General features: G+C 40.2%; 1 protein-coding gene and 1 long non-coding RNA gene across 2 annotated transcripts; one reads left to right on the plus strand and one right to left on the minus strand.

Annotated features, from left to right (window-relative positions):
- The first annotated feature begins 921 nt into the window (after window positions 1-921).
- On the plus strand, window positions 922-21,933 carry LOC113834241. The gene is made up of 5 exons (XR_003482611.2): window positions 922-1,091; window positions 1,553-1,657; window positions 3,884-4,102; window positions 18,509-18,665; window positions 21,363-21,933. It is a non-coding gene; the product is annotated as an uncharacterized LOC113834241 (long non-coding RNA).
- Window positions 21,934-22,315: 382 nt separating this feature from the next.
- Txlnb (taxilin beta) lies at window positions 22,316-56,155 on the minus strand. Its single transcript, XM_035440378.1, has 9 exons — window positions 55,723-56,155; window positions 49,023-49,114; window positions 43,431-43,601; window positions 35,863-36,057; window positions 33,927-34,046; window positions 31,049-31,123; window positions 26,824-26,916; window positions 24,228-24,323; window positions 22,316-23,035 (listed from the first exon to the last, which is right to left on the minus strand). Exons 1-9 carry the CDS (start codon window positions 56,153-56,155, stop codon window positions 22,316-22,318), a joined length of 1,995 nt encoding a protein of 664 aa, XP_035296269.1.
- Between the last annotated feature and the right edge of the window lie 15,934 nt (window positions 56,156-72,089).

Genomic DNA, 72,089 nt, shown 5'->3' on the forward strand with positions numbered 1-72,089 from the left:
GTAGTTAGCTGTGAATATGGAGTTATACTCTGATATAAAACAGGATGATCTGAACATCTGTCTTAGCGTTTCTATTGCTGTAAAGAGACACTATGATCACACTTATAGAGGAAAATATTTAATTGTGGTAGCTCGCTTATAGTTCAGAGATTCAGTCCATTATCATCATGATAGGACATGGTGGCATGCAGGCAGACATGGTGCTGGAGAAGGAGCTGAGATATCTGCATCTTGATCCACAGGCAAAGGAAGGGAACTGTGTCCTGCACTGGTTGTAACTTGAGCATATGAGACCTCAAAGCCCACCCTAGCAGTGATATACTTCCTCCAACAAGACCACACCTTTTAATAGTTCCACCTCATATAGGTTAAGCATTCAAACACATGAGTCTGTGGGGCCATACTTATTCAAACTACCACAACATTGAAAGAAAATGGGCCCCCAAAGGGAGTGGCACTATTAGGAGGTATGGTCTTGTTGGAGTAGTATGGTCTTATTAGAGGAAGTGTGTGACTGAGGAGGTGGATTTTGAGGTTTCATACATGCTCAAACCACTCCCAGTAAAAGACTACTTCCTGTTGCCTGCAAGATATAGGACTCTTAGCTGCTTCCCCAGCACCATGTCTGCCTGCATGCTGCCATGTCCCATCATGATGATAATGGACTGAATCTCTGAACTATAAGTGAGCCACCACAATTAAATATTTTCTTTTATAAGAGTTGCCATGGTCATAGTGTCTCTTCATAGCAATAGAAACCCTAACTAAGACATGGCTACTTTGGAGTTAGCAGGTCCATTCATCTCCAGAAACGATCACCAAGGAATGGAGAAAGAGGCTGAGTTGGGGTGTGAAGGTTGCTTCTCATATTAGAAAATATGATTGTTTTTACTTTAGTTTATGTTGATTTTTACAAAGACTGCCCCCAAGCCTTCCGCATCTTTTACTTGGTCAGATGACAACCAAACCATCCCTTGAAAGAAGAGACATAAGGGACAGAAATGGAGGGAAGAGAGATGTGGATGAAAGATGAGACTCAGCCTAATTCATATTCAGTCCTTACCAGCTTTGAGTACCTCGAAGAGAAGAAGGTGAGTCACAAGGCCTGTTCTCAGAACAACAGTTGTTCTGGAAAGAATGAAGGCTGTAGTAGCTTCACATTTTTCTGATTTGGTGTTTGGAGAGACAGCTAAGGGTGTGTGTGTGTGGGTGGGGTGGGAGACAGACAGACAGACAGAGACAGAGGTATTTCCCCAGCTGCACAGCTAATGCTTAAATGTGGTTTTGTAGCAGCTGACAGCAGCCTGTCACACATTTAGGGCTATAAATCCCCCTTCCAATTGAATCACGGGAATTAAGCAATAATGCATGTAAGAAAAGCTATCAAGTCAGTAGCTGAAAGATGAAATGTGAACATATTGTCAAAATGACTTTGAACGAAAGCTTGCAGAAAGGGGCCAGGGAGGAGTGGGACCCATATGAAGGCTCACAGGTGGAAATAATAGCTAACAAAAATGGGTAATACACAACTCTGAACTTATTGACTACCTAGGCCATTTTTGTATGCTGTCATAAAACACCAAAATGAAGACAACTTATAGAAGAAAGAGTTTATTTGGACTTACAGATCCAGAGGGACAAGAGTCCACCATGGCAAGTAAGCATGCTGGTAAGCCTCAGGCATGGTGCCGGGAGCAGGAAGGAGAGAGCACATCTGTTGCCACAAGTAGGAAGCCAACAGAGCAAACTGAAGTGGGGCACAGTTATGAACTCTCCAGCAATATACTTCCTTCAGCAAAACTGTACATCCTAAACCTCCTCAAACAGTGCCACCCACAGGGGACCACGTGTGAAAACACCTGAGCCTATGGGGGACATTTCTTACTAAAATCACAATGTTATTTTAAAGTAAAATAGAAGTAAAACTTTAGTAGGAGTAATGACTCCTGATTCTCACAGTAGTACTTCAAGACAGTCTAGTTTGTCCACACTGCAGTCTGCTTTAAGTCTATGAATCTGCATTTCAAGGCAACATTGCTTTGCTGTTTTCTCACCATGTGCCTTTACCTGGTCTTCTCATAGAGGAGAATCCCATACAGAGAGTTCCTTTGTAGGTTTGAATGACAGCTGTTCAGAGTGGCTTGAAACCCTAGGATCTCTCTCCTGGGTGGTGGTTGTGGTGGGTGGTGGTGTCTCCTCAGTGCATTCAGATTCTGCTGTTGAACTGCAAATATGTGAACAATCATTGTAGCTCCTTGGCTTAACTGGGCATTTATTTACTTATGGAAGTATGCAGGTATGTATATATGTGCATATTCAGGTAAGGTTTTTTTTATATTAGACCACTCAAAACAGTAAAGTGTGTTTTGTTAACCATTGTTAGAAACTAGCTACTAGGAGCTTATGAATACAGGGAAAGTTTTTGTACTTTGAACATCACCCTAGTAAAATTTTCTAAAAGTCAGACTGAGTGGATGCATAGGGTGTCTGCTGTTTTGAGAAAAAAAATTCTCAATATGTTATTTGTTCATTGATGATTTTAAAACAAAACAAAATGTAACAAGCCATTGATGAATTCACCACAATTTCTTAATCTAAACTTGGTGGCAGGAGCAATATAACCCTGGGAAAAATAGAAAATCCAGATCCTCAACATTCCATCCTTTGAGGTATATGTTTGGTCCCAGGAGCTGCAAATGTACTTAAAACATGGAGGGAGGGAGGGGGAAAGGAGTAAGGAGAGAGAGGCGGGGGAGGGAGAGAGGGAGGGAGGGAGGGGGCAAGAGAGAGACTATATTGTGCAGTTCTCCCTCATGAACTCTAGATGACATGGGTCATATTGCAATGTCAGAAGTTTGGACATGCCTGCATGATGAGTGTAGCCTGTCAATGTGGGACACAGATGTCTGCCTGTTCACTTTCTCTAGCCTCTGGTGCGGGCATTTATACTTGTACCTTTGTGCCTCACACAGTGTCTAGCACAGGGTAAGTACTTAATTAGTCCATTCACTTTTTGATACTGCATTGGCTGACTTGCCCAAGCTCTCACCTGGGATACAGCCTAACTGCAACCGGGTTTTATTTGTTCAGAGAAGAATACACTTCCTTTGAGCCTCTTCAGTGTGGCAGCATCAAACAAATCCTAATTCTGGAAGAAAAGAAGACCTACTTAATTGCTGTACAAAGGTGGTTTTCAGTCCTGTTGTTGGGTACAGCTGTCCTGCCGGATTAAGTGACAATCTGTCTGGAGTTGGCTGCAAACCCGGTTCTGCCTCTAGTGGTTCAGTAGGTGGCACTGCTGCTCTCTCTGTGTGCTTAAGGTGGCTGCCTTGCAGAGGCTGTGTTTGGGCAGGCAAGCAACTCAGTAGCCTTTTAAGGCAAGTGGCAGCACAAACCCAATATCAGTTGTGATGGCAGCAGCCACTGTTATCTGCCCCTGCTTGTAGGATGGTTTAGAGGATGGGCCTTGGAGTCAAACAGTGAGGTTGGAGATGTCAAAACAGGAAGGGACCTGAGGGAACTAAAATAAGTAGTTTACAAATCAGATGTCTGGTTTCCTGCAAATAGTAGCTAGGAAGCTGAGCTAGCAGGCAGGCTCCTCACTTGAAAAATCTTAACCAGAATGCCAGTTTACTTAGGACTCATCTTGGAGCCAAGCTAGTAAAAATCTTTTAGACTATCATGAGTTGGTTCAGAATTTTGTCTTGTGGTCACTTTAATTTCCAGTGTTTTGTTTTCTTCATGATATAAGTGTGTTAGGCCTTATATGTCAGTGCCTCTGCTTGGTATGTAGTCACTGTAGTCCTTATTTCCTCAGTTGATGTTAAGCACTAAATGCTCGATTCCCTGCTAAATTTCTAATTTTGTAATCTGTACCTCTAAGATGCTGGTACCAGAGGATGGAACACTTGGGAAGGAGTGAAATCATGAAGATAGAACCCTAATACATGGAGCTAGTATCCTTATTGAAGGAGACCCCTGTGAGCTCCCTAGTCCCTTCTGTGTGATGTTACAAAGAGAAGAAGGCTGTTGGCAAAGTGAGCCCTGGCCAGACAATGAATCTTCCAGGATATTGGCAGTAGTCTTCCTGGACCCCAGAACTGTGAGCAATATTTTTTGGTTTGTTTATAATGCACACAATCACTGGTATTTTTCCTACAGTAGCCCCAAGTGGCAAGAACAACAGTATGGTTTCCTTTTTTCTATCTTATTCAAACTTCTACCAAACTCATTTATGAAGTGATAGAAAAGTATGAGCTAATGGAATCTAGGTTTTGCTAGTAACTTAGTTTGTGGAATAATTATCTGCCTTATTAACAAATATGTTTCTTTAAATTTAAGTGAATACAGAGCAATTGCAGGGATGCTCTACTTGTCAGTCATTGCAATTGAGTTTGACAGATTCTTGGCATGTATGTTACTGCACTGTTTCTTTCTATAATAGGCACTATTAACTTATCATGGTACACATTCCTCCTAAACCTCCTGGGTCCTCAGACTCATTGCTAGATTTCACTAACAGCATTATTTCCATCGTAATAGGTCATGATAAAGTTCAAAATCTTAGCTAAATTAATGAAACACATGCTCCTAGTTGGTTCTTCGAGAAATAGAAACTCAGGCCAATATAACGAACCATTTAATCTCTGAGTTCAAAGAAAGCATGAGGAATTATCAGAATTTTAGGATGATGAAATTGATATTCAAAAGACAAGCTTAGTGGTACTCACATGTAATCTTAGCACTTGGGAAGACAGAGCTGGGAGGATAACTGTAAATATGTGGCCAGTCTGGTCTCCATAGCAAGGTCCAATGGCGTTTAGACTACACAGTAACACTGTCGTAGAAATGAGGAAGGGAGGGAGGGAGGGAGGGAGGGAGGGAGGGAGGAGGGAGGAGGGAGGGAGGGAGGGAGGGAGGGAGGGAGGGAGGAGGGAGGGAGGGAGGAGGGAGGAGGGGAAGAAGAGAGAAAGAAAGAGACATGCTGGCTTGGAATTCTGTGTGACTTCTTGCATGGGTAGAACTGATTGATGAAAAAAGAGAAATGAAATGACCTTCAGACTAGTTTTATCCTTCACTTGACTGAGAGGCCAAGGAGCTCATCAAAGGGTCCTACAGTTTCATGCAGCACCAAGAACAACAAAAAAAAAAAAAAACAAAAAACAAAAAACAAAAAAAACAGGAGTTTAGAGACAGCACATGGTTTAGGATCCAGACAGCAACATTCCAGGCTTTTAATTGGGACCCTAAAATGACTTCACCATAGGAGACAGACAGCTATGAGGGGCCCAGCTTCAGGCCCCTCAATTTATGACTGGTCAGGGTGAACTGCTCACCTTAACTGTCTGTTGGTTCACACTCCCTAAGATTTTTTTTAATGGAAAATGCTCCGAAACCAAATAAATTTTTTCCGTATACTTATAGGCAAAGTGTTGAAAACCAAAATAAAATTTCTCAAGCAATCAGATGTTGTAATAATTAGGCATGGCTTTTAAATAACTGTGCTCAGTACATTCAATTAGACAGTTAAACAAAAAACCTACAACTTAAGTCAAGTGGAATATCTACAACCAGAAACTATGATAAATAAAATTAAGAGATGAAAGGATTGTAGAACAATGGTTTAGATAATAGGTAATGAACAAGGGGCCCTGAGTTAATTGGATGATGAATCAGAAGATAGGAAAAAGGTATTAAGTGGAGTTTAAATGTCCTAAGGCGTTATTTGGAGCAGGAAGTTGCAAAGGCAGCACTGTTCATTAGACATTAATAAATCAAAGATGAATGTTGAAATCCCTATGGTAACCCCAAAAGCATAATGGAAATCTATTATGAAGAATAGTTAACAGAGAAGGAGTGAGACAATAAAAATAATATAAGATGGTGGTTTAAAAGAACATAATGAAAGTTGAAATGCAAAACAGGTGGGACAGCTATACAACAAACAAGCTAGTAATTTAATTATATATATTAAGCATAAATGAATAAAAAATCTAGTAGACAAAGATTGTTGGACTGTATAAAGTTGTATGTTTATAGAAGTTGTAAATTAAAAGAATACAGAAAATTGAAAGCAGAAGAGTATAAAGTGTTTATGCATATAAATATTAACCATAAGAAACTCACTATGTACATTTATATCAGACAAAGTAGACATTAAGGCAACAAACAGTACTAATTGTAAGAAAGGATATTTTATAATAAAATGATAACTTCAATGCAAAGTTATCACAACTATAAATTCATATATATTTAGTAATATGTAAGATAATATTTAATAAGACAAAATGGTTAAATATGAAAATCTAAAATAATAGTAGGAACTTTGACTCAGAACAAGTGGCCAAATGAATTAATGAAGCCAAAGATTTGAGGAGCATATTTTAGAGCAGTGGTTTCCAATTGTGGGTTGAGGACCCTCTTGGGGTGTGGTTGAACAGCCTTTATAGGGGTCACATGTCAGATATCCTGCATATCAGATATTTACATTATAATTCATAACAGTAGCAAAGTTACAGTTCGGAAGTAGCAATGAAAAAATATTATGGTTGGGGTCATGACAGCATGAGGAATTAAGTTAAAGGGTTGCAGCATTAGGAAGGTTTAGAACCACTGGCTGAGAGAGTCCTATCCATGCAGCACCTCATGTGGTGCAGTTGCTAAAACGAACTATGTGCCAGACTATGATTTAAATCATACAGTGTATCGTTGATGAGTATAGCAGCATTAATCCGTAATTAAAAGATAATATAAACATTTCAAATGTTTTGTGTTCTTGAAATAGCTTAAAAGAGAAGGGAAAATATTTTGATGTGATATATTGATTAAAAGTGGTGAGTTATACTTAAAACCGTCCTTGAGAAGTCTTAAATGTCTGTTCTAGGAAGGAGGAAAGGGCAGGAAGATAGGAATCAATGAAGTTGACAAACCAGAAATGAGGATTTAGTGCGTGCAGTGGGAGAAGACTTGTCTAGGGTGGTGGTTTGAATGGGAATGGCCTCCATTGGGCCATAGACTTGAATGTTTTGTTCCCTCTGTTGAAGCTGTTTGGGAAGGGTTAGAAAGTGTTGTCTTGCTGGAGGAGGTGTATCACTACTGGTGGGCTTTGAAGTTTCACAATCCCACCCCATTCCCAGTGTATCTTTCTCTGCCTTGTGCTTTTAGCTACTGCTGTAGCCCCATGCCTGCTGCCTGCTGCCTGCTGCCTGCTGCCTGCTGCCTGCTGCCTGCTGCCAAGGTCAGTGGATTTACCCTCTGAAACTGTAAACGCCCAATAAATCCTTTTCTTCTATAAGTTGACTTAGTCATCGTATCTTATCACCTGCCCTGCATCTGTCTTGTATAAGACCTTGGGTTCAGTCCCTAGCACTGAGAAAAAAAGAAACCAAGTAAGTTACACATCAAGATACAGACACAAATTGATGAGCTAGAAAGCAAATGTACAACAGAGGAAATGAAATATAGCAAACTAACAGTTTGGTTGTTTTGGGAACAATGTACTGTGGGTGATGATTGTCTGATGGTGATAAAAGATCCGGAAGAGGCAAACATCACTGCATGAAATGGGGGCGAAATTTTAAACATTAAGAGCATAGCATAAATCTATCCCTATTTGTTTTAATAAACATGAACTTTGAAAATTGAACTTTGTTCAATTTCCTTAGAAAGAGAACAAATAACAAGGGGCACACACACAAACTGGAAAGCTTTAGAAATCTCAATCCTGATTTGAATCTTTATAGTACTCCAGGCCCAGACAGGTTAACTAAAGAATCCTTCCAAATAATTAGGAAAAGAGGAACACATAACGCACAGTCCTTCCCTCTAAAATACAAAAACAAGACAAGCTTTCTAACTTGTAATAACAAAAGCATTCTAAGAGAAGAAAATTATAGATAATCTCCCTTGAACATAAATACAAGGTTGCTAAGCAAAACATTAGCCAACTAGTTGCATTAAAGGAGTATTACTTCTTGACCAAGTTGACTTCAATCCAAAGACGTAAAAGTAGATAAATAATTGAAAAACAATCACTGGAATATATCACAGAAGAAAAATAGAAGACAATTACAATTGAAGAGAAAACATATCTAATCTTGAAAAATACTAGAAAAAAAGCAGGAACAAGAAGTTATAACTTTAATCTTATAAAATATTTATAGAAATTATACAGCAAACATCCATCTAATAGCAAAATATAAAATTTCACTTGAAATTAGAGACAAGCAGAGGTCTGCTGTGGTGATACGTTGTTTGTGATCTAACAGATAAAGCTTGCATGGAGATCAGAGTACAGAGCTAGCTGCACTAGCTAGCCATAAATGCCAGGCAGTGGTGCACACACCTTTTAATCCCAGCACTCAGGAGGCAAAGGCAGGTGGATCTCTGTGAGTTCAAGGCCACCCTGGGCTACAAGATTCAGTCTAAAAGAGAAACAGAGCCAGGTGGTGGTGGCTCACATCTTTAATCCCAGTACTTGGGAGTCACATGCTTTTAATCCCAGCCCTAGGGAGGTGGAGACAGGAGTGATATGGCTTCAGGGAGAGAGGAATATAAGGCAGTAGGAGACATGGGCTCATGGCATTCAGTCTGAGGGTTCATAGGGACAGATTGCCTCTTTGGTGTGAGGATTCAGTAGAAGTAAGAGGTCTCTCTTGTGGCTGGCTCCTTTACTTCTCTGACCTTTCAACATTTACTTTGATATCTGACTCTGGGGTTTATTATTAAGACCTATTACAACTCGTGCTAGTCTGCCATCACCTATATTATCAGATTCTCATAAAAAAATCCTTCTTATTCAAGACAAATTTTAAAAGCTCAGGAGAGGCAGGGAACCCTACAGAAGAGGGGAAGGAAGGATTGTAGGAGTCGGGTTGAGAATACCACAAGAACACGACTCATAGAATCAACTAAGCAGGGCTCATATGGGCTCACAGAGACTGAAGCAACAATCAGAGAGCCTGCGTGGGTCTATGCTAGGTTCTTTGTATACATGTTATGGTTGTGTAGCTTGGTGTTCTTGTGGGACTCCTAACAGTGGGAAAGGGGGTGTCTCTGACTTTTGCCTGCTCTTAGGACCCTTTTCCTTCCACTGAGTTGCCTCATCCAGCCTTGATGTGAGGGTCTGTGCCGAGTCTTATTATAACTTGTTATGCTGCATTTGGTTGATATCTCTGGGAGGCCTGCTCTTTTCTGGAGGGAAACAGAGGAGGAGTGCATCTGGGAAAGAGGGGAGGTGGTGGTGGGGAATTGGGAGGAGTGGAGAGAGGAGAAATTAGTGGTGGTGGGGAATGTATTGTATTGGAGAAAAATAAAAAAAATGATTAGGAGAAATAAGGTTACTGTTTGTGAATAACATGGCTTTCTGCCTAGCAAATCCCAAAGCACCTATGGTAACCATTACAATTTGTTAGTGAATTTGCTAAGACTGCTAGTTAGAAAATTAACTTATAAAATATTCAACTACATTCTTATATTTTAGCAACAATTAAAAAATGAAACTTAAATGATTACATCATTTTCAATAAAATCACAAAATAGCGAACAATTAGAATGAAGCCTAACCCAAAAAACCCCTGTAAAATGAAAAGTAATCAAAGACTAAAATAAATTGCTATATTATCATATTCATGATTGGAAAAACTCATTATTTAAAATGAGTTCTATTCAAATTGGTTTATAGGTTAAGTCCATTCTTTTTTTTTCTTTAGAAACAATCATTTTACATATCAATCTGCCTGTTCCATCTCCCTCCCATCCTCCCATGCCCCCTACCAATCCCCGATACCCACTCCCCCACCTACTCCCCAAGGATGGTGAGGCTTTCCACAGGGATCATCAAAGTCCATCACATCATTTGGGGGAGGGCCTAGACCCTCCTCTCTGTATCTGGGCTGAAATAGTATCCCTCCATAGGGAATGGGCTTCTGAAGTCCATTTGTGCACCAGGGGTAAGTACTGGTTCTACTGTTAGAGGTCCCATAGACTTCCCAGGCTTCTTAACTGGCACCCACATTCAGAGGGTTTGGTTCAGTCCAATGCTGGTTCCCTAACTTTATGACTGGGGTCTGTGTTCTCTCACTAGGTCAGATCAGCTGGTTCTGTAGGTTTCTCTAGCACAGTCTTCACTCTGTTGCTCATCCCTTCTCCCTCTCTACAACTGGATTCCAGGAGTATGGCTCAGTGCTTAGTTGTGGGTGCCTGCTTCTGCTTCCATCAGCTACTGGATGAAGGCTCTAGGATGGCAATTAAAGTAGTCATCTGTCCCGACCTGCAGGACATCAACCTAGGGCAAGAGAGTCAGGGATAGGGAATGGGGACAAGAGACGCAGAAAGAATGACCACAAGACAGGATTCTGATCAAGTGGCAAACTTTACTTTTTCTCAGGCTAGCTTATATAGTCAGGATATGGGGAGGGGAAAAATGAGTTGTTTGTGCACCAGGTGTTGGTATAGTCAGGATATTAGGAAGCCACAAAGAGGATGTTTGGCAGGGTAAAGAATTTATGAGTAAGAGGTCCAGGAAGGGTTGCTTAGGTGACTGAGCCTGTGGGTGGTTGAGCTGAGGTTCCAAGGAGCTGCTATGTAAAGGTTAACTATGTGGCCGGCCAAGCATGGCCTAGGATCTCATGCCAAGCCCTGAGATTTGGCTCCCCACAGTCATCAATCTCATTAAAGGGGAAGGACATCAAAGGCGGCCTCTCCACTACTGCCTAGATTCGTAGTTGGGGTCATCTTTGTGGGTCTCTAAACATTTCTCTAGTGCCAGATTTCTCTTTAAACCTATACTGGCTCCTTCTATTAAGGTATCTCTTTTCTTGCTCTCCTCTGTTCATCCCCTGTCTCAGTCTTCCTGGTCCCTCTTGTTCTCCTCCCTCCTTCTCTTGTCCCCTTCTCTTTTTCATACCACCCCCCCTCCATGCTCCCAATTTTCTCAGGAGTTCTTGTCCCTTTCTCATTATTTGGGGGACCATGTATTTTTCTCTTAGGGATCCTCCTTGTTTCCTAGTTTCTCTAGTGGTGTGTATTGTAATCCTTTGCTCTGTCTAATATCCATATATGAATGAGTACATACCATGTTTGTTTTTCTGTGACTGGGTTACCTCACTCCGGATGGTTTCTTCCAGTTCCATTCATTTGCCTGCGAATTTCAAGATTTCATTGTTTTTTTTTTTTTTCTGCTGAGTAATACTCCATTGTGTAAATGTACTACATTTTCTCCATCCATTCTTCAATTGAGGGGCATCTAGGTTGTTTCCAGGTTCTGGCTATTACAAACCAATGCTGCTATGAACATAGTTGAACATATGTCCTTATTGTATGAATGTGCATCTTTTGAGTATATGCCCAAGAGTGGAATTGCTGGATCATGAGGTAGACTAATTCCCATTTTCCTGAGAAACCACCATACTGATTTCCAAAGTGACTGCCCAAGTTTGCACTCCCACCAGCAATGGAGCAGTGTTCCCCTTTCTCCACATCCTCTCTAGGACAGACTGTCATTGGTGTTTTTGATTTTAGCCATCTGGCCCATGTAAGATGGTATCTCAGAGTTGTTTTGATTTGCATTTCCCTGATGGCTAAGGATGTTGAACATTTTAAGTGTCTTTCAGCCATTTTAGATTCATCTATTGAGAATTTTCTATTTAGTTCTGAACTTCACTTTTTAATTGAATTGTTTGGTCTTTTGGTGACTAGCTTCTTGAGTTCTTTAGAAATCAGCCCTCTATCAGATGTGGGATTGGTGAAGATCTTTTCCTATTCTGTGGGCTGCCGTTTTGTCTTGTTGACTATGTCCTTTGCCTTACAGAAACTTCTCAGTTTCAGGACGATCCCATTTATTAATTGTTGACCTCAGTGTCTGTTCTAGTGGAGTCATGTTCATGAAGTGGTCTCCTGTACCAATTTGTTCAAGGGTATCTCCCACTTTCTCTTTTAAGAGGTTCAGTGTGGCTGAATTTATGCAAAGGTCTTTGATCCATTTTGTGCATGGTAATAGATATGGATCTATCTGTAATCTTCTACATGTCTGCATCCAGTTATGCCAGCACCATTTGTTGAAGATGCTTTCTTTTTTCCATTGTATAGTTTTAGCTTCTTTGTTAAAAATCAGGTGTTCATAGGTGTCAGGGTCTTAAGTTCAATTCCATTGGTCTACCTGTCTGTTTTAGTGCCAATATTAAGCTGTTTTCATTACTCTATCTCTATAGTAGAGCTTGAAGTTGGGGATGGTGATAACTCCTGAAGTTCCTTTATTGTACAGGCTTGTTTTGGCTATCCTGGATTTTTTTGTTTTTCCATATAAAGTTGAGCATTTTTCATTCAAGGTCTGTGAAGAAATGTGTCAGTATTTTGATAGGGATTGCATTGAATCTGTAGATTGATTTTGGCAAGATTGCCATTTTTACTATGTTGATCGTACCTATCGAAGCTCATGGGATATCTTTCCATTTTCTGGTATCTTCTTTAATTTCTTCTTTTGAAGACTCAAAGTTCTTGTTATACAGGTCTTTCACTTGTTTGGTTAGCATACACCAAGACATTTTATGTTGCTTGTGGCTATTATAAAGGGTAATGTTTCTCTGATTTCTTTCTCAGCCCATTTATCATCTGTATATAGTAGGGCTACTGTTTTTTTTGTTTGTTTGTTTTTTTGTTTTAGTTTATCTTGTATCCTGCCACTTCGCTGAGGGTGTTTATCAACTGTAGGAGTTCCCTGGTAGAATTTTTTGGGTCACTTACATAAACTATCATATCATCTGAAAATAGTGAAAGTGACTTCTTCCTTTGCAATTTGTATCCCCTTAATCTCCTTTGGTTGTCTTATTGCTCTAGCTAGAACTTCAAATAAAATATTGAAGAGATACAGAGAGAGTGGAAAGCCTTCTCTTGTTCCTGATTTTAGAGGAATTTCATTGAGTTTCTCTCCATTTATTTTGATGTTGGCTGTTGGTTTGCTTATATTGCCTTTATTATGTTCAGGTATGTTCCTGTTACACCTGATCTCTCCAGAACCTTTATGATGAAGGGGTGTTGGATTTTGTCAAAGGCTTTTTCAGCATCTAGTGAGATGAACATGTGATTTTTATTTCTCAGTTTGTTTATATGGTGGATTACATTGATGGATTTTCATATGTTGAACCATCCCTGCATCCCTGGGATGAAGCCTATTTGACCATGGTGGGATGATTTTTCTGATGTGTTCTTGGATTCAATTTGCCAGTATTTTATTAAGTATTCTTTCATCAGTGTTCATGAGGGACATTGGTCTGTAGTTCTCTTTCTTAGTTGTGTCTTTGCGTGGCTTGGGTACCAAGTAAGTGCATTTTTTATGAAAGCCCCACTGTATGTATATGTAAACTGGCAATTTGATTCTAAATAACATATGGAAATAAAGAAATTTGGCAATACTGCCCTAAAGTTCTTGGAGATAATTAATACTATATTGAGGAATACTACCTTTAAAATGGAATGCTATTACAGTAGGAAGACATTAATATCAGCTATAAAGATTATAAAGTAGCAATAGCAAATAATGTAATATAAAAATAAACAAACCAATCAAATATAATAGAATCTACAAAAAGACCTCCCCACATATAATGTTTAATTTATGAGAAGTTTTTCACTAAAAAACAAAAGAGGAAAACTTTTGTCTAAGTAGATTGTGCTTGATGAATTGCCTCATCATATAAGAAATTAATTTGATGATCTTTGTCACATTAACCCCCAAATCCTTAATTAATCCCAAATCCTTGGGATTCCAAGGAGATGTAAATCTAAATGTAAAAGATAAAATGATAGGGCTTCCAGAAAATAATACAAGATGTGATCATCACAGTTTTGAAGGGAACAAAGACTTCTTAGATGGGACACAGATGCATGTGTCAAAAAGGTCACTGATTGGATAATAATTAAAGTTGAAAAGTTCTGCTTATCAAAATACCACTGAGAAACTAAAAAGGGGAAGCCACAGAATTTATTGACAATTGTGTCAAACAAAAAATTACTCTTCCTGGAAATACAAAGTGTTCCTTCAAGTAAAAAGAAAAGGGTGGTCTTGCAGGCAAAGGGGACAGACCTTGACGTGCATGCCAGTGACAGGATCTTCATGTGGCAGAGAGGATAAAGTGACACTCAATCTCATGGGCATGAGGGGGTGGCAAGCCAAAACCACAGTGAACATCACTACCTGTCTTCAAAGTCTAAAATAAATGCAGTGGATGACTTCCTGTGTTGGGGAAGACAGGAAGCAACTGGAACTCTCACTACACTAGTAACACAATTTCCTTGGGAAATTGCTGCTATCTTTTGAATAGACACCTTTTATAGCCCATTACTTACCTCTCTTTGGAAACAGCTTACTTAGACAGTGGCTGAATGAATTTGAATGCCAATATTGGAATGGATAAATTGTGGTATAGATTACTATATGACAGTGAATGAATAAATATTCCTGTAAGACAGAGTATAGGTGTAAGCAAAAGAGGCCAGGCACAAAATGCTTTTACAAAATACACCTCCCACCAGATGCCTGTTTAACTAGGCAGAGAGAGCATTCAGGAAGGCGAGTCCCTCTGGAGAAGGGGAAGAGAAACCTAAGCTGCTGGTGGGATATTTTATTTCTTGATCCAGATCATATTTTGTAAGGCTCTAAAGGTAAATGGGAAAGTTAAAGGAATAAATAGAGTTATTTAAAGCAAGTATCAGTTCTTTGATTTTGAAGTTGTGGTTTTGTAGATACCACACTGCATATCAGCTGTTGGCCATTCTTGTTTCCACTTCCCAGAGTTTGTCAGTTGCATATGACAGCGACCCAGCTCACAAGACAAGCTTCTGGCCCGAAAGTGCCTAGTGGACCTGGCAGCTCAAATGTGATTATCAAAACTACATTTCTCTTCCTCTGATCTCACAGTTCCACTCAACCCCTCTTCAACCTTATGTTACATGCAGGATAACATTTCCCAGTGCTAGGTATCTAAATTCCTGCAGAAAGAAATAACAGGTAGCATGGACTGCAAACTTCTTGGCCTATTTAGGCATACTTGATTGGAGAGGCTCCAGTGCTTGCAAACCCCAGATTACATATGATTGTATGAAAATGTGTTATCTTGAAGCAAATGCAATATCATGAAAGGCCAAATATCCTTGTGCCTCTTTTTCAAATGTCTTGAGGTTTAAAAAAAGATTTATTTTCATTATATGGTTATAAGTGTTTTGCTTACATATATGTAAGTGTATGTTTATGTGTGCCTGGTGTGCAGGGTGACAGACATAAGGAAGTACCAGATTTCTTGTAACTGGAGTTATGGCCAGTTGTAAGTCACCATATGGGTGCTAGGAGCCAAACCCTGGCCCTCTGCTAGATCAGCAGAGGCATCTTTACCACTGAGGCATCTCTCTAGCCCCTGCTTTGAGCTTTTAAGGAGCTTTTCTGTGGGAATTCTGCAGTTGCCACTGCCTCTGAGTGGAACACCCTAGTAGGTGTTCTGCTGCAGTAGCCATAGACCTCAGGCAGAAGGGAGTGAGAGGAGTAGGTCTCTGCCATTGATAGTTCCTGGGAATGGGTGAGAGGGAAGCACTTCGTGATCGACAGCTTCACTCAGACTGAATATATACTAGGTAAAGAACTTCCTTTGAGAATGGAATGCAAATACCATATGTGTACTTTGTGCCAAGTAATTTTCAGTTTTGCACATAAGAAACAGTTTGAGAATATGGCTAATTTGCCCATTGCCTGAATGAACTACAAATGGACAAGCAATAGAGAGAAGACCCAACCCTTACCAACAATTTATGGGTGTGACCATGTGTTGTCATCCTTGCTAACATTGGATGTTATCAATATTTAAAGTTAGTCAGATGAGCAAAGGTGATGGTATCTGATGTATTTTACTCATTTGTATTTCTTCTACACCTTATGCAACATGGCAGGAAGCTTACAAATGGTAATGAGGGCACAAGCAAACATGATGGTCTCTGGTAAGAAGGGCAGCTTTACCACTGGCATTATTTAGGGTTGGTGTGAAGAGGAATAAAAAGCAGGCTAGCTGGTAGTCAGTTTTTATTATTATTTTAATTGTCTCCAGATAATGCACCAGCTACCGGTACCTAGATCCACTGTCTATGTACTTTCTTCTGACTTGTTTACTTTATTGCTCTGTTATATGACTAACTGTATTCTGGACATTGATATCCTCCCACAGTTTTTCATGACTGTCTTTGTTATTACCTTTTAATTTTGTTTATTGTTTATTTAGATGTCTCCCTTTAACTTTTAAAGATGAATTGTTTGAATGGCAGGCAATAGACATTGCTTCAAGTTACTCCCTGACTGAATTAGAAGATTTTTGTATTGGTCCCCTAATAATGTCAGAGGAGCAGCCAGATGGTTCAGCTGTGACAGCACAGCCCATCAATACTGGATATTTTTAGGAGATGAATTGTATGATGGTGGAAAAAGCTCCACTCAGAAAGAATGAGTCATGGGCATAACAGATTGGCTGGTACTATTTGCAGTAAACTCTGGCTTACTACCTTCTGACTCATGATTAAAGTGTAAATGAATTAAAATCATTTCTCTTTGGCTTTTGGTTTAAGGAAACATTCTAAATATTCAGGGTTTTGGTTATTGCTGCAGGTAATGAGGCAGAGATTGAGGAGACTATAATTCAGCCCTTAACATTGCCACCATGGTAAGAGACAGGGACCAAGGGGGAGCTTCTCTGTCCCCAAGGAAGACATGAATGCAGACAGCTTGCTTTCCAGCAGTGTGCTGCTCCTTGCTGCAGCTGTAGGTCTCCGTTGAGGAATGGCACAGAGGATTTCTCAAGACTCACTTTTGCCTTCCTGGGATGAGAGCTGTGAGTCAGTGGTAGCTGTCACCTTGGACTAGTGGCATGTGCAATTATCTAATGAACAGCTGCCAGTGTACACTTGCAGCCTCACCCTCCTGCTTGTTTGTTCAGAAGGCAGAGAGTCAGTCAACAAAATGAAACAACAAAAGCAAACAAACCCAGTAAGCTTTGTAAATTTTAAGCCAAGGAGGATTTATTGAGCAAGGTGCAGCAAGATGTGCTCCTCTGAAAAACCTGTTAACCACATGACCAAAATTGTATCTTCAGAATGAGCTTTCAGTCCCTATTCACCAACACATACATGTCACATGCACACACACAGAGTGAACAAAAATATAATTACTCATACTTATGTAAGTTCATGTTAATTTATTGTGCATATAGAGGGCCATATCTGGTCATAAACATTCACAAATAATATATGGTACACAATATACTTGCCCAAAACTACACATATACGCAGAACATATTATACAAACACACTTATACATAGCCTTACATATACACACAAATAGCCAAGTATTATTAGAAAGCATTCATCCTCTTGAGAATGTTCTCCACTTGGAGATTGGGGTATCCCATTTGTAATAAAGTATTTAAAATGTTCAGTTTTTTATTTTCCATTGCTGAACACTGTAGGATGAGGGGGACTAGTCTTTCCAAGTCCTTCCCTTTGTATTGAGCACACAAGGCATGGAGTGGGAGTCCTCAGGCCTGAAGTCTTCTTTCCTTTAGTCTTGTTACTACTATCATCACGGGGGCTGGCACAAAAACTCACATGTAGGAGAACCTTGATGTATTTTTGAAAAATCCTGTTGTGTGATTTTTAAAGGTTGGGGATTTCTTGTCTCCCTTTTATTTTCTGGCCTGTAACAGAAGTGCCAAGGCCATGCATCCATCTCTTGGAATGAAACACTCCTCAGAGAGTAGGAAGCTTGACCTACTTTTATGGTCTTGAAGATTTAATCAGAAATACTCAAATCCTCAAAGATCATCTAGTTCAAGTGTATTAGTCAACTGTTGCTGTGTTCAGACACCTGAGGTGTGAACTTAAGAGAATGAGAGCTTGTTTTGCTATGGTTGTAGAGGTGTCCATCCATCCCGGCAAGGGCAGGGTGATGGAAGAATTCACATCACAGTGTCCAGGAAGCAGAGAGAGAGAGAGAGAGAGAGAGAGAGAGAGAGAGAGGAGAGAGAGGGGAGAGGGGAGAGGGGAGAGGGGGGAGAGGGGGAGAGGGGAGAGGGGGGAGAGGAGGGAGAGGGGAGGGGGAGGGGGGGAGGGGAGGGGAGGGGGGGAGGGGAGGGGAGAGGGGAGAGGGGAGAGGGGAGAGGGAGAGGGGGAGGGCGAGGGAGAGGGAGAGGGGAGGGGAGAGGGGAGGGGGGAGAGGGGAGGGGGGGGGAGAGGGGAGGGGGAGAGGAGGGGGAGAGGGGGGGAGGGGAGGGGGAGAGGGAGGGGGGGAGAGGGAGGGGAGGGGGGAGGGGGAGGGAGGGGGGGAGAGGAGGGGGGGGAGGGGGAGGGGGGAGGGGAGGAGAGGGGAGAGGAGGAGGAGGGAGGGGAGGGAGGGAGGGAGGGGAGGGAGGGAAGAAACAGAGAATGAATGCCTTTACTGCCTTTCTTTCTCTTTTTAAATTTTTATTTTTATTCCATCCAGGCCCTTCACCTATGAGAAAATGCTACCATGCTTCAGTGAATCCTCCTTGAAAATGCTCTCCCACTCTCAGTCAGTGGTGCATGTCATTAACCCATTCAATGGTTCTCGATCCAGTCAAGCTGACAGTCAAGATTGGTCATCACAAATCCTCCTCTTTGTAAGTAAGCTTGATACCAAGGCACTTCCTTAAACCATAACACCAAGGTTCTTATTTTGTGGATAAGTAAACTGATGCTCAGAAATATTAGAAATTTCTCCAAAGTAATCCAGCTAGTTGGCAGCAGACTAAGGAGTAGGAATTCAATAGTGATTCTTGGAGTAGTGTACTCTATTAGACTTGGGTAACTCTTGATTAAAATGCTAAGTGAACTGAACATACTTGGAGTCTCAATTTTCTTCTAGTACATAAAGTTTCTGAGTCTATGGATTCTTTCATCTTCTGGTTGATATATTAGCACAACCCTGTGTTCACATGGTTTCTAGCCTTGTCATACTTAACATATAGGGTGTAGACAATGCTGGTGGATATCACTTCAGTAGATAGTAGAGCCACATAACCACTACTTGTTCCACAGATTTTGGGGGGTATAGAGGCTTTTGTTGTTGTTTTTTTTTTCTAAGAACTGGCTCTACTTAGTCAATGCTGTAATTTTTGAAATTATCATTTTTGTCACTTCATAGAGTTTGACTTTTTCTTTTGTTATATTGCATGTATGTATGTTTCTAGAATTGGCCTTTTTTAGTTTTTGAGCTATGTCAACTTTTTTTTGTTTGATATTTTGAGACAATGTTTTGCTATGCAGTCTTAGCTGCCCTAAAACTCACTATGTAGACCAGGCTGGCCTTGAACTCACAGAGATCCTACTATCTCTGCTTCCCAAGTGCTGGGATTTGAGGTGTTTCAGCTATGGCAAGTTTAAATATCTCAGCTATCCAGTGTCCAGTAAGCAAAACTGAAGTGTGTGGAATGGGAACCTGTGTGTGTATATATGTATGTGTGTGCTGCAATAAGTGCAATGTATGACATTCCTTTGACAAACTATGCACATGGGCATCCTGTTTGTACTATCTTTCACAGAGCCCAGTATTTTGACTATAGCCTTATTACTATTGTCTTTCCCTTTATTCCTTAGCCCCTCTCCCCTTTATGCTCCCAAAAATCTTACTACATATGCATTTTATTTAGAAAGCCCAAACTCAACCAAAATAGAACAATGCCATATTTTTACTTGGTATTGTTGAATCATGGAAGAATAAAGCAGAAAAATAATTTTTAAAAACTACCATAAAATTTGGGAGAAAAGCCTTTTTGATTGGTATAAACATGTTATTACATTTAGAAAACAATAATTCTAGTGTTTCTAGAATGATTTGGCATCTCTAAAAATAGTTGCATGAACTTGATAAAGAAGAGATAAATTTTCTGCTTTCAGAGCCTATGACTTGTTATGAGGAAGGCCAAGTTTGAATACAAAGACTCTAATAAAACATTCTTTGACTATTAAAATAATTCTCCCAAAGCCTGTATTAAAGCTTTACAGACTTCAGGGAGGTTATAGCCTCTGAAACTGTGCCAGAGGTACACACACTTGTGAGTGATGTGTTGCTGTGAAACCCTTTTGGATGAAAATAATAAACTTTGGGTGTTAGAATATTTAATTTATTGGACGTCAGTGCCTCCTGCCTGTCTGTCTCTCTAAGCTTTAGGTCCTAGACCTAATTGTGGTGATCTTACTCAGTTCTTTGAAGCTCAACTCCTGTAAACAGAAGGGATTATTATGGTGAATATTTGGCTTTGAGTTAATTGAATGTTTAATTTCCAGTAGTGTTGAACTTGGCTGGAAAGCTTTGTGATTATAATATGCAAAGCCTCTAAAAACATGGGTTCTCAAATAATGGCATCCTTTTTTACCCCCGATTTTTTTTCTCAAATGGTATTTTTGTTATTTCCATTACTGTCTACTTCAAACACATTTTATACAGTTTTATAATTCTTTTAACATATGGCTACTGCCTACCAGCTCCTTGTGTGCCTTGGCAAATAGCCACATGCACCACTGAAGAATGGTTTTCTGGATGAGTAGTCAGGAATCTTCCTTTATTCATTTTTCTTCCCGAGGTCAACTTTTTATTTTAGACAGGGTTTCTCTGTGTAGGTCTGGCTGTCCTGGAACTCACTCTGTAGACCAGACTGGCCCCAAACTCTGCGTCCCCAATGCTAGGATTAAAGGCATTTGACACCTCTGTCCAGCAAGTTCAATTTCTTAAAGTAGTGTTAGATTAGACATTCCTCTCGGAGTACCTTTTGTCTCCCTCCTTCCCAACTCTTCTATTTTGTTAGTATAGTCTTCTTATAGCCTAGGCTTAGTGATTTATATTGTCAGTGTTATTAGAGGTTCTTGTCAACAATGAGAGTGTAAAACTTGTGGGGATATTCCCCAGTGCTTCCAGCTTTTGACATCTATGGAGTCCTCACCTGTTGTGTTTGAATTATGAGTAGGGTCCCCTCCCCCTTTTAAATTTTTGTACTTCTACCTGTGCAAAATCCTTAAGCAGAAAATGTGTTGGCTTTATAAGCCTCATACTCTATTGAAAACTTGTGTGGATTTCTGTTTTGGAAAAATATATTTTACTTAACATTAATTGAGATGTGGACCAGGTAGGGTTACTTGATATAGAGGAGGGAATTCAGAATTACAGATGCTTTGAGATAAAGACAAGGTTAGAGACAGCAAGAAATGGGTATTTTCTTGAGTAGCAAGAGTCAGGGACCAGGGCTAGCCTCCTGTAGTCTGAGGACACTCAACCCCTCAAATCCTGGATTCTTTTCCTGTTTCCAGCTCTTTGTTCACAGGTAGCCAGGAGTAGGCTGCTTCATCCCAGGGAAGTGATGCTGGCAAGTTGGGAGGAAGCTGGCTCAGAAGATAAGGAGAAGCATTAGAAGAAGGGAGCCACCTCCTTGTGATTTTTCCCCTTTGTTATCTAGGGCCTCTTGTGGTCCCCCCATTGTGTACACATGCCGTCTGCACAGGCTTTCTAACACGCTTGCTTTTTCTGTCATTTGACCATTTGGTTGAGTTTCTTTATCTTAAATCGGGTGACTTTTTTCCGCCAAAGTAGTAATGGCTTAAATATTTGTGTTCTGAACCTATTTCTGATTCATAGGGCATTAATCTACTATACTCCAGAATGTAAATTAAAACTTTTGGTCAGCATATAATTATCTTGCAATAGAGAAAAATCTGTAACAAGTGAAATATGCTTGTATGATGACTTTATATACACATATAAAAATACATGTGTATATGTACACATAAATGTATTATTTATCCATACATGTATATATGTGTATTATATATACACATAAGCACAGTGTCTATTATGCTATTTAAATGAAACCTGAATATTCATTATAGCTCTTTGTAGTTGTGAAAATAAATATAACATCTCAGAATATTTATATATTGTAATGGGAATCCTTAAATAACAAATCTTACTGTTAATAAACTGGATTAAAGTACCAGCTTAATGGAAATGAAATGTGTATTTGCTATTGATATGTTTGGCTTCCAATGGGAAAGTGATACAATTACAGAAAATTTCCACATTAGTTATACACTGCAAATGGCAGCAAAGTCTCAACATTAAAAATACCTTGACCCTAACTTTCTTCCTAGCCTTTGAATTTTCTTTCACAGACATTCTTTGAGGAAGATGGAGCATGGTGAACAGCTTGCAGAATCAATGAGGCTTAGTCTACTCCATCCAGGCTTCTGTCAGCGTCTATAGGGAGCCTGGTGGAAGGGCCTAGGGGCATCTCTGTGGCTGCTGGTGGGGCTGCTCCCTGGGCTCACAGCCAGGCACCACAGCAGGGACTCCCTCACTCTCTGGAGATGGTGAAACAGTGCATTTTGCCTCCACTACAGTTAGGGAACCCTGGGCTGGGGACACTGGGGCCTGATCAGAAGCTTTTGCCTCTGGCTTCTGGAGCTTCAGGTCCAGGGGGTTCCCGGCAGGAAGTCCCTGGCTTTGGAGCTCTGCCCCTGCAGGGGTACAGCTTGCTGTAGAGGCAGGTGCAGCCTCACAGAGCCCTACTGTCTCAGCCTGAGAAACCAGAGGAGGAAGCTCAGCACTCCCTGAAGCAGTGGAAGGGTTCAGAAGGGCTAGTTCAGGCTGCTGCGGGGTGATGTCACTTCCACCCTCAGGACCAATCACTGCTGGTTGTCTTTCCTCTGATTGGTCCAGGGTGGACTCTGGATGATGAAGGATGGTGAAAGCTGTGGCCAAGTTTTTCATGGCGTTTTGAACACTGTTGGCTTCCTCTGCACCTATTTCTTTATCTTCGGAGACATTTGACTCTGGCTCTTCGTCAGAGGTGTGCTGACCCTGCTCTTCCTTTTCAGATATTTTTGCTTCTTGGATTTTTTTGTAGAGTTCCTTTCTCTCTTCTTGTAAAGCACGGCACAGGCTCTCCAGCCTCTGGATTTTCATCACGAAACACTCGTATTCCTTAGCTCTCAGGGCTTTCTGTGACACACAAACACACAAGTGGCACGAGCAGTGAATTGCCTAGGATGCTCTCCAGAGACAAACAATTTATCCCAGAATTTGTCTACCAGGTTTGAACAAACATTTATGGAAATCACTTGGGTTTTTTGTTTTGCTTTTTTGCACTGATTATTAGACTAATAGAATTTTCATCACCATTGCCTGTTCTTTGGAAAAGATACATGGTGAGCCTTCTTTGTGCTTCAATGAAGAAGCTCTCAATTCTTAACCTACATAAATTCTCTGCTTCTAAGAACTGGATGGTAAGCAAGAGGTTGCATAAAATGAGTAAGACCAACTGGGACTTCACCCTCAGCACTCCTTTATGTATTCTAGGTTGTATGTCTTCTTGATAGATAAACTGCTATATGCTAATCACAGCAGCCACTTGACTCATGTTGATGAGTCATGAACACATGTCTTGGGAATTGGTTGCAACTTGGGATGAATAGTCAAAGTGGTAATTATAACCACAGAAACTTGCCACATACTAATTCATGATGTTGGCTGATTAAACTGTTCAGTCCTTCTTTTCTCTGGTAATAGTGGTGTGAACATGAGCAGGCATCTGCTTCTAAGCATCTTACTGTCTACTCCCACCCCAGCTACCCTATACCTATAAGACCCTTCTTACTTGTTAACATGAAGGGGTCTTCACTTGGAAGCCCTGTTATTCATGTCCGAGCTTATCTTTGCCTTTAGGGTTAAAAGACCTGCAGGTCCTGATATAACATCAGCAATCTAATACCCAGTGGAGGAGATTTTTAAAAAGATTTCCTCAAAACTGTCTATAAAATAATCTATATGTGAGCTACCTGGGCTGGTGTCACCTCTCAGTATGGTAAAACCAATGTACTCATTGTACTTGCTGGGTGCTGAACAGTAGAAATTGGAGGTCAAGTAAAACCTTCATCAAAACCTTTACAGTCCAGCAGCATGGTACCACAGCTTTCTACTCCATAGTCTTGTGACTAAGGTTCCTAAAGGTCTTTGATGCTTCCTTACATTTCTAAATGACCCTTGATCTTATTTCCACTATATTTTAGTGTGTCACATCTCCCTTGAAATTCAGCCTATTTTCAATCACAATCATTTCCACTAGTAGGTTATATTGATTATTTTGACAGGATTGGGGAAATGGAGATAAAAGCTAAGGAAAGAATTTCCTCACCTCTTCAATCATGTCCAACAGAGCTTTGTTACAGTTCTCAAATCGGGCTTTCCATGTGGCAGTATCCTTCTCCAGCTTCTTCATTTTCTTGGTTGTCTACAGAAATTAGAGTGTTTTGAGGAAGCAATTAGTTCCACATGTGACACCAAGGGCAGTCCTTTTGCTACCAGCTGGCGAAGCAAACAAATATTCAATGCCAACAATGAAGATTGCGGAAGAGGAGTGATTTATTTCCGAGTCCTCTAGATCAGTAATGAATAAACTTATTTACACCAGAGCCAATTCAGGAGGAAGGAAACTACTTAGGAACACATCATTGTTGACTTTTCTTTCATTTAAAATAAAAAAAAAATTCCTTAGTGAGAACCATGAATAAGCTTGCAATTTAGATCAGTTACTTTATTGAATAGAAGGCTATCACTGTGAGAAAGCTGGCATTGCTTTTAGGCATTTAACTGTAGATTATAATTTGTGTATACACAAAAACTGCTTTTGACCTCTTTATTTATGCTTAAAGGGTGAAGGTGAGTTCACAGAATGTGATTATTACACATTCATTTCATCTTTGAAACAGTCCAATGAGAAAGGCTCCACTCTCAATCCTTATTTTATAAATGGGGAAAGTCAGGCTCAGGGGCATGTGTTAATATCTAGACAAGTTGACAAAAGACCCAGGCTGTAGATAACTCATTTTTTGCAACAGATGAAGTAACTTTTAGTCACTGTGTATGAATGTGGGTATATAGAAGTGATATAGAAGTGATCAGATCGTTTTTTGAGTATAAGATTACTGGATATTATTGTAGGCTCTCCTCTTTGTTTCTATAAGTTGAAGGGTAAGGCTTATGGTCAGGTATTATTTATTCCCTTTCATGAGCTACACCTAGGTGCTTGCTTCTTTTTTATTTTATTTCAGTTATTTTGAGACCAGGTTCATTCTGTAGCCCTGGATGGCCTAAACTTGCTAGGTAAACACGACTAGCCTGGAATTCACAGAGGTCTGCCTGCTGTTGCCTCCTAGTAAGTGCTAGGATTAAAAGCATGTGCCTACATGCTTGCTTCTTGAGCAAAGTTGTCTTGAGGCACCACTCACTGAGGTCAAAGACTGAGCCCAGACTATCAGTTCTTGCTCTAAGAGAAGCTGAATGAGTATTGAATTTATTTTTTGTTTTGATCATATGTTAGCCAGATTAGGCATTTGTAAAGTTTAAGAGGTTAGCTTTAATAATTTGATGAAAGATATAGGACCATATTGAGAGTTATACAAACATGCATATCAGGTTTTTTTGTTGTTTTTTATTATCTGGGATTTATTGGGTTAACTAATACTTATAAACAGATTGCAGGTTAAGAACACTTGATTTAATATTCCAGTCTCAAAATATACAATTTTGAAAAAATTCTAATCTTATAATCTTATAACTCTAGAATTTAAGGGAAAAAAACTAATGGATTGATCTATTCAGAACCAAGAAAACTAACTTAACAAATATTAGTGTAAATGTTACGTTATTTCAATAAAACAGATTTTGAAAAATGCTTCTTTCCATTACAATTAATGCCTGTACCTATTCAGAAACACTGTGTGTGTGTGTGTGTGTGTGTGTGCTGTATTTGTGGAAGTCAGAGGACAACTTTTAGGGATCAGTTGTCTTTATCCACCTTGTTTTGAGGCAGGGTCTCTCTTGGTCTGTTGCTATGCTCCCTATGGTAGGCCAGCTGGCCCATGAGCTTCCAGAAGATTTTCCTGTTTCTGTTTCCCATATTGTTAGAGGAGCTGTGGGATCACAGGTGTACCCCCACCTCACCCTACCTCACCCAGCTTTAAACATGATTCCAGCGATCTAGACTCAGGTCATCAGGCTTGAACAGCAAGTGCATCCACCTTCTGCCCTCAGAGACAGAATGCTGATGCTGACTTTCTGTTGGGAAGATTCTGTCCTGAATATAATGTTAATGTTAATGTTACTTCCATTAGTCATATCTGTACTTAATATTTGTAAAAGACTCACAAAACCTTTTAATAGATTAATTTATTTGAACTTCATGGCTTTCTGAGTTATGCAAAGAAAATAATATCTCAGGTTATAGATAAGAAAAATGAAAGTTAAGGAAGGTAAGTAAATAACCCAACAGTACTTGACAAATAGTTATAAATTCAGTATTGGAACTTATTTTTCCATCTTCTTACTCATATTCTTGTCTATCAGTTATATTACAATTATGGGAAGGAGTCTGTCAACTCTAGTGTTGTACTTTCAGATATTTAAAAGTTTGTTTTTAATTATTAGAAGATCAGACTTTTTAACTTAATGCTAGCTCCTGTCCTTTTTAAAGCTAGCTATCAAGATGAAAATATTGTTCATTCTAGTAAAAATGAATTATAGCATTTTGAGACTGTTGATTAGATTAATTTACTGGAAAATTTTTTAAAAGACAAAAAAAAACCCACCCACTGAAAGTCTCATTCCTGCCTATAAAAATTTCATTGCATCGTGAAATGCATTAAAGTATCTTAGCCAGAGAAAAATGAATGCAAAGAACTGCCTGTCAAAACAAAAAAAAATGTCAATCTTCATGGATATGCAGTACTCACTTTATCCATTTCCTGCTTGAAAGTGGCAAACACTTCATTGCTTTTTGACAGTGTACTCTGGAACTCCTCAAACCTTCCTGAGTAGAGGGTGAGCTGTAAATAGAGGAAAGAGCACATCTATTTTAGGGCTACTTTCAGAATGCTTCCAGAAAAAAGATGTCATTGTTCATTATTTGAGAAGAAAAATGATTTAAAAGTATTCTCAATACAGGGTTAGTCATATGTTTAGTTATTCTGTTTACTACAAAATCCATATAGCTTGGTGAACATGATTGAAATTTTTCATTTAAAACTGTAAGTGTGTGTGTGTGTGTGTGTGTGTGTGTGTGTGTGTGTGTGTCTGTGTGTGTCTGTGTGTGTGTCTGTGTCTGTGTCTGTCTGTCTGTCCATCTGTCTGTAGGTGTCTTCTATAGCTCTCCACCTTACCATTTGGAAGATGGTCTCTCAGTGAGTCTAGCCTTTGCCATTTCAGCTGCACTGGTTGGCCAGGAAGGCCCAGGGATCTTCCTGTCCCTTCTGTCCATCAGTGTTGCATTTGTAGGCATGTGTCACCACACCTGGCCTTTACATGGGTGCTTGAGATTCAAACTCAAGTCCTTATTCTTTTACAGCATGCTCTATACCCACTCAGCCATCTTTCCAAATCTGCCGCCATTCCCTCCCTCCAGTTTCTCCCTTATCCCCTCATCAACTTTCCCTTTCCAATTTCTAGTGTTCTATCTTTTGAAGAATCTATCAAATCCTCTTCAATGTTGCCTAAAATGTTTTTTAAAGAAAAATAAAATGATAAGATATGTCATTACAGATTTATTACATCTTAATTTTTGCAAGCATTTATTGATCACTGAACATACACATGTACCACATATATAGATACATGGGACCTGCTTTTGAGGTACTTGCACTTCTAATGGGGAGACAAACTGTGACAACTTGACTATGAGATGTTTAATACAAATTGCCAGGTCAGAACTTCATTTGCCTTGGATTCCCATGTAATCAACCTAAGCTACTAAATAGCTATAATCTTAAATTATGTACTTTCCATGCTCCTGATACAAGAGTAACACATATGTGTTTGTACATGTGTTATGATAATCATTTGCTGAAAACAGCAAATAAAAGATCAAAATCAATCTCAAACGTTCATATCTCTCATAAATATGGAAGGGGGCCTTCGGATATTGTTTGACAGTATTTGTTTGTTTGTTATATGGGTCAGTTGGGGTCACTGGGGTCAGCTGGAGTCAGTGACTTAATCCCATGTAAGACTCTGTTAATGATTCTGTAAAGGTCCTTCCCATTCCTTCCCCCATGAGATAATTTCTGTGCTGATCAATAATTACACAGCAAAGCCCTTCATTAGCGACAGACACAGGAACTGGGACAGATTCACAAGACAGTTTTCAGGCAGGCAACAGATTCTGGCTCTTAAAACAGGTATATCAGGACAACAGAAGACACAGGGGGAATGAAATAGAGAATTCAAACCTAGACTCATTGCACTGGAGTGCTAGCTCAGAGATTAAACACTCGGTTACAACTAAAATGTCAAATATGGACTCACTCTTGGTTAAACGCTAGCAAGGGTCAGTGCTTTGATTTCTTGCCTTCATGGGACACTAATGCAACATTATTATTGACTCTGAGTTTATTATTGTGTTCAAATCGATGCATTTAGTGACAATAGTATAACAATATTTTAGTGTACTTAGTAATAATAGTATAACAATGGTAAAACAAATATTTTAAAATATATGTATTTAGTATGTGGGGTGTGTGTGCATGCACAAGTGTGTATGTGTGTGCATGTGCCATGGCATGCATGTGGAGGGCAGAAGAAAACTCAGGAGTTGTATTTCTCCTGGCTCCTTGTGGGTGGGTGCCATGGAGCAAACCCAAGTTGTCACATTTTTGCCAAAAATTGGGTATCATCCCCTTTATTTTTTACTAGATTATTCCAATTGGCCATTTTTGTTTTGCATTGTTCAAAAATTAAATTGTATTAAAATACACACAAAACTAACTACCCTAACCATTTGAAGTATACAGATCAATATTGTTATGTTGACATTATTGTATACCAGTCTCCAAATGTTTTCATGATGCAAAATGGAAGCAATTCACACATTAAACAACTCCACAGACATCAAACAACGTCTCATATACTCCTTCAAGTGGTCAGGTTTTCATATTCCCCTTTTCATCCTACTGGACTGCTTTGTCATAGACAGCACAGTTTGAGCTTATCAATGGCTCAGGTAACCAGCACCAGCATTATCTTATTCTAACTAGAATCTTGCATTTCTCATCTCATTGGTGGATATTTATATCATAGAGTTGGCCTTCTATTAGTATGTTGTTAATGCATCTTGTGTTTGATTTGATGGGAGCTATTCCCACTTTCACTTGGGGATTTCAGAGAAGTGTGGAAAGGCAATCCAGAAGTCATGCCAGGGACAGAAATAGAAGCTTCTGACTCCATGGTTAAAAGTAACAAAAAGTGCTGTAATATATCACCTTAAAATGAGCCAAAGGGCTCACTTATTTGTTTTTATATTCAGTTATTTGTGTTTGGAGGTTCATGCATGCCACGTGGGCCAATGGAGGACCAAGTATAACTTTCCTGGCTTGGGAGTCAGTTCTTTCTGCCATAAGGGATCTGGGGAATCACCAAGCTTGGCAGTGAGTGCCTGTACCCACTGAGCCAGGTCGAGCTGGTCCTAGTGTGTTCCTTTAACTGAACACCAAGTTCTAATTAGAGTAGGAAATAGAAGGACCTCGACTAGAAATTGTCTTAAGCCTGTGAGACTTGACATGGAAACAAGTCCTGTTCCGGGGTTGTTGCAGAGGGCTCTCCCCTCGCTAGAGATAAGGAGAGGATATTTGTTTCTGTGCTGTCAGATATTGCCAACATTCCATGTTTGTTACTGTCTTCATCCTTACTGATCTGGTGACATGTCATGACAGTTGTATCTAACTGGACATCTATGATGGCTGCTCTGTTGCCTCAGTTTATATAACTGAAAGTCAGACACTGCTTTCCTAAGTGAGAAACATGTTCTCAACTCATCAGTGTTGTCTTATGACTGAGAGTGACTTCAATCTAGGAAAACAAGCAAACTGCCCTTGGTATTTTTCTTGCTCAGGTTTTAAAAGTCAGGCCTTGACCTCCTGCTCTTCCTACTCCTTTAAGGACAATTAGAAACAAGGAATGTGTGTGAGTAGAATTTTGGTTATGTACACTGGATAGGGTCACACATATTTATGTGGAAAGAGCCAGTACTCTGGTCTTAATACCTGAACTCATTCAGGATCAGTGGGTGAGTGGGGAATCAGGAATGCCTGGCAAATACTTCTCAAGTTTGAATGGATATAGTTGAGAAATTGTATCACATCTTTCTGTTTTTATTTATCACACCATTAAGCTCCCAGATCCTTGGTTCTATTGAGATGTTCTGTCAGTAAAGTGCTTGCTCTGCCAGCCTGAGGATCTGACTTAAGATGTCCAGCACCCACATTTTAAAAAAATGTCAGGCATAGAAGAGAGACTTTGGCCTGTGACAGGCAATGTTTCCCAGGCAGGCTCCATGGCAATAGGGGAGATGGATAGGCCTGGCTTTTGCACAGAGCCAGCTGTGCCAGGAGGCCAGGGGTCTATGTTTTTGAGCTTGAAATGGAAACTCTAGTAATCTGACAAAAAAAAAAAAAGCCAATGACACCTGAAGCCAAGTCAGAAGGATTCCAGATTTTCCCACCACTCCTAGTCACTCACTATTGACAAAGTCAGTCTCTGATAACACAGAAACTTGGCCTCCATTTTTCTTATTTTCTTTGTTAGTACGAAAATGTGAAGACTGTTTAGGGTTGACAGTTATAAATGGTGCTTCTGAACACTTTTACATTTCTTTGCACCTTAATTGAGCAATGGGCCAGGTGACAGAAAGGAAATATGATAGGTGGGAAGCTGGACATTAGTGTGCTGAGACTGGCCATTTTAATGGCATCACTTGTCTGCAGACCTCTTGGCTACATAATGTTGCATGAGTTATTTCTTTTTCATAGACATTAATACTCTACTTTCTTAAATATGGTAAGTGTGAAGTTGTTCATGTCTCTTCCCTCCCCATTCCCTGTAAAACTGTGCAGAGAATCTTGGGTCCCAGACCCTTGGTACCAGAAGGAGGCTACCCCAACCCTCCATGTGTTGGTCTCCTCATTTCACCTGAGCCTGCAGCACTGTCTCTTGTTCCTTCAGCACTTTGGCCTGAAGTTTCCACTCTGCCGCCTGGTTCAGCAACTATGAGAAAAGAGAATGCATGGGAAGAAAGTCTAGTTGTTTTTAAAATTGCCATTTTACCATATATGTATAAAACTAACTTCCATCTTGCATCCTTTCCCTTAAGTATTTGTTTTTGGCAGGAGAGACTTTTGCAAAATATATGTTAACAAGGTTAAAGTAAGAAACAATTAGTTTAATATGTTTGATTTCCCAAGGAAACTAGTGGCTTTAACCAAAAATGTAAGGATCCAAATCAAATATCTGTCACACAAAATGTAACCTCTCACTATATGGACCAGTTGCAGGCAGCGAGGCCCAGGTGGGAAAGTATGGAGATGTTCAAGCTAAGGTTGATGATGGTGGTGAGAGAGGATTGCTTTGGAAGCTCCTGCAGTTCTAGGAAAGCTTTCCTATTAGCACATGGTTATTCTCCATACAGCACACATGATGCCTTCAGAAATACACATTTGATCCCTGCTTCTTGACACAGCCCTTCAAACGTGTGTGACTCTCCTCAAGGGGTCACTAAAGAGTAGATCCCCCTTTGGAGAATGTAATCTACGATGTATAGGGCATGGTCAAAATCTGTGTATTTACAATACGTAAGATGGTCTGGCTATCAGTGACCATGCATCACATTTGAGAAACTGAGAAGTTTGAGTGGTTGCTTTGAACTCTGCCTGGTACTAAGAGTCCTCATCTCTCTCCCACATGGAAGCCTTTCATATATAGCCACTGTGGTTAGACATGGTCAAACTGAGAGGGAATGGGCAAACTGTTTTAACTTAAGATGTACACTTATTTGTTAATTTGTTTTGATATATAGCTCTAGTCTTTGGTTTAGGTTTGGATTGTCTGGGCAGAGCTCAGAAGGGTTTTTGGTTTTTTGTTTTTTTTTTTTTAATAAAAGTTATGTATACAATAGGCCATGAAAATTCTAGTTGTTGATGTCCAGGTAATTATGCAGTAACCTAGAGATAGTAGCAAAGTATATACTATTGGTCCAAAGAGAGGCCAGGTACACTGTGAATTACAGGCCTGTAGCCCCCCGGGCCATCTGAGGGTATGGTGGAGGTGTGCTTTGAGGAGCTTTTGGAGCCTTCAGTGCCTGCCCGTTGGATATCTCTGATTGTTCTGCTTGCATGGAGAAACCTCCAGTTTGGACTTGATATCTTACCAGAAGTAAGATGTCATTGCTGCAAGCTGAGAATTGGGGGTGGGGTGGAGTAGAGTGAAGGTGGGGTAGAGGTGGGTGGGGATGGGTAGGCTTTGAGAACTACCAGTGAGGGTTTGTTGTCCAAATATACTTGTTTCTGTCATATTTGAGAGCTGGTTATTTTGCAGTTGCTATGTTAACAGATTAAGTGATTGTAGTCTGGGTTCAGCCAAACAAAAAGCTTCTGGCCAAATGTTAAGTGGTGTCATTTGAGTAACTGGCCTAACAACTGTCTTACAGACCTCTCAGTCTACACACACACACACACACACACACACACACACACACACACGCACGCACGCACGCACGCACGCACGCACGCACGCACGCACGCACGCACACACACACACACACACACACACCCCTCCTCTCCCCCTATCTCTCTCTTCCTCCAGTAACTGGTACATGTTTCACACAGCTGAAACGCAGCTCTGAATGTGATGAAGCATCACAGAGAGCTTTAGGTTGGGGACAGATGCATGTGTGCTTGAAACATATTGCTTCTCTTAGTGGTGTGAAACCTTAAACTGTGTGTCCCCTTTAAGCCTCAATTTTGTCATCTGTGCAATGCCCTTGTAGCTTTTGGTGGTTACTTGGAGGTAAGAGCAATAAATACCACCATTCAGTTTCTTCAGTCCAAAATTCAGAAGTCATCAATAGCACCCCCCCTCAGCATTGTCAACCTCTTGGATTGATTGCTGCTTTTACTTCAAAGTAACATTCCCTGTCTCTATCTCTTCTTTTAGCTGCCACCTTCTTATCCAAGGCATCATCACACATCATGGGATTGCACTGGGAACCCCTGCCTTCTTTCTTTCTGGTCCACTTTCCATTCAGGAGCCACAGTAACCTGTACATATGGGGAGCCAGTCATGACACCTTCTTTTGTAGAACTACTCAGTCATTTCCCATTACATTTGGAATAAAATCCAACCACCTCTCCAAGCCCTACAAAGCTGCACAGTTGGACACCAATTATCCCCACATCTTGAACATTTCTCCACTTGTTCCACCTTCTCTGACCTTTCCCTGAGTGTGGAACGTGCCATGGTGGGTCTAACATCGAGTCTTGTCACTGACAAGGTACCACTGCTGAAGAAGACTCCCATGAGGTAGTTCCTCAGGAGGCAGAACATGGCTCATACATCCTCCCCACCTGTCCTGATCACTCAGTCTAAGTAAGCACTCCCCCCGCTCAGCTCCTGATTCAGCCCCATCTCAGTTCTTCCTTGTTTGCCTAATAACTTAATATTATCTAAATATCCTTCCTGTTTTACTTGCAACTGCTCATCTCTTCCCACTCAGCCTCTAATCTGCCTGGTAGGAGATGGCCCTTCTCTGTCTTATTCACAGCTCTAATCTAGCACCTCAACTGCTCTCAGCAGATAATAGGCACTTGAAAAACACTTGTTGAGTATGTTGAATGACTATTCTGTGTGAATAATGGTGTAGGCCCAGAGTCTCCTACTGGGCTAACCCATTGACTTCTCCATAGATGCATGGGTTTTTATGTGAGTGTAGTGATCTGCGATCATCAGACAGCGTTCCTAGAGAGCCCCTGAAAGAGATGAATTGCATATGCACACCGACTAAAAGGATAAATACATATTCCTTTTCCCGTTTGTGCCGCTCCTCTGCTTCCTGCATCATTTCTTGAGCCTGTTCAAGTTTCGCATCCACCAACTTCTGCTGTAGTTCTCTGTGTTTAAATATTTTGTCCAGATGCTAAGGGAAAAGAACACATAAAAGCCAGGCTTATGATCAGTGCTTAGAAATGCAAAAAAAAAAAAAAATGGAAAATAACTCACATGAATACAAATTTCCTAGTTCTTAACATCCTAAGGAATAAATATTCTGGCCTCACTGAAGGCATTATATTAAAACTGTAAGTTGGTGAGAGCACCCCACTTTGCACTGTTCAGAGGCAGCTTGAAAAGGTAGAGGTGCCAGAGGTCACCAGTATTAATACCTAAAGGTACCAACATGATTTTTCTCAATTTGGTAGCCAGTTGATATGATGCTATTCATTATGCTACACCTCCCAGATAATTCTCCACTGTACTCTGGCCTGGTATTATGGCCCCTTTCATGACTGTACAACTTCTTTTAACCATAAAATGAATATAATTTATCAAGCTGATTTCTCTGCATGTTTGTCTCAAGGGTTGTAAGAAAGCTTTGATGTACCAGTATGTAGTCCCTAGATGTGTGGTGCTGAGGTCCAGACCCCTGAATGCTTTGCTTACTTTGTTCAATGCTAATGTAATTTGGATCTGAATGTCCCCCACAAAGGCCCAACTATTAAATTCTTAGTATCCAGCCTTACAGTATTGAGATGTGGTAGAAAATTCAAGAGGCGAGGCTTGCTACGAGACCCTCTAGTCTTTGGCAGTTAGTGCCCTCCCTTCCCAGTTGCCATGGAGTAAGCAACTTGGCTCCACCACACGTTTCTCACCACAGTGATGTGCTGCTTTGCCATATGCCCCATAGTGATGGGGTCACTTGTCTGGACTGAAACCTTCAAATCTGAGCCAGAGCAAACCCTTTTCTTGATGAGCTGAGTGTCTCAAGTATTCCTTATAGTGAAGGGAAGCTGACTAACACAGAGAGATGACATGACCAGAGCTCATCAATGAACTGGTAAGCAGTCATTCTGTGTCCTCTACACCTTGACCTCTGGACTACATTAGGTTCACTTCTGTGCATGCATGTGAGGGACTGTCTACATTTGGTTAGCTTCTGACCTTGTCTGTGAGGGACTGTCTACGTTTGGTTAACTTCTGGGCTACCTTGGTTAGGTTTATTGAGATGGGAAGACCCCCTTAATTGTGGATGGTGCCATTGCATGGCCTAGAGCCCCGGATTGAATGAAGACAAGAAAGTAAGCTAAGCATGGGAATCCATTGTTCTGTTTCCTGTCTGTGGACCCAGTGGAACCAACTAGCTACCTGCTCTTGTCACCATTCTTTCCCCTCCCATGCTTTCCATGCCATGATGGAATAATCATCCAAAACTGTTAGCTAGAATTTACCCTTCCTTCCTTATAGTGCTTCTTGTTAGATATTTGGTCACAACAACATATAAAGTAACATATAGTGTTTTCTGTTTGAGAGTAAAATCGAGACAAATGACATATTGTGTGCAAAGTATACTACCTAATACATTGCTTGACACAAATTAAGCACTAAATAAATGATAATTATAACCATTACATTATTCAGCTTGTTAATTGAGATGACATGTTGATCCTAATGAAGAGACTGGGAGTATCTTTTGTTTACATGGAAAGGATTTTCAAAGGACTGAAGTATTGTGCCAGGTAAGTGTGCCCACAGGTTTACTGCTTTTAGTTTAGTGTAAGTTCAGCCAGGTGTTTTATAGGACTATCTGTTTTTATTTTGGTTAGTAAAAGAACCCCAGTCTTAACTATTAATTGGTTGAGAGGACTGGCCATGAATTGTTTCTTAACTAAGCTCCACACTTTCAGGACCCAAATCTAGGCCTGTGTACAGTTCTGCAAGCTGTTTGATGTGGATCTCACCTCCTCCCTGAGCTCATACTGATCAATGATGCTTTTCAGTTTTTCTGCGAGCTCTGAGTTCTCCTGGCAGAGCTTCATATTTCGCTCGCTCTGTTGCTCTATCTGAGTCTGGATGTCTGTCAGGGTAGTCTGAAGATGACTTGTGATCTCTTTCCTCTTCTCTTCTTCCTCACGTGCCCGTTGGAGGGTTTCCTCCTGTGGATGAATAGCAGAACATTTTGTGCTGGTTTATAAGTCCCCACGGTTTAGAGACCTCAATGTCAGGTCACTGAAAGGCTCAGTGTGCAGAGTAAGTGGGGTGTTTCTCTTCAGTTCTCTACAGCTAAAGTAGCCCAAGCCCCAAATAAATGTATGAGCAGAGCTTCAGCTGTGAGTGCAGTCACAGGCAGCCACTGTGTTCATTGATGAGCAGGCTTCCTTTAAAGATGGCAGTTTCTGGCTGAGTGAGTGGCCAGCAGTGACTTCTGACAGTCACGGAGTCACACAACTTTGATCTCTTAGTTATGGCCTGGAGAAAAAGGTCACTGGGATTTACTGAGTGATGGGTCACAGATCATGAGTTGTCTGGTGTGTGTGTGTGGGGGGGGGTGATGAGGGAGGTAGGGGTGGAAAGCAATAGATATAATATTACTCTATAAAATAATGGAATATAAACCACATAATTATATCACCCAGATTTCATAAGAATAAATGATTATAATATCAACTTTTTTCTTTATTTTAGGTTTTATTTTTATTTGTGTGTGTGTGTGTGTGTGTGTGTGTGTCAGAGAGAGAGAGAGAGAGAGAGAGAGAGAGAGAGAGAGAATAGTTACATATATGTGGATACCCAGAGAGGCCAGAAGAGGGTGTCAGATCCTCTGAAATTGGAGTTATAGGTGATTTGAGATGCCTCACATGGATGCTGGGAACTGAACTTGGACCCTCTGCAAGAGCAGCAAGTGCTCTTAATAAAAAAAAATATTATCAGGAAACTTTAACGCAGCAATCAAAAATATAAAGGAGAATCTTTCCAAATATGCTGGATATTTTATTTCTGGACAAAACAATCACTTTATGCATCACCTGGGATAACTGAAATACTTGCAGTGTAAATTTTGAATTAGAAAGCAATGAGTTTGAAATCTCTTTAACTCTAGAATGATAACAAAGAAACATTTTACCACCCCCCCTTACCACTTGTCAAGGAATTGAAAATTGCTTTTATATTATTTCTGCTCTCTTTTCTCTTACATCAAAACTCTACATTCATTGCTAACCACTAATAATGTGCCCAGATTCCTCTCTATATACCAAGAATTATCTGTGTTGTAATTAATTGTTCCTTTCATTCTTTTAGAATAAAGGGTTTGCTCTTGCTATAATATCCCAAAGATAGACAAGTTTTCACTGCTGACAGATGATACACACATTTTCGGATTTCCTTTCAGTCCTGGTTAATTGTTAATAGGAAAGCTTGCTTCATGCTTGGCATGTAAAATTACACTGCCTTTAGTTGCTTACAAACTTCAAATTATGTAACAGGATTTAAAAAGACAGAATTATTTTAGCAGAAGTAATTGTACAAGTCTTTATTAGGACAGAACAATGTGATCAAAACAAAAATTGATCTGGAAAATATATGCTCTGGAAGTAATTTATCACTCATTTCCATATTTCCTATAGAATTTTAACATATTTCCTAACTTGTTGGCCACAAGAATTGTAATTTCATCGTAGTGTAGCTTCTCAGAGATATTATAAAATATATTTTTTAATCTAAAGATTGAGTATCTCTAATCTAAAGTATCTCTAATCTAAATCTAAATCTCTTTAGATTTAGTATCTCCGTGTATCAATTACTACTACATATATCACTAAGAATTATTGCACAGTGTGATTGTCACCTCATTGCTCCTGATATACTTACAAGTCCCAAAATTATGATTATAGGACTATAGATCATGATCTTAATTTCATTGTTTTAATTTATAAAGATTCCATGTGTGAGTGGAAAAAACTGTTATGCTCCTGAGAAAGTTTGAGATTTTCTAGATCTTAGCAAGTTATTAAACATTTGTCAGGCTACTTTGTCAAGCTGCCTTATTAAATGGCAGCTTGAATTTTGTACTGTATTGCCTTCCCAAGTTTTAATAGGAGGACAAGTACAAGGTCTTGTAAGGTCACCCAGACTACTTTGAACTTGTGATCCTCCTGCCTCATGCTCCCAAATAACAACATTCCTAGCTATGCTGTTTTTTTTTTTCAACTAGACAAAAAAAGTGTTGCTAAATGTTATTAAATTGAGTTCATTGGTAAATAATTTGCCATCACTTGGACAGTGTCTGAGATAACTTTTTAAATTAGTCAAGTGTGTTTATAGATACTGGAAATTATTAAGACAAACAAAACTGAGAGACAAAAGCTGAAAACACCTTTGCAAGCAGCATCATATGTCTTAAAACTGATGCCATGCCTGGCTCATAATCCATAGGTATTCAGTAAATGTTTATTTAATGATTAATACATTATTAACTCGTGTACAGGCACATGAGTAGCTTGGATGGTATGATTTCTATGGTCATTTCCATGTGAAAATTCCTTGATACTCTGTTAATAAATACTACTTCTTTCTTTACTCAAATCATGTTCCCTAAGCTGCCTACCCACATTGTACTAGAAAGTTCTTTTTCAATATAGTTTCAGGTTCAAATTTATTCCTTTATGTAATTACAGGAATTGTTGAAACAAGTGCCTTGCTGTGGCCTTCACTGGCCTTTTTCTGAATTTTACTAAACTGTCAAGGTTTGCATTTGAGTTTCACTCACTGAAGAAAAAAACTTCAGTTAAAATGGATAGTGCTGGAGAGACCTGACTGTGCTTTCCTTTTCTGTGCCTTCCTCAGCTCCTAAAGTGTGGGCTTTAAAACCGGGTACTGAGGCTGTCCTATTAGCATGGACGACGATGAAGGCCTTGCCAAGTTTAGTCTTCTAGAGATAACATCTGTGGACTCTGGAGGCCAATTGGCACTTGGTATAGTGTAATGTAAGTTTCTCACCCTTTCCCCTTTTAAACAGATTTTAGCTTGTAGGAAGACTTGGAAACAGAAAGAGATGTGTTAAACTTCCCCCAGAACATCTACCATCTCTCAGATAAGAACAAGAGTGTGAAATTCTGGGAAACTGTATAACCACAGAAAGATGAGAGGAAAGTTTCAAGAAAAGAGTCAGCGAGGGAGAAAAACCCGAATTCTGTGGAGAAAAGTCTCCAGTCTCTGAGCAAAACCGATCTACACTTTGCAGGATGGACTCAAGACAGTCTATCTAAGGAAGAAAATTGAACAGGCATTTGGACTGCTGTCCAAGAGACAAAAGTTGGTATTTGAAGCTAACCATAGTAACTGAATTAAAAATTGTCAATATTTTTCAGAAGAGTATAGTTAGGGTTTAGATATATAGTGTATATACTCCAAAAGCTCCTGTGTTGAAAGTCTGTTCTCAGATTATTGGGTTTTGAGAGGTGATTATACCATGACAGTGCTAATTTTGTCAGTGGGTTAATCCATTGATTCCTTCGTAGATGAATCAGTTGTTCAGAAGGGGAGCTTACTTGGAAGAAGTAGACTCCTGGTACCTAGTGAATACCTTGAAGACTCTATCTTGTCCCTGGAGCCCTTTTCTGTTTCTTGCTGCTTCCTTGCCACCTTAAGGTTAGCCACTTTCTCTATCATATGCTCCTGACAGTGATGTCCTTCATCATGGCCCAGAAACAAGCATCAAGTGACCATGGACTGAAATCTCTGAAACCAGGAGCCAAATAAGCCTTGTCCTCCTTTAAGTTGATTTTGGTAAGGTATTTATTATAGCATTTGGAAAGTCAAATAACATAATAATAGCATCTAGAGTCTCTACAATGCCATACCATCTAGAATGTCGTTGGCAATGACCTGACATATGAAAACCCTACAAAAAAGGCACACTATCAAAACAAAGACAATAACCAAATAATTTGTTCTGCAATGGTCCAAATGTGAAAATAGCAGGAAAGAATTATAAAACAGTAGTTATAATTCTGTTCCATGATGTAAAGAAAAATAGCCAACGAATTAAAAGCAGGATATCTCAGACAAGAAAAACAATCTTCTAAACAAGTGAGAGTCCTGGAATTTAAAACTCTGTAATTAGAAATTTAAAAATCACTTTGTGGTCCCATAGCATAACAGAGATAACAAAGAAAGGACTATGAAGTGAGCTGATCAGAAGATTCAGGAAGGCATAAAGGGAGCCGTGAGACACTGTCACAAGGTTAATAAGCATACAATTAGAATCTCAGGAGAGGAGAAGGGAGAGAACATGATTTAGCAAATATATTTAAAGAAATAACACTTGAAAAATCCAAGTTTGGTGAAAAACGTACAGATACATAAAGCTCAGCAAATACCAAATGGAATATATGTAAAGAACACCTTCAGGGGCTGGAGAGATGGCTCAGCCGTTAAAGGCTAGGCTCACAACCAAAAATATAAGAACACTTTCAGGGATTGGAGAGCTGGCTCAGTGGTTAAGATCACTGGATGCTCTTGCAGAGTTCTTGGGTTTGGTTCCCAATACCCACATGGCAATTTACAACCATCTGTGAGTCCAGATTCAGGGGATTCTTCATCCTCTTCTGGTCTCCATATGTACCACATACATATGGTATACTTACATACATGAGTGGAAAACACACATATACATACCACTTTTAAAAAATAAAAACCATTAGAAGATACAGAGGTTCTAAAAGTAAAAAACACTAGACAGACTTTGAAAATAGCCTTAGACAAATGATGTCATATTAGAAGGAATAACAGCTCAAGTTACTGCTGCTGTCGTCATCAGAATTATAGAGGCCAGATTAAAGTGGAAGATCCATGAACGTATCCCATCAGTGGACATCTTCAGCATCCAATAATTACAGCTTTTATCAGTAGGAAGAGCAAATAAATCAATAAAAAAAAACATCTTTAAGATAAAGGACAACTAGAGAATTGACTGCCAGCCAAGCTGGGATCCAACAAACTCTACTGGGGAGCTCTTTAGGCTGAGAGGAAGTGGATCCAGACAGGACACTGAAGTTTTAGACCAAATCAAAAAGGCAGCAGGAAAGTCCAGTATCTGGGAAAAGATAAAAGGCAGTTTTCTTTTTCATTTTTCAAGGAATACGGATGATAGTAAAGACAAAAACACATGATATTGTCATCTAATGGGCCTTATAAAGTCTTATAATTGTATACTTAGAAAATTCTAGCTTAAAGAAAGAAATAATTGGACTTAGCTTTAGTCTTTCTACATATGTAATGTGGTATAATATTAACTCTAGGTAGACTAGGAACAGTTTAAAATGTTGATTGTAACCATAGATTAACCAATGTAAATAATGCAGAGAGGTATAATTGTAAAATCCAGGAGATAAATTAAAAATATAATTTAAAGAATCTTCAAATTGGAAGGCAGGAAAAGAATAGAGAACAGAAAAGAGAGAGGTGGAATGTATGTTGTAAATAAGTAAACATGGTATCTACTGTTTAATATAGTTATCAGTCATTACTTTGTTGTATCAGTCATTACTTTGTTAATGGACTGGCACTGGCACCCTAGTTAAAGGCAGATATTTTTTTTGTGTGTGTGTGTATTTGTAAATAATATTTTGTAGACCCAGGTAGAAAATGAGCAGATGAAAAGAGATACACTGTGCAAACAAATGAACAAAAAAGTAAGAAACTTAAGATGCTGTATAGATGTCAAATAATGTAAACATCAAGATAAAGATTATTACCAGGGGAGGTTAATGATGATAAAATGACCAGTTATTCAAAAAGACAAAAAGTGAAATGTGAATAAAACTAACATCAGTGCTTCAAGAAACAAAATGGATGTATTTGAAAGAAGTAGACTGTTCTGTAGTTAATACTGGGATTATAGTGACAATTCCAAAGCTAGTTGTTGCTTATGGAATACAGCATACAATAGTTGTTCATCAAGAAAGAATATACATGATGGGCTATGCAAATTAAATACACCCCAGCTCATGGGTAAATAATCAAAGGTAGATTAGTATTTGGGATTTGAATTCTTATTTTGACATTAAAATATTCACAGTCTTAAAGGACCAATTAGAATCAGTGAGTTTTCTTGTCCAGAGAGATATAAACTCTCTGAAGGCCATTTGTGCAGATGAAATTACATAACATGCAAAGTCCCAAAGAGTCAAAGCCACACTCTTCTCTCGACTCTATCTGATTTAATTACCATTTCTTCACAGTATGACACTGTAAAAAGACTGGAGTTTTTTGTAAACACAGAACACCACCCCTTGAGTGGAAGATGATGCACCCATCTCCAGGTCCCCATCTAACCTGGACTTGTGGTGGTTCCTAGTACAATCATTGAAGAAAGCCCATCCTCTGGAACTTGTAAGACTCACAGTTCATCACACTGGCTTCCAATTTCCCAAACATGACAGGATAATTTAGCAACGAGGAACCACTATCTCTTCCTGCTTGTCAAAGTAGTTAATGATTTTAATGTCTGGTTGTTTTTTCTAAGGTATCTCCTTGTAAACAAATATAGTAATAACTTCCTTGGAGGAATATTGCCTGCTTAATTACTGTGTCTCTGAAGCTTTGAGATCTACCATTGGAAAGGGGACTGTAAATGCAAACAGACTTATTTAGAAGAGCCCTACATCTTACTTTTGAATGGAGCTGGTAATCAAATTAAATATATTGCTAGAGACCCATGCTGTAATTAATGAAACCCATGCAGACATAATGAAGTGATCAGTCTATTATTTTTAAATTGAGTAATTAAGACTGAAAGAGCTCTCCGGTGTTTTTCTAAGTAGCTTCTTTTCTCAGACAATTATTGATATTTTTGGCTCTCTGTCTCACTTTTGCATGTCAATTAGCTTTGTGTCTATGCCTTGTCATGCAGAATTCATTAAATTAAAATAAATGCTGAATTTTTACAAATTTTTAAAGTGCAATCTAAGGGATGGAGAGATGGTTTAGAGGTTGAGTGTTGGCTACTTTCTCAGAGGACCTGGGTTTAGTTCCAGCACCCACACAGCAGAGCTCAACTGTCTATAACAATAGTTCCTATGCCTTCTTCTGGCTTCCTTGGCCACTAGGGACACATGTGATGCACAGACATACATGCTGGAAAAACACCCAATCGTATAAAGTAAAAATAAAAACAATTAGATAGTAAATGAAGGACCATCTAAACAACCAATCAAAATAAACAAACAAAAAACTCCACCTAGCAAGCAAGAAAGAGGCATGGCATTTATTTCACTCTGGGCCTGCAGCTGTTGTTATATGTAAGCACCTTGCAAATGGAATATCATTTAGCTTTCCCCTTCTGACCACACAATCAGATGATGGAGGAACCATTCACAAAGGTAAAAACTTGAAGATCACAAATGAGCAAGTAGCAGAGCCAGTATTTGACTGTAAGTCCTCTGGTTGTAACTCATGCTTTTCCAGGTAACAGAGGCCTGTGTCTATGCAACAGCTAAGAAATGTGTCATTCCAACGTGCCACATACCTTCAGTGTCTTGTTGTGCCTCTGCAGCTCCCGACACAGACTCTCAAGTTTGCTTCGAGCGAGGATGGCTCGGTTGTGTTCACTCTGAAGCTGGTCCTTCTCTCTCTGGATCTGTGCCTGCTGCTTCCGTAGGAGTTTTAGTTTCTTTTGCTCAGCTCGATGCTCATCCAGCTAGACATGGGGATTCAAGCAGCAAAGAAATCGGCAGGGGTGTCTTTGCAGCTCACAGAGAAGAAGCAAAGCCTAAGGACATTCTGTGTGGTTGTTTAAAACTATTTTTCATCATTATCTGCTTCTCTGACAGCTCATAAGTTTCACAAGTCCCACTCCTGTATAATGTGTAGGTATAATTTGTAGAACATAATATGTATATGCTCCATAAATATGTATATATAATGTGTATGTACATAATATGTATATATGATTTTCACATAACTATTACTTCTATTAGCCTCTTCTCTGATTTTTTTTTGGATATCTAGAAATATTTTTCTTGTTTCTGTCTCATGATGTCATCTGGTGCTACCCTAAAAAGAAAGACACACTTGTAACTGTGTGTCTGTTCATGGCAGTATCTTGTATTCAGACCATGGCTAGCAATTTTGTTTGCTTGGCTCACATTTCACTCTCATAACTCCATCTGAAAATAAACCAGTGGTGACAGTTTTAAAAATAGGAAAGAGAAAAAACAGCCTCCTGGTAACATAAAGTGCAGTTATCCTCTTTATAATTTGGGGTTTTAGATGTGGACTCTTTGGGTATGGGAAAGCAAGCGAAATCATAACACCCAAACACACACAACACAGTGGGCAAAAGGCAGATATTGATAACATTCCCTGCTGCCCAACTTTGTCCTCAGCCTCTCTATGACTACAGTAAAGACATCATGACCCTTGTTTCTGGTGATCCAGGTGAAGTTTATTCCCATACTGTCCATGTTCAGATACTAAAATATGAGTGTAGGCTTGCCAGATATGATACAAGATACCTAAGGAAATAGAACATCCATGTGGCCACATGCAAGCAGCAGACTTTGGTCTAGAATTGTTCACTCTACTGGACTTGGTTTCTTTAGGGCCTGGGTGTTGCCTAAGCCAGGAAGGGACTGGTTCTATCAGTAACCATATTGGCTAGGAGCAAGGAAAATTCCTGGGAAGCCATTGGGTACTTCTAGATGCCAGGTATTCCTGGAGCCTCATAGACCCTAATGGAAATGGATGTACATCCCTTGTGGATCTTGACCACATTTTAGTTTCCCTGTTTTAAAATTTTTTTCTTCCCCCTGAACTATTTGAAGATTGTCACACTTCCTTCAATTCTTACTTTATTTTTAGTTCTACCATGTTGAATAACTATTAAAAATCCTACTCAGATTAAACCAAGAATATGCACATTTGATATTCTAAGTTATACCCATATGCAATTTCTACTTTTTAAAAATTAACATTGGAAAAAGAGAACCATGCTACTAGGAATAATGATTGGCCTTGATTCCCTTCTTGAAAAGCCAGTGATCCTACATGCCAAACTTATGTTTATAAGATAAATGTGGTCCTTTTGTTTTGTACCATAGTGATATTTAATCTTTGGCTGTGTTATAAAATCATGCACATTAATTTCCTATGATTAGAGCAAGATTTTTCTTCCTTGAAATTGATGTATTGTGTCATTATAGATTAGACTTCAGTTTTGAGGGTTAAGCTATATGTCAAAACTTTGCAAGTTCATCACTGTTGACAGAATAGACAAAAGTTTGTATTGTGCAGAATCCTCTGTATTATGGGCTGTTATGTGCCCATCAACCTGGGCCCCTCTATCTACTGTGTGACAGTAACATATCTAATTGTGACATGCAGAAATATCTCCAATAAGAGACATTTATAGCTCCTTGGTAGACAAGACCAAAGCTTTCTTTGTGTTCCCTGAAACAAATATATACTTTATGTGCTTTAGAAGGTGGAAGACAGATGATTCCTGCTTTGCCATATTTAATCTTTGGCTGTGTTATAAGATCATGCACATTAAAAATTTAGCCAGATCTATTTTCCTTAGGTTTAAAATGAACTACTCTGGACTTCCTACATTTTTTAATGTTTGGATGATTTTTTTCTTTTCAAATAGTTCAGACTTTGGTGTTTGTGTCTGAATGGGGGGGTTTAATGAATTAATGTGAACATATTACAACCAAGTCACCCTCAGCCCAGATCTGGCTGTGAGGTTAAATGATTCATGTAGGCACGGTTCTGGAAATTTGTAACAGGTATTTATCTGAAATTTCTGTTCTTTCTTCTTCATTAAGTTAAAAAAAAATAAAAGCAAATCAGTGCCAATGACTAAATTAGAATTGTATTAATGATTCTTTTTAAGTATATAGAAGTTGAAGAAATTTCCAGAAAATGTTTTTCTAAGGCCATTTCTGAATGTAGTCATGAAGCTTCCTTACTTATTAATGAACAAGTCCTTATTTATTGATGAACACAATGGCAGATAATATTACAGGCTTCAGGCTCTGTAAGCATGAGTGAGCTATAGTGACAGTTTGATTTAAAGAATTAGAGTTGACAGTTTACTCCATATTAACCATTATATTTCAGACATTTTCTATATTAATATCCTAATTAATGAGCAAGGAAATAATTACTTACATGGAGATAAAAGAACTTTTATCTCCATTCAGATCATTAAAATTTTTCATGATTTTTTTCCCTGAAAAGGAAATGTAATTGGCCTTTTGGGTCAGTTTTTGAGAATGAGCTCTTAGGTCTTAAAAGTTTGTTATAGGGATAAGACAAATGCTCTAAGGCTTGAACTGGCTTATCTCTGTTGGGGTGGTTTCTGGCTAGAACAGTGAGTTGGTACAGGGGATTTCCTGGGACCAGGGTGAATAGCTCTGGCTCTTGGAGAAATCCCCCTTAGACTGGAGAAGCAATTCTTCTCCAGTGTACTGCTGTGGCAATGTAGCACTGTAAAACGGTGTCAGGTGCCAGTCCAGAGTACTTCCTAGTCCTCTCAAGTATAGTTTATGGTGCTAGAAAATGGACAATAATGGCCTTGGAGTGCAGTCGTTTAGTTGAAGGGATGATGGACAGACAGTACAGAAAACACAGAAAAAAAACCAAAGATGAGTGAGAGTCCTGTGGTGTACATGAGAGAATTCGATCCAGGTTTGGTGGAAAAGATCTTTGGCTTCCAATTTAGGTTGTGCTAATTTAAATTGCTAATAGCCAATGCTGAATTGCTTTGAAAATTTCTACCCCTCTTTTGGCAAGCAGCATGGCCATAAAACTGGAAAACAAAGAAACATTCATCCTGTTTGATCCAGGTTTCCTACTTCTAGTACTTTCCCTGAAAACCACAATGGGGAAGGAACAAGTCTCATAAATGATGGTGTTCACTGCAGGAGGAGTCTCTGAAGTGGGAGGACACTGTCTCCCAAATGGCTGAATCAGCACCTAGAGCCAGTTAACGGAGTATGACACAACCTTAACAAAATATGCATATGCAGACGGAACTACACCGGAAAACACCAGATGAGCCAAGAAAACAACAAATCAACTTGTCTGTGCCGTATGGCACGAGTGACTCCATCTCTGGCTGCATAGGGCTGGAAAGGAGCAGGCATAAAGCAGAACTTGTGTTTTAGATGATGGATTGGAGATGTCGTTTTTCACCCAATTCAGCTGCTGCCCCATAAGCAACTGCCTTCCTAATGAGCAACTGCAATTCCCATTGGGGCTGCAGCTGGCAGGAATTCTGTTCCCTCATGCCTGTCTCAGAGCCACTAAGAGAAACCTCATCTAGATCTCTAACCTTCTATAGAACTCAGGATCCAAAGGTTAAGGTAAAATTCTGCTCGCTCAGAGGGGCTGAATCGCAAGTCCCATACCTTCTCTCCTTGCAAGTGTCTCATGAAAAACCCAGGAGGCCTTCCACCTAGGAGACCTTCTGTTCAACTCCCACTTAAGAACACTCTACCTGGTTCCTCCCTACCATTTCCTGTCAGCTAGTTTCTGGCTCAACCTCCTGACCCCAGGTTAATTTTATTTAATCAAACAAATAGAAAATGGTTTTTGCATTGTAACCAAAAGCAATAGGAAGCAATGTGATACACCTTAAAATAGTCCAGTCCATAATATAATTGTGCTGTGTCTTTGGAACTCTTATGTCATCATGATGTGGTTTGTATGATTAAAAATAACTAAAAGTTAAGCAATCAGCTGGTCACTCGGGGTTTTAGAATTGTATTGTGTTGATGGCATCACAACTCCACATACCAGGATGTGTCAAGACAAGAAGGAAAGAACACACAGGGATTACCAGGACTAGAGTCACTGACAGACATGAAGTTTGTGGGCCCCATGCTTACTTGGTTTGGGAAGCTCTCCTAAAAACATAATTAAGAAAATGAGATTACGCTCAAGGCCTCCTGGGGTTCGGGGAGCATGCTACTAGCAGGAGCTACCCCCCTCCCCAACAGGAGCATCCTATCTGTAAAATACATCTACTCAGGAGGGGAGATGTTTCATATCCTGCCAGGAGGAAGTTCTGTGCTGTGCCTCATTTGCCTGTTGCTTCTCCAGAAGAGACAAGTCTAGCTTTCTTAAAGTAGAGAGGAGGAGGAGGAGGAGAAGAAGGAGGAGGAGGAGGAGGAGGAGGAGGAGGAGGAGGAGGAGGAGGAGGAAGAAGAAGAAGAAGAAGAAGAAGAAGAAGAAGAAGAAGAAGAAGAAGAAGAAGAAGAAGAAGAAGAAGAAGAAGAAAGAAAGAAAGTTAAAAGCACCTTGCTACCTCATTTCTGGGGGAAAAGGAGGAAGGTGGTGTACAGACTTCAGCTGGTTCCATTCAGCTGCCTTTTCCTGCTGGTCTTATCGCAGCAGGTGTCTGTGAAGGTTCCTTAATACCAGAGCACTGACCTCACCAAGCCCTTCCCTTTTCTCCACTGGCCAATGAAAGCACAGAAGAGAAAGACAATAACCTTCTGGGATTCTTAGATGGTTTGAAGTGGCTTCCCTTGCTCCCAGGACCCTGAGTATGGAGGGAGGCTGTTGGTGGAGGACATGGGGCTAGGCACTAAGCAACCGCGTTGATGGCTTTGTCATTTTAGGGAAGGGAAAGAATGGGAACAAAGAAGAAAACTGAAGAAATGGGTCAGGCCAGAGAAGAAAGTGCCGTGAACTGTGAGGCAGCAGTAATGCCACTCTGAACCTTCCCTTGTAGCCCTTGAGAAATTTGAGTGTAGAAATGGAATGAAACTTTTAATAGCCATTTATCATTATAGAGACAGTCTTGTTTTTCTTTAGAGCTGACAGGAACTTTAAAAGGTCCACAGATTTAAATGATCTCTATTCTTCTTTCCCAAATTATGCACATAATTGAACACAGGTACCATTAATTCCTTTCCTTTCTGTTATTACATCTCAGATTTTCTTTTTCCTTAAAAATAACTTTCCTTCTAAAATTCTATGAATCTGGTTTGGGCTTGTTTGTGGTAACTAGCTGTGTTCTATAATGATGTCCATGAGACGATACCATCTCTTCTCAGCACTGACTAGAGGTGGGGAATTTCTGACAGAAAGAACTGATCAAAGATCTTACCAACTCAGCATACTTCTTGAATAAGAAATCAAGCTTGTCTTCGGCTGTTTGCAGCTTGTTCAGATTTTGCATTAGCAAGTTAGCTTCTTTGCCTTGAAAAAAAAATTCAAAAATCAGTGTTGAACTTGTAGTAGGATGATAGGGACTGCTATTTCCTACTGATCTCTTGGAAATTAAGACCAATTTCAATCAAACCACTAACTTGGCTGAGCCTTTGATAACAGTTTTCTCAACCTATGAGAAAGGATGACCCCTGCCTTTCAGAGTAAGGATTAGCTTGTGTGATACAGCCTCAAATTCAGGTAGGATTTCAATAAATGTTTACTAAAACAGTAGTCCCAAATTTCCATTACTCCCCCTTATGTATCCTAAATATTTTAAAGGTAAGTATGTTACAACGCTGACTTTATGAAATGATAAAGTCATTTCATAATTAGTCATTATTAGTCTTAATTAGTCATTACCCATTTCCTATGTCAACTAATAAAAAAGAAACAGCATGGCTAATCAGAATTCCTGATGAGTAAGAGAGCCAGTATCAGTACATGTTGCCAGAACTTCATGATGTTGCCGGAACTTCAGCCCAAGCAGAGCCTGTTTGTCCCATATTGTCCTGGTACCTCCCTTTGAACCAATCCTCTCCTTTTGGCTAAACCTATTCATCAGATGTGGGTGGGAATAACTCTAATCATATTGTCTACCAGAGAATAAAAACCAATATATAAGGGAAAAGATCCAAACCTCGGAGATATTTCACAGGTGTGTGGTCCATGACTTTGGGCTCAGCCTTCTCATGCAGTCATTTCTTCTACCCAGATCTTAATCTCTGCTGGCAGCTTCATTTTCTTTTCTCCCCAGTTGGACATCAAGCTATATTTTAAAACTCATATGTTCCTGATTACTTAACAGAGAGATTTAGGTTCTCCCCTGCCTTCTTCCTTCTGTCTCCTTTAGTTTTGCCTCTCTGTGATGCTGGTTAACCATCTGTCCAGTGTCGGGAGGGATGTCTGGGATGCTTTGGCCCATATTTACTACTGATTACCATTTTTTGCAATCCATCCTGCCATGGTGGAGGATTTTTCCCTTCCTCACCTATCTGTGATAGCCACTTGGTGTACTCCCAGTAAGGAGGTTAGGCCACTGAGGAGAGCCCATGTTTCCTGATATAACCTTGCCGAAGAATGTGAGCAACTTTGAAACCTTTTCCCTAAGAACTGACATTTTCCCCTGGGATGGAATACTTGCTTTCATCCTGGAGAAGCAAATCTATCAGGAATTCGGATTGCCTCCAAAAGACAGGCATGAGACATGCATGCTTACCAGTATATACACTGTTTACTCAGGACTCAGTTCAAGTGGACACCTTATATTTTTATTTGTTAAATATGGCAAACCCCCATGGGATTACAAAATTTTAGGTCTAGAAGGATCTCCAATGACGTCTAGACTAGCCAATTTAATTTTCCAGATGAAATATCCAAGGCCCAGGAAACACCAACAATATATGATGACTGCTGATATTGCAAAGAGTTTAATCCAAGGTGACTTGCTCTAAGATCTCACTTGGAATTTCGGTGGTAAAGAGATGTAGTGAAACAAAGGGGAATGTCTAGAAGCAAATGACCTCATTCCTAATGTTTATCTTTATAATTGGTCTCTCTCGGCGCAGTGAGTCAGTTCAGATCTGAGACTGGACTACGACAGGACAGAAGGTGGCTGTGAGTGGGACTCCACCCAGCTCCTAGCCCTTGCACTTGGTGCTGCCCTTTGCAGCTGATGACACTGATGCTTGCCTCTGCTCGGCTTGTACTTCCAGCTGCTCTTCTGGCAGCTGGGGGTATCCTTCACAGGCCAGACCATCCTTTCACCCTTGACTTCAGAGCCATAAATATAGGCATGTGAAGATTGCTCTCCTGGGTCACTTTTACCTATCAAAGGCAAGCAAGTTGCTGTGTTCCTCAGGTTAGGGCCAGGGCCTAGCACAGTGTTTGGTCCATGACAAATGCTAAGTAACACTAATAATATAGTGAAATAAAGCTATCTATCAGATACAGGTATCAGGCAAATCAAATGGCATTGTCCTGTTTAAGTAGAGGAAGGTAAACCTTTACCCTCACCTGGAGATTTAGTGTGTGGAAACATTTCTCGGGGTAAGCATTAACATATGAAGCCATCACATGTCCAATTGGAAGGGCAAAGAAATGAGCGACTCCAGTGTTTTCTTCTTTTCACATAAAGGGTTTGTCTCTTTAGGTTGTATTTTGGTAGCTGTACAGAGGCCATTTTGTTGTTCTTACTGTATAATCTTCATGTTAACTGAGGTCCCATTCTGCTCTAGTTTGCCATTTTGTGTAAATGTTTATCATTCTAGTGTATCAATACACCTTCAAAAATTGTTCTCAGCCTCAAAAGAAAATTCAAGAAGCTAGAGAGAGGCGTGGTTCAGAATTCATCAGAGATGTTAGGTGTTAAACTTGCATGGGTTCTGTGGGGCTGGGGTGCTGTGTGGGACACTCGTGGAGGAGAGGAACAGACAGAGATGTACTCAGTCTCTAAGAGAACTGTTAGTGCATTTCCATGGAAACAGAACCATGTGCTGGCATATTAGACACAAGAAGAAAACCTGACTCCACCCCAGGACATTTTATCAGGTGGCCGTCATCTGCCTTCTCCCTAATGTACCATTCTGAAGGAAGCCTCAATTCTCCCTGTGAAAGCTGAGGAAGGCAGGCAGCGGATATGTGACTATCAATGCAAAATGCTATTTGTTGGGAAGCTATATGAGAGTTGAAGCACCTGTGCAGTGAGGACAACACTTCGGCCTTTGGCTGTGACTCTGGCACAGTTGTCAGAGTATGAAGGAGCTAGTTTTAGACATTTTTTAAGAAATCTTTTTTTTTTTTGTCCATCATTTGGAAAAGAAATTAAGGACCTTAACTTTTAGACAACTGAAATAGCTGTAGAAATGTAAACCAGGATTTTTCTCAAATATGGTGATTCTTACTTCTACTAAATGTCATGATTGCTTGCATAGGTGTAATGTATCCCTAAACTTATGCTTTTCTCTTTCAGTTTCTTTTATTTTATTTTTGGTGATGAGGATAAAATTTGTTCTTGTGCACTCACTTGTACAGTTCTGTTTCCTTCTTTTTGTCCACGTATTGTTATGAAATGTTACACCCAGAGTCACAATTTAATATTAATTTTTGTTCTCCTACTAATACAACTGAACATCGGTAAGGGTAAAACAAGGCGTTTTTCAACATTAATAGGTATCTTTTCAGGAAAGTTCACATCTAACTAGGAGACCTAAGTTTTAGAACTTGTCCTTCCATCAGCAAGTTGAACAACTTTGTAGTCTCAGTTTCCCTGCATATCAAAATAAATTAATGAGTTGACTAAATGGATTCTGGATCAAGTCTTTAAGATTTGGTGACTTGTCAGGTAGTGGTACCTTTAATCCCAGCAGAGGAAGAGGGAGGCAGAGGGAGGTGGATCTCTGTGAGTTCAAGGCCAGCCCCAAACAGGGAATGAATCCTTTGACTGGAGACTGTTTTCTTGAGCCCTGACTATGTTTCTCTAACACCTCTCTCTTCTCAATTCTGACCCAAGTTTCTGCTTTTCTGTGAACCTACTCATCCATCTTTGAGTCCCACTAGTTCCTCTTCTCCCTGAGTTCCGTTGGCCTCTCCTCCCTTCCTCAAGAACATCTAGAATTCATATCAAAGCTACATGTTGTCCTTTAAGAATATATATAAGTCAACCAGAAATGGATCAGACCTTCTGGTGTGTGTGTGTGTGTGTGTGTGTGTGTGTGTGTGTGTGTGAGAGAGAGAGAGAGAGAGGAGAGAGAGAGAGAGAGGAGAGAGAGAGACAGACAGAGACAGAGAGAGGGAGGGAGGGAGGGAGGGAGGGAGGGAGGGAGGGAGGGAGGGAGGGAGAGATTGTTGTAAGAATATGAGGAAAAGTAATATGGGTGTCTGAAGATGTTATACAGTTAACAGTGTCCTGCCTATGGGTTTCTCAGTATAGATATTGAAGCTTTACCTATAGTCAGTGATGATGAGTAGAATGTCCCACAAGGAACCCGTTTCTCTGGCATATTTAGAATTGTTATTCAGAGAAATGGCAGCCCTCTGCAGTCTCAGGGAGGCCACTGAGCAGCTTTCTTTTATAAAAAGACTTACAAATATCTACTAGTTAACCACAAATGGCAGGCAGAGCCTTACCTTGTCTGGCAACCTCCTTCTGCCCAAAGAAGCCCACAACCAGAACTTAACACTAAGGTTGGAAGAAACAGTTTCTGAAGCCAGAGCACCCTTTTCTTCTACAACCTGCTTTCTGTCACATTGTCACAGTGCCTTGGGCTGGCTTTATGTGCACCAGTTCTGAATCTCTGTGCACGGCAGAGTTTTGACAAGCTCTGAATTTGGTTTAAACACACAGTCAAGTTTGTAGACAATATTGCAGCACCATGTAATGATCAAGTAGCCAAGAAGTTTCCTAAAGCCACTTGTAGGCAGCTAAGTTGGAAGTGGAGGTTTTATGTGTAGGCTGGCCTGAAAATGTTGTTATAACTAGGAGCGTAGCTGAGACTGTACTGTGTGTAGAAGAATATGTTAATGATATAGAGTGGGATAGCACAGAAAGGCCACCAGCCCACACATGCTGAGAGTTGGCCTCTGATGCACAAACAGAAATTCTAGCCAAACGCATTGGGCTGGAGCTTGGTAATTTGTAGAGAGTGGCAGGAAAAAAAAGTAATTTTTTTTTCTCATTCTGAAAAAACTGTCCTAATTATTTGGTAATTGTAAGTACTATATAGATTTATAAAATAATTCATGGGAGAGTATGTAGAAGCTCCAGTTGGTTGTCTTTAATTTCCCCTTATTTTCCTCCTGCTTTGTCCCTTAGTATAGCCAATACACAGAAATCTCTATATAAATGGTTTAGGAGGATATGCACAATGGTTCAGGAACATCCTGGATCCGTAATGTAACGGTGCCAAGAGGCACATCCAAGATGATTTGATTAGAAAAGTGAAAAATTGCTCTTTAACACAGAAGGCCATTATGATGACTCCTGGTATTCTAGAATGATTCAGACTTGCATGTTTGGAATGTGAAAATATATTAAATGTTGTGATCTTTGTGTGTGTGGCAGCGGGGTGGGGGGTGTCAGGTGTATTGCTGGAAATCCTTTTCTTAATGAGTTTTATGCCCACAATGGTCCCCTATTCTAATGTTTACAGGTAGAAATCTGTTACTGGAGCGTGTGGAGTATGAACAAAGTTCAGACTCAATGCCCTTGGTATTTCACTCTATCACACTATACAAATGAACAAGGTGTGGTTACTCCTTGAGAGCTCACCCATCTAGCATGGAAGCTGGAGAAAATTTAATGGAGACGTGAGAAAGGTGATGCTAACTCAGTCTTACATGGGAAGTAGTCTTTGAAGTGATCGCTGTAGTGGCAGTCACTACTGGGGACAGACTGAGGGGTTTTCCTATATAGTAATGTTTTCAGCCATAGCTTCAAAATTAGCATTCTTTCCCTTCATCCACAGTTATTGCTGGTGCTACCAATCCTCAATGCTCTTAAAAAAAAAAACATGTTCTCCTCTGCCTGTTTCTGCTGCATCATGGTGCATGTGTTTGCTTTTCTATCTGTACCAAGAGGCCCTTAACCAAAGGATCATCTCTTTTTGTGCTCCCAGCACAGTGTGTCATAAGCAGGCCTTAACACATGATCATGAGACTAACAATAGATGAGTGCAGTTATAGGTCTTCTGTCATTTGTGGCAAATGTAACCACACTTTTTGTGATCTGTGCTTAATCAAAAATATTTTATAGTAAGTGATCTAACTGATAATTATTTTATCAATGAACTTATCCCTATTTACTATATTTTGCTTATTTACTAGGATTGCTTTAAATTTCCAATTCATATAATTCATCCTTAGCAAATATCTGTTGAGCTTTTAATTTGTCATCTCCTATTTTGTACCCATACACACATACATTGATTTTGATATTGAAAAAAATTCAATTGGGAATTAGATATATTAACCAAATACTCTCCTCCAAAATGTATAATTCAAAATGCTGGCTAGTACTATGAAAAAAGGAAACATGGTACAATGCAGACTCAAAGAAGTTACAACTTTAGAATTGGGCTTAGAAATTGCCATTTGGTTTTGAGTTAAATGCTAAGTAGGGGTTCTCTGCTCAGAAGGCTGGAAGGGTGGCAGAGCAAAGTGGGCAGAGGTTTCTAGGTAGAATGTGCAGGCGCCTTTGGAGAAGAGAACAAGGAAGTTCAGAAAACCAAAATGCAAGATGAGAATAAATGACTGCACTAGTGGTGGGATCAGGGGTAGAAAGAGAAAGAAAGATGCTCGGGATAGCGTGAAATGAGATCAAGCTTAAACTGGTTAGGGTTAGATCAGTTTAAGGGACTAAAAAAAAAAGTCACAAGAATTTTGATGTTCTCTCTAAGAGGATCGGGAAGCCACATAGGTAGAGTTGATAGGCACTGTGTTAAAATTTTACTTTAGTTTTATTTAAAGGAATGGGCGTGGGACAAATACAGCCCCAAAGGAAGATATTATATTAATTCAAATGTATTAGACATGGCTTTTAGTGAAGTTAAAGCAAATGGGATAATTAAGAGAAAAGTCATATATGAGGACATAATACTTGCCTAACCCTTTTAGGATCTTCTTTTCCAGTTTCTGCTCTTTATTGCTGACAGGCTCCTTGGCAGAGGCTGGCTCTTCAGAAGCAGTGGCTTCTCTGTCTGTCTCTTCAGTGGTTTCTTCACAGTCCCCATCCTCATTGTCCAGCATCTCTGTGTTTTCGGGCTGCTCCTTAGCTTCAGTGGTACCCTCTGTCTCTGTGGGGCTGGCAGCAGACCCATACATGTTTATGATGTCCTCCAGCTGTCGGTTCAACTCTTCAGAGATGTCATGGGTGCCCTTCTCAGGGCATACACTTGTCTCCTGCTCTGGTACTTCGAGTGAGGTTGAGGGCTGCTGGCCATCTTGCTTTCCCAGGCCATTTTGCTTGAGTGATGAATTGTCCCCTGGGGGTTTTGGCTGTTCAGCTGAAAGCTGTTTAGGGTGATTAGTCTCCATATGGGAGTGGTATCTGGTGGGAAGAACAGTTAGGTTTTATGTAATGAACCCACTTACAGATTAACAATAAAGATATCTCTTATATAGGTACCAGTTAGTTAGTTTCTGTCGCAGAAAAAAAAAAAAAAAAAAAGAACTATCATATACCACTGACACTAAAAATCAAGTCATGTTACTGTCATATTTTGGGTGTAATCTTCATATTTTAGTAGTATCTTTTATTGCTGAAATCCTCTGAGTTAATTCATGGTATTGTTTTGTGTATGAATATATTTGTTAATTTGTATTAAGATTTTCATGTGTGGACTTCACAGTCCTTTGAAGTACACACATATAGACATTCTCTTTCAAAGCTAAAATATTTAATGCAAGAACCATTGTGCTTACTAAAAATCATTCATAATAGTTACTTCCCTCAGCTATTTTAAATCTTTATGTAAAAATTCAATTTGCATAATTTAATATAAATACATTATTAGGTAAAATCCCTCTTAAAGTATTTTTTTCCTGATAATGAGCAACATGCAAGGAGCAAAAACATCAAGGAGAAAAAACATTTTTGAGCTTCAGACTAGCATTATTTTTTAATTAAAATGGGGAATGAGGGAATGTATAAATAAACCAATAATATGGAAGAATGATGGAACTTATAAGCGTTATTTTCATGTGCATACATGTGTATGCACATGTGTGTGCACATTGGGGAAGACAGAGAAGGCTGTCAGGTGTCCTGCTCCAGCACTCTCTACCCTATTCCTTGGAGACAGGGTCTCTCACTGAACCCACCACTAGGCTGGCAGCCAACAAGACCCAGCTAATCTTCCTGTCTCTTTCCCTAACAGCACTACAATGACAGGTGCATTTAACCTCACCCTGGTTTTTACATGGTTGTTAGCATCTGAATTCAAATCCTTTTGCTTATAGAGTAAGCACTCTTACCCATGAGCCATCTCTCCAATCCATTTACAATAGTAGTTCCTTAATTGCTGTACTACTATATTCTTCTACTCCAAAAATTGACCTTATTTTAGAAGAAATTACAATCTTCTAAGTCATAAAGTTCTAAGAAAGGGTAAGAATTTTAAGAAAAAGCAATGTATAATAAACAGGGAGTTCAAAGTAGAGAAATAATTCAAATACAATATGGGCTCAAAGCAGGTGTAGTGGGGCATGCCTGTCATTTTACATAGAGGCAGGAGGATAGGAAGTTCAAGGTCATCCCAGCTACATACTGAGTCCCAGGCCTGCCCCAGCTTATGATCCTGTCATCCATCAGCAGCTGCTGCAGCTGCTGCAACAACACCACGCAGATACAACACGGACTCTGAGAAATATAGAGCAATACAATCAGTTACATGAAAGAACCCACTTCGAGTGTCGGATAGACTTGGCATAGGTTTTTCCACATTCTGGTCCATTTTGTTTGCAAATAGAATTTAATAATGATGCTGCTAATTAGCAGCATAAAAATATGGCAAAATCCTCAAGCCTCACAGGTTTTGCTGTGTTGGCATGAAAGTAAAAACAAAAACATGCTGTTCTCCAAACTACAACGGCTTCCTTCTCCCATTTTTAGGGCAGTGGGAGTCAGAACATTTGAATGCCAAGAGAGTGGAAAATCCAGCGTACATACACTCCCACCCACCTGTGGGGCTCACCCAGCCTTCGCTGACTTGGAAGGAAATTCACTAGTTTTAGTTCATCAACTTCTCATCACAAAATTCAACAATGTCTCCATCACGACAATTTATATCCTGACCTCTGCTTACTACACTCTCATCTATATATAACTCCTGCCTCTCCCGAGTGCAGAGAAAGACACGTGTCACCTGCTGTCCAGCCAAAAGCTATTTTCAGCTCTTCTAAAATGAGTTCTAACATTTAGCTTCTGTCCCTGAAGTCAAGAAAACAGTGGCAAAGTCAGACTGGAAACAGGGAACATTTACCAGTTTGAACCGTATGTGAGCTTGTAAGTGTAGGGGAGGTTATTGCTGGATGAAATCTAAAGTAAACCTCAAAGCAGCTATTTCAAATAGTCCCTAGGGATTCTACTATGATTAGGATACATGAAAGTGGTGTGGTCCATTCACCCATCAGTTTTTTTTTTCATACTTCGGTCCATGGATATTCTTTAAATTCCTGTTCTGTGTTAATTGATGTGTGTATGTGTATGCGTGCGTGCGTGCGTGCGTGCGTGCGTGCGTGCGTGCGTGCGTGCGTGTGTGTGTGTGTGTGTGTGTGTGTGTATGTGTGTGTGTGTGTGTTCGTATGTGTGTAGCACTGGGGATCAATCCTGGGACCTCAAATGCTCTACTATTGTGCTATCCTCAAACCCCAACTTTCTTTTCAGAGTAAACTGTGTTTCTTCACAGGACAATTTACTGCCTCAACAAAGCCCCAGAACAAATTAACAAGAAGGAAAACCAAATACAAACAAAGCCAAAGAACTTTAAATGATCCCTTTTATATAATAATTTATCTTCTAGCAAAGAAACTCTAAAATCTTTTACAAACTTAATTGGCTCTGCGCCCCTCCTGTGAGGAGAACTGTTTACCCTGCCCTAGGGATCCCTGCAGCTGCTTATACCGTCCCTTCCTGATCCTGATCCGAATGTTGTCTTTAGAAGTTCAACAAAGGAAAGCCCTTCCACCATTCACTGGCATCTGCAAGTTTTGAACACTACAGACTACAGGCTGCCCCTGGTAGGGCTTTGGGGGAGTGTTTGCCACACTTACCACAAGGAAGGGAGCTAAGCAGGAAGAGAAAAAGAGAGGAAAGAAGTAGCAGAGAGTCAGGGCAGCAGCAGCAGGAACAGGCGGCAGGGCTGTGTTCTCACACGGAGCAAGAAACTGCACACACACACACACACACACACACACACACACACACACACACACACACACACACACACCACACACACACACACACACACACACACACACACACACACACACACACACACACACACACACTCCCACAAAAGGAGGGGGTGGGGAAGGGAACATTCCATGACGCAGCAAGAGAGAAGTCCGCCCACGCTCCAGTAGGTATCACCAGGGAAATATCCTTTCAAAGGAAAGCAGCCAGTGGTGGCTTGTGAGAGTCTTCATGTTTAGTCCTCTTCAGAATGCAACTCCAGATGAATGGCCTCCCAGTGCAGTTTTCCCACCACTGTTGTTCTTTTGGGTAGCTCAGGGGCTGTTTATTTCTTGCTTTATCTCCAGACCCTTGGGCTGAACTAGTTAGTGTCAGGTTTCTTTTAAGCGTCGCTGAAGATGCAATGTGGCCCAGCACACCAGAGGTGGCAGAGATACTGGTCCTGAGACCACTGCTTTCTTGCTGTTACTGTTGTTTGGCAAAGTTTGAAATACACATTTAGGTGGCTGTTTTGGAACTGTGGTTCAGTTAGTCTTCATGAGTGTGGTAACTGGTGTCTAAAGCTGACATGTCCTTGAGTTCACTCACCCTAAAAAAAAAAAACAAACAAACAAACAAAAAAAAACGCCTTTCTCGGACCTGGAGGCAGAGGCAGGTGGTTCTCTGTTAGTTCACGGCCAGCCTGGTCTACATGGTGAGTTCCTGGACAGCCAGAGGTATGTAGCAACATCCTGTCTAAAAGAAACAAGCCTTCCTTCTAACTCACAGCCATTCCCAGGTTTCTTGATTTTTTGTTGTTGTTTTTCTGGAGAACACATTCCCATGCTTTACCAAAGCAGATATTTATTTATTTAGTTTAGTTTTCTGTCAAAGTTTCTGCTCTGGGAAGAATCCAGACACAAACAGTTCCCCCAAAGATGCCCATGTGTTGTTTTTCTTTTCGAATTATTTCTGCCTTTTATACTACAGCTGTCCTATTTAGTAACTGCAATTCTGCTGTTACTGGCAGCAGCTAGGCCACAAGAACTGAAGCCTGAGGGAATTCTGTTCCCTGTGGCACTGATTCTTTCAAAGCTACTAGGGAAATTTATTTCAATTTGTCCTGCTAAAGAACTCAGGATTCAAAGGTTGAGGTAGAATCCTGCTTCCCAGAGCGGCTCTATAGCAAGCAGCTCATCTCCTCAAGTCTCGCCAAGAAGTCCTCCTGCTTGTTCAAGCCCTTCCTTATAAACCCTTCTCCACCTGGCTCCTCCTTACAACTTCCTGTCAGCTAGTTGCTGACCCAGCCTCCTGACCGCAGGTGAATTTTATTTAATCAAACACATCTTTGCATCATTAAATGTTCCAGAGCATAAAAAAAAAAGTTAACACACCTTAAAATAATATTCTCCGACATCCATGTCCTTGTGGGGCAGGTCATGAATCTGTTACTTTACACGAGAAAGGGACTTGGAGATGCCATTAAATTAAGGATTGGGAGATGGAGAATCATCTAGAATTATCTGAGAAGACCCACTAATCACAGAGTCCTTATCTATGAGCCAGGTAGGCTAAGAATCAGAGCAGGAGATTTGTTGATGTAAGCAGGGTGGATAATGGAGTGAGCTCCTGAACCATGCATGGAGCTCAGAAGCTTAGAAACTGGGAATGGCAACCAAACACTATTCTCTGCAGCCTCGGGGGAGATGCAGTCCTGCTGACAGTTTGACTTCAGACCCCATGAAACTCACTTTAAACCTCTAGAACAGTGAAGTAGTAAGTTGTGTTGTTCTAAAGCTCCCACCTTGGTGGCAGATCATTAAAAAAAGAGCAATAAGGAAAGGAATGCATCCCACGCCCCAGTGCTTCCCCCCTTCCTCTGAGCTCAGGGTGATGTAAGTCACAGAAAAGGGCACAGGACCTTTCAAGGACACAGAGAAGGCCCAGCCTGACAAGGGTGGGACAAAGACATGGCAGTGACGAACACAATGAAGCCAAAGAAAGAGAATAATCCTCTCTTGTAACTTAGTGTTGTTAGACCCCTGAAAACTCAAGTATCCGGGGTCTCAGGCCAGGTTCGCGGTCACCCCAATCACCAGGCGGATTCGAGAGCTTGCTGCAAACTGCACGAGGCTTTATTGTAATTTAACGAGCTAACCCCATGTTAGCTCGGGTCTTTCAACCACCCACCATGGCGGACAGCTAGAAAAGACGGCTCCTTGGGTCTCCCAAAAGATCTTATAGAGCAGCGTAAGGGGAGTGTCTAGGGGTACGCACAGGCTTACGCACAGGCTCACGATTGGTGTGCCTCCAGGCTTGGAGGGCTTGCCCTGTGTTGATTGGTCAACTGGTTGTTATGGCCCATAGGCCCTCCCAGGGTGGTTGCTATGCTCTCTATGTCATTGCTGTGCGCTTGTCTGTAAAGCACACCCAGGGTCGTAAAGCATAGCGCCACCAGCTAACCTCTGATTGGCTCCTTGTCACAAGACAGGCATCTGACCTCTAAGTGACCAAGGCAGGTTTATGGCAAGCACATGTTCGGCTGTTATGGCTGCCAAAAGGGAAGCCGGTTCCTTCAGTGTACATTAGGTAAACACCACAAGTCAGGAGACAGCACATCCTGGATTGACAAAATCAACTCAATCACATCTCCAAGTAAACACAAATGACAAATCAGTACCAATCGAAGTTAAATAAGGTGTAGATCCTTTTAACAAAAAAGCATTGAAACTAATTGGAAAAGGAAATCTAGTGGCTAGCCCGTATTTTATGTTATTGTGCAGATCAGTATATCCTAATATGAAAACAAGCATATCTTTCTTATACTTTTCTTATATTCTAAAATGCTCACTTTTGGATATGCATTATTTAACATTCCACAAAACTGAATACAGAATGACCCAACTCTTTCTAAAGAATTTTATATAGGGTTTGGGCACTGTTAAACACAGTTAATGTTAGTTTCCTAGATTTTTATTATAAACATCCTTTGGTTTTTTAAAATGATATTTTAAATGACAGTCAGCTACTTGCTTGATTGTCAGCTGACATATTCTCTTCCCTATGTAGCTGCCTGGAGTAGAGAGCATCCCCACTCCCCAAACAAGCTTCTTTGGCCTTCCAGTTGTAGGTGGACTTTTCTGTCCCTCCTGCCAGCTTCCAAATGATCACACAGAGACTTATATTAATTATAAACACTCAGCCTTTATTGTTACAACTCAAATTAACCCATATTTCTTATCTAAGTTCTACCACGTGGCTCAGTTTCTTTTTTCAGTAAGGCATGCTCATCTTGCTTCTCTCTGTGTCTCCTGGCAACTCGGCCCTTCTTCATCCCCATGCTTTCTCCCTGTTGGCGAGTCCCACCTAACCTCTTCTTACCTACCTATTGACCATTAAGCTTTTTATTAAACCAATGAGAGCAACACATCTTCACAGTGCACAAAAATGTTGTTGCACAACATCCAGGTAACACTTTACTTATGTTAGACCCCCGGAAAACTCAGGTATCTGGGGTCCCAGGCCGAGACCTCGGTCACCCCAATCACCAGGCAGATTCGAGAGCTTGCTGCAAACTGCATGAGGCTTTATCGTGACAAGGAACCAATCAGAAGTTAGCTGGTGACACTATGCTTTACGACCCTGGGTGTACTTTACAGACAAGCACACAGCAATGACCCACAGAGCATAGCAACCACCCTGGGAGGCTTATGGGCCATAACAACCAGTTGACCAATCAACACAGGGCAAGCCCTCCAAGCCTGGAGGCACACCAATAGTGAGCATGTGCATACCCCTAGACACTCCCCTTATGCTGCCCTACAAGATCTGTACGCAGCGGGTTCGAGCTGTCTTTGCTAGCCATCCGCCATGGCGGGTGGGTGAAAGACCCGAGCTAACATGGGGTTAGCTCATTAAACTACAATAAAGCCTCCTGCAGTTTGCAGCAAGCTCTCAAATCTGCCTGGTGATTGGGGTGACCTCGGTCGTGGCCTGGGACCCTGGATACCTGAGTTTTCTGGGGGGTCTAACATCTTCTTGTTCATTTTTCCAAAAATACTGACTCAGTGTTTGATTCATATTCCATGTTTCCAGTACTGAAAGGTGTAGAGGGAAATGCTGGCCACGCCCACTTGGGGGGCTGGCACAGGTGACACCAACCATGCACACTTGGGCTTGGTCAGAGTGACGTAGCAAGACTTTAAATATGAGGGTCGCATGCATGCGGCTCTCTCTGTTCCCTCACCCGCCTGGCTGTACAGGACTGACTGTGTCGCATGAGTACTTTCCTAATAAACATCTGCTCATCAAACTAGCTCTGACTCCATTGCGACCCGCATTAATTGCATTTCACTTTAGAAAGGGGGAAGTAGACACATGCTCCCATCCCTAAGCAAGAAGCTAACTGCAATTGACATCTAATTGCATCTCACTGGATATACAAACCACACCATGCCCCACCAGGCCCCATGCCCAGTAGTAGATAGCCAACAGAAAACAAACTCAGTGGTGTTTGTAAACTTTTTGTCTCGTATTACTTTTTTTTGTTGTTGCTTTTGTCTCATTGGCCTTGTATTCTGATTTTGTGTTTTTATGGATTTGGGTTTTTTGTTTTGTTTGGTGTGTGTGTGTGTGTGTGTGTGTGTGTGTGTGTGTGTGTGTGTGTAATGGTTTTGGGGGAATTGGTTTTGCCTGTTTGTTTTCTAGAGAGAGAGAGAAGATGTGGACTTGGGTGGGTGGGGTGGGTGGGGAGGTTTCTAGGAGAAGTTGTGGGAGGGGAAACCAAGATCAGAATACAGTGTATGAAAATTTTGTTTTGTTTTTCCAGACAGAGTTTCTCTGTATAGCGTTGTAGACCAGGCTGACTTTGATCAATGCCTCCTAAGTGCTGGGATCAAAGGTGTGTGCCACCACTGCCCATCAAAAAACTTTATTTTCAATAAAAAGGAAGAAGTGCTGTTTTCTGCTAAATGAGGTGGTGCTGTGACACTGCTTCCATTCTTGTGCGGCTTTCTGTTTTCCCTGAAGTTAAGATTTGCCTTTTCTTCTTTCCCTCCGCACTCCCGTGCCCCTCCCCCCGCACCTCCTGACCTCTCCTCTCTCCTCCATTCCTCCCTTCTCTTTGTCTTTTTGACAAAGTCTAGCTCAGACTCATTCTACTCTCATCTCTGCCTCCTGAGCCCTGGGGTTCTAAGTGTGCGCCACTACAACTGGCTATGTTTTCATTTATTTAATATGGGGACTTCTCTGTCTTCCCTAACCGCACAAGAGCCCTGTCAATTATATAATTATATAAATCCCCCAGGATCAAAACTGATTCACAGCTCCTAGTATTTCTGGGGTAGTTTCATCCCCACACCCAGAGAGCTTTGATCTCTGTGCTGGTCAGGCTGCTGATCTTTAATAGATCATGTGTCATTTATGATCTATTAAAGCTTGCCTGGAGATCAGAATGCAAAGCTAGCCACAGACACAGAGGCCAGGCAGTGGTGGCACACACCTTTAGTCCAAGGACTCAGAAGACAGAAGCAGATGGATCTCTGGAGTTCAAGACCACCCAGAGAGAAACAGAGCTCACACTTTATCCCAGCACCAGAGAGGTATGTAAGACAGGAGCAGGGTCTCAGAGTAGGCAGTCAGTCTTAGGTATTCATTCAGTTTCCAGTCACAGTGGGGACAGGATCACCCCAGTCTGAGACAGAGGTAAGAGCTAGTAGCCAGCTGCTTTTGCTTGTCTGATCTTCTGCTTGGACCCCAATGTCTTATTATATGTGTTACATTCCCTGACCTACTGTACAGCTGTGCTAGCTTTTTCTGTCACCTAGGAATTCCCTTTTGCTTCTTTCATTTCTTGGCCTTCTTCCTCTTTCTTGGCTTTATTTCCTCATTGGGTGGAGCATATTCTCAAGTGGCTTCCTGAGATGGCATTTACAGAAGACTTTGTGTCTTAAATGTCACTGTCTAGTCTTAATGCTTGATTGATTGCTTGTCTACATAATAACTTACAAGTTGAAATATCATTTCTCATTTTTTAAAAAGGTGAAAATGCCTGTTTTTTTTTTTTTAAGTTTACTTTCTTTTTTTCCCTCTTAGAAGTACGAGATCATTTTTGTTCTTGATCCTTGTTACACAATCCACTTCTTTTCCCTTTTCTGAACCCTTTAGGACCATTTCTGAGTTTCTAGAGTTATGGTGATAGAATTTGATGGAAACCTTCTGGACATAATGGCTTTTTTAAAAAACAAATCTGGATTCTCATCTTTTAATCTACCCTTTGTCATTGTTCTTTGTCATCTTCTGGACACCTCTGACTGTGTTTCTGTAAAATATATATATATTCCTTGAGTATCCTGAGAAATACCTTCTTTTGGTGAGATGGGATTGTGGGTTTTTTACTCCTAATTTTAATATTCCATTTATTTATTTGTTTGTTTGTTTGTTTATTTTTGGTTTTTCAAGATAAGGTTTCTCTGTGTAGCTTTGGAGCCTGCCCTGGAACTTGCTCATGTAGTCATCCATCACCTCTGACTCTTACAGACTTTCTGCTTCTTCTTCCAGATAGATCCCTGAGCCTTGAAGGGAGGACTTTGATGAATACAGCCCACTGGACTGAGTGCTCCAAAGTCTCTCACTCTCTGCACATCATCCAGTTGTGGGGCTCTGTGTTAATTACTATCTTCTACAAGAAGAAGCCTCTCTGATGATGGGTGATCAGGGCCCTAACCTGTGAGTATAGCAGAATGCCTTTAGGAGATGTTTTATGGCTATATTCCTTGAACAAAATAATAGTACTAGGTTTCCCATAGGCCCATGACCTATCTAGTTTCAGGTTATTGGGCACCTAAGCAATTTAACATTTCTTCTTTGTATTAAAGTAGTCAAACCAACTGACAGCCATCAAACAGTCCTCTTATGTCTCATCTTTTGCTGTATCTTTTGGTAGCATCTGTGTGAATTTTAGTTTATCAGTCATGTTAGCATGCCTTTCACAGCTGGCCTTTCCGCTGCCAGCCAGTTCCATTCCCAGGAAGCTTGCTCTTTTTTTCTGTTGAATCACTTACCACTCTGCATTCCAGTTCTTACCCACTGTGGCTTGGGGTTTCCAGATCCAGTTCTTCTCTTTTCTTATGTTATCATTTCTTTCACTGCTTCTCGCTGGTTTGTGGTCAATTCTAGTGGAGAAAGAGCTTATAAACCTCATTACCCTACCAGTTTTGAGTCAGAGAGATCTGTTTAACCATTTTAGTGGTTCAGTAATAAAATGAACTGTCCTCCAAAATAATAAACTTCAGCAATGAATGTTTCAGGGATACTAAGGAATTCCTGCATGGAGCTAGCTGGAAGAAGGGGTAGATGAATAGGTGATTCATTTAAAGATCTCTTTAAACTACCCATTAATAAGTTCTATAGTTTTCTACCATGACCTGTAGTAAATTAATTATTATGATTATATTGGTAAGATTGATAATTAAGATTCTAAGCCTGGAGCTGGTGAGATGATGTAGTGGGTACAGTGAGTTCTATCCCTGGGGTCTAAATGGTAGAAAGGAGAGAACCAATTCCTGAAAGTTGTCTGTTGACTTCAACATCCACACATTCCATCTTCCATTCCACCACATGAATAATAAATAAATACAATAAAAATAATGAAAAAGACAAAAGATAAATGTTGGTGAAGATTCAGAGGGGAAAGCTCTTATACAATGTTTGTAGGAATATAAATTAGTATAATCAATCCAGTGACTTTTCAAAAACTAAAACTTAAGGTTGGAGTGGTGGCTTCAAAGTTAAGAGCATGTATTGCCCTTGCAAAGGACCTGAATTCAGTTCCCAACATCCAGATCAGATGGAGCATCCAATGCCTCTGGCTTCAGTAGACACCTGAACTCTCATGCACATACCCACACACATACATACACAAAATAAAATGAAATTTAAAACTCTTGAAATAACAGCCATATGATCCCGAAATTCCACAACTAGGTATATATCGAAAAGAGTCATTATGTTATGAAATCACAAATGAAAGTCATAAGCCAAATCATTATGTTATAAAGATGTTTGCAACCCATGCTCATTGCAACACTTCCACAACAGCTATAATACCAAATCAATCCACATGCCTTTTGGTGGATGATATGATATGGGAATACAGTATGTGTCATAAAAAAGAATGAAATTCTGTCATTTGCAGCAGTGTGGTTGGAACTGTAGATTGCTACTCTAAGTGAAATAAGCCCCACACAGAAAGGTAATAAATAGCATATGCTCTCTTTGCTTTGTAGAAACTAATGTAAATCTCATAGAAGAATGGGTTGGGATCATCATTAAAGACTGGAGGGCCAGCACAGGAAGGAGCTCAGCAAGGGTCACCAAACCAAGGGGGAAGGTGTTTCTTTTTGTTCTTAAGAACAACAACAACAACAAAAGATTTACTTTTACTTATTTATTTGTGTGTGCTACACTATCTGTATGTGGAGATAAGACAAGTTGTGGGAGTCAGTTCTGTCTTTCCACCACGTGGGTCTTGGGGATCAGACGCTGTTTGGCCCATGGGCAAGCACCTTTACCTGCTGAGTCATCATTGGTCCAGGAGCGAAAATCTTTGAATACTTTGTACCTTCTTGGAGAAGGCAGCATCTCTGCCTTTCTAAAATGGGGCCAACTATGGGCTTATGGCCAAGTATAGATTTTTTTTATTAGTTTAAATACAAACCATGCTGTGAATTATAATATTCATTTCCTGTGATTATAACACTTTAATTGGCACTAGTTGTATTCAGTCAATCTCCAGATGTGAAAAGAATTTGTTTTTTATTACTTTTAAGCTGCAATTAGGTAAACAAAGATTATTTCCAATAAAGGGCAAAGCGGACTCACTTTCATGAGTCAAATAAATTGTTTGAAATTTGCATGAATATTGTGCTCTGTAATTGCATTTACCTGGAAAGATCTCTACTTCTTAAGCAGCCTTATTAAATTACACTTTAACTTTTTCATGGTAACAAATTAATCATGGACATCTGTTAAATAATTCAGGTAAGCTTTGACTTAAGCTCTTTTTTATTGATTCTTTGTTTAATCAGAGTTAAGAAGATTTTGCTGCTAGCATTCTCCACGGAGGGTATGCACATGTCAGTATTTTATCACAAGGACAAAATGAAGTCTGTCATACTGCAATAATACAGGGTCTCCTCCATCTCAAAGATTGCTTACTGAATCTATTGCTGGATGCTGTGGAGACTTAGGTGTAGCATAAATTCTAATTGGTGTTAATAATAAAAACCCAGAGTCAGACATCGGGGTAAATGCTGAAAGCTCAGAGAAGTAAAGGAGCCAGCCACTAGAGTTCTTACCTACGAAATCCTCAGACCCAAAGGGCCAAGATCCTGTCTCTATAAATCCTCAGACTGAATGCTATGAGCTCCTGTCTCCTCCTGCCTTATATTCCTCTCTCCACTCAGTCCAGCCATATCATTCCTGTCTTCACCTCCCTAGTGCTGGGATTAAAGACATGTGATCCCAAGTGCTGGGATCAAAGGTGTGAGCTCTGTTTCTCTTTTAGATTGAATCGATATTCAATCTTGTGTAGTCCATGGTGGCCTTAAACTCCCAGAGATCTGCCTATCTCTGTCTCCTGAGTGCTAGGATTAAAGGTGAGTGCTACCACTGCCTGGCATCTATGGCTAACTAGTGTGGCTAGCTCTGTACTTGATCAGGCAAACTATATTTGTTACAGCACAAACAAAATATCACCATACTCAGGAGTGCTGGACTGTGGGTCAGCGCCATCTGGAGTAAGCCATTGACATTAGGTAGGTTCAGTGTACTACAGTGATGACATTTCCCAGAAACAGACAGTGATAACATCCCCTATCCCAACTCCTGCATACCAGAGGACTTCAAGGCCACATGATAGAAGGATTGAGAAATTTCTCCTCTTTGTCCCTTTAGAAACATGTATCAGTGGCTTGTCCTGGAATGTTCCTGGCTACCCTGGGCAGAGATATGCTTGTTTATGCGGATGGTAGGCAAGATCCACTGGCATTCGAGCATTCTTAACATAATTTGATGGCTCTGTACACAGCCACCTGATCCATTCTGGGCAAATGCTATTTGGTGGGAAGAAGTCATTCCTCCCCAATGAAATAGTACACCGAGGGTAGTGAGGTAATGGAGTAAAGTCTCCCAAACTGAATGAGTCATAATGTTGTGCCATATTACATCTGGGACTCCTTTCCAAGGATTCAAATAGGAGTTTTGAGGATTTCTAACTGCCTGAAATATTTCTCTAGGTGGTATCATGGGGTTTTTGTTCAGTTGTTTGTTTTTTCTTCCAAAAGGATCACAAGACTTTCTATCCTCTCCTTGAGTACCTCATGAGGCCCCTTCTGCCCTACTGATCACAAGGTAATTCTCCAAAGGAGTCGGTTGAACTTCTGTTTGAAGGAAGGCCTATTGCTGTGATGTGCTGAAAATCAGAGATGGGATGGCCACTACTTGCGAGCACTGACGAGTATTTTTTCAATGCAGTTGCAATGCAGTTATATTAAAGAGCATTAATTTATTTTAAAAATATGAGGGTATGATTTTTACTATACAGTGATTTTGGTGTAGTTTTGATAAACAGGATGGGCCCTGACAATGTAACAGGTGGCCACCAGGATGGGGACTATGTGAACAAATACTTCCACCCTCATGCCTTACCTCCTCATTATATCTTTTATTTGCTTTTCCTAAACCATGAGGGCATACCTCAGCTAGTGCTGCCCCTTGATAGTCTCTGTTGTCTTAGAAGCAGGTCATTAGCATTCTAGCCTGGCTAGTTTGAGAACCTTTCCTGCTCCTAATATCTCTTCTGTGATGGGTTCATCTCTAGACTAGATTAACTTATCATGTTGTTCCTTGTTCAAGTTCATAGACTCAGAAGGAAATATTAGATCTATTCATCACCAAACCAGTCTATGATCCTAATTCTATATAAAATTGGAATTGTTCTAGTTGTGTTTCCAAACTATAGTTGAGCTACGGCTGAGTTAGTTATTGCCTAATCCCCATGGGTTACTATTTAAGCAGAATAAGTGTGGTCATCCTGAGTTTGGGTTCTAGACTTAACCTGGGACCTTGATTCTATGAATTGTGGCCAGATGGGATCACAAACTCTTAATAGCTTTCCTTACAGAGACCCAAAAGGCATCACTAACCATGAAAATCATGACAGTAAACACAGCTATTATTTAAGGCCATGCTACCTATTACTGGGGATGTGAGTGTTTGATTGCTTATTCCTCCACTCACTGTTACATAGAAATCCCCACTCCAAATCCAGTTTTTGGTAGTGGCAATCCAATTCCCCCTTTTTTTGGTTTGTAATAAAGGATTGGATTTTATGAAACATTGTGTGTGTGTGTAAGTTGTTAAGGGCTGAACTCAAGTCTTCCTGTATACTGGATGAAAACTGTTCTAACCGAGCTACTGACCCGGCCACGAGCTTAAAAATTTTTAAATATGTTATGAAGGAAATCTAAATGGAGTAACCAAATAATGGCAGAAACAAAGCCCCAACTAGACATTTTGTGCCACCAAATGAAATCTTAATTGCTGAGTTATGTATAATTTGGTTGTTGGCCAAAGGGGAACCATGGAAGCCCCCACACATCTCAGGCTCTTGCTAAGACTTTTGGTTTTCTTCCACAAAATGATGATAAGGCCTTATTGCTGAAGATAACATTTATATATCTCATCAAACATAGAGAAGTCAAGCTTGTGACTAAGTAGAAGTTTCTCCCATGTGGACTAGCATTTATGGAACAGGAAGGTACTCTGCATGCTACCAGAGGAGAAAGGTAATCATCAGCCCAACTACAAACCCTGTAACCTACAATGGTGATCTATGAGATACAACAGTGGCACAAACACTGTGGTAGTCACCAACCACTCTCTAGTTGAATTTAAGGCCCACTCTATGAGATGGAACAATGTCTGACACTGCAAGAGTAGCCAACAACCTGAAACTAGATAGGCCATGAGCCCAAGGGAAGACCAAATATTATTGTCCTGCTAAAGGAATATACCAACAAAATTACCTAATGACATACTGCTATACCTATAGATCAGTGCCTCTCAGCCCATCATTATAGAAGCTTCTTGCAGTAGATGGCAGCTAACACAGAAACTCACAACTGGACAATGTGCAGAAGGTTAGAGACACTGGGGTACTCAGTTCTTAATGGAGTGTCTTTATATCAAAGCCCTCCCCTCAGGGCTCAGGGGTCTATACAGAGGAGGCACAAAGATCGTAAGAGCTGGAGGTGAGAGATGATTCCAAGGAAACAGTGCCCTCCTGGCATAGTAGTACTGTTGCACATAGGAATTCACAGACACTGTGGCAGCCTGTACAAGGTTTTCACAGGTTCAGGCTATATATCGTCCCAGCACTGAGTGGTCATGGCTCCTATCCCTAACCAAGAAGTTATGTGCAATTGGTACTTATTTGCAATGAAAAATTGTCTTCTCCAGCAGAATCTTACCGGTTATATTAACAACCCTTCAGGGTAGACCCCATGCCCAGCAGGAGATGGTCAGCACAAAACAAGGTCTATGACATTTTCATAGATTTTTTTTGTCTCATATTGCTTTATTTGGGCTTTTTTGGGGGTCTTGCTGGCCTTTTGCTTGTATATTTTGGTTTCTAGTTTTGTGGTTTTGTAAAGTTTTTTTCTCTGTGTACTTCATTTGCTTTTTTAAAGAGAGAGAAAGAAAGAGCATGGAGTGGATAGGTAGGGGAACGGGGAGGACCTGGGAAGAGTTGGGAGAAGGGAAAAGTGTGATTCAAATATATTGTGTGAGGACAAAATTTTTTCAAAATTTTTTTCAGTTACATGTGATATGTATATGTTATATGATATGTATATGTAAATTGGAGAGAGATTAGGGTTAATGTCAATATTTCTAAATGTCTATATTTATAGAGCATGATTAATGACAATTTTCTGATAAACTTCAAGAAGGAAAGTCACTAGAAAACTTGAAGTGGGTTATAACTATATACAATTACAATTTTTCTAGTATTAGGAA

The sequence above is a fragment of the Cricetulus griseus genome, chromosome 2 (genome assembly GCF_003668045.3).
Source record: "Cricetulus griseus strain 17A/GY chromosome 2, alternate assembly CriGri-PICRH-1.0, whole genome shotgun sequence".
Taxonomy (NCBI): Eukaryota; Metazoa; Chordata; class Mammalia; order Rodentia; family Cricetidae; genus Cricetulus; species Cricetulus griseus.

What these genes read in the sequence shown, in the direction of transcription:
- Txlnb (XM_035440378.1), bottom strand. Translation starts at nt 56,155, where the DNA reads ATGGAGACTAATCACCCTAAACAGCTTTCAGCTGAACAGCCAAAACCC. An exon ending in GGCACAACAAGACACTGAAG is followed by an intron (nt 36,058 to 43,430) that starts GTATGTGGCACG and finishes ATTCATCCACAG; the next exon opens with GAGGAAACCCTCCAACGGGC. An exon ending in TCAAGCAGGAAATGGATAAA is followed by an intron (nt 24,324 to 26,823) that starts GTGAGTACTGCA and finishes TAATTTCTGTAG; the next exon opens with ACAACCAAGAAAATGAAGAA.